Genomic DNA, 72,089 nt, shown 5'->3' with positions numbered 1-72,089 from the left:
GCGGCAAAAGTGAATGCAAATAGTTTCAGCACTTTGACTCATTAACACGACGGGGAGTTTTCATTAGCTGTATGAAATATGAAATCGTTTCCAGACCATTACAATCTCCCGGGCTAAAGGTGTGGTTCGGCTGGGGAACTTTTTTAATAATAATTATTATTATAACGAAATGACCCAGTTTCGGGATAGTTGAAAAGATTACTTAATACCGGGCGAGAGTACTAATTATTGAAGGTGGGGTGCCATTTGGACCGAAAAAAGTAAACGGGCAACGGCATTTATGCACCACCTTTTCCACGGCTCTAATCCAATCAAGGGATTTCGCCTCTCAGCTGGGCATTGGAATTTTCGCAGATGCGAAATGCCAATGCACACACAAGAGATTTTCACACTTGAACTTCGCTCGCACTCTCGACAAAAGGAAAACGGATTTTCACGCTCGGCATTTGTCCTGTACGGTTTGGGAATTCGTTCCATGATGTTCCAGTGTTCGACACGCATTTCAAATTGGGATTGTGAGCGAGACGAAATTTTTTGGCAGGCCAGTTGGCCAAAAGCGAAGGTGAACAGCGAGCATAATTTCCAAGCTGCCAGCTGCATTGGCCTGAAGGAAAATGTGGGGATACGATAGGCGACAAATCAAACAGGCTCAGAGATTCGCCGACTCGTGTTTTCACAACTAATGAACTTCTATTTGATGGGCTTTGTAGGGCCGAGATTTACGCTCTTTTAATTAGCCCCATCTGTCCATCATGCTGCGCTTTTGCTCAATACTTAACCTGGTTTTACTTTTCATTAAAAGGGCCAGCAACAACTGGCAACAAGCGGCGTTAAATTCGAGTCCATAAAAGCCAAAGAAAGTGTTGAGCTGGGGTTTTGAATTAGGGTTACGAATTGGGAGATGGCTGCTGGGACCGCCCAGCTGCTTATCGACAGCGATAATGTTAATGATGGCTTTAAAATGATTTTACATCCATTCGAGATGTGCCTACAAGTTTGTCTGCAATTGTGTGGCTGCTCGTTAAACTTGGATTTGATTTTAATTTTATGACTAGTTTTACTTTCCGCCGTGCGTGAATGTTGTTTGGCCGATCGAGATGTGAGTGGAGTGTTAAAAGTAAGACAACTTATTTGATAAGAATCGAACGACAAGCGAAAGCACTTTAACAGATAGCATCCACCGATTGAAGTTAGATAATCCGGAGTAGCTGTGAGTGATGCAATTTGACGGACGCCGTGGAACTCCTTGGCTTAGAATGACCCGCCCCACTGCAGTTTTTCCACTGCATTCCGGCCAAAAATGGAAAAACCTCGCCCATATCCATTTTCCCATTCACCGACCGCTAATGTGCTGTAATCCAAAGCTAAGGCGCTTTGAAAATCAATTACAAATGTCAGTCATTCTCTTTATTGTGCTGAATGGCTTGGCATGACAGTTTGGAGCGACAGTTTCGGTCGGGCAACTGGGCTAATTCCCCAGCCAGACGAAGGTATTTTACCAATTGCATTTCTTGCATTCGAGGTGTGTGTGTGTGCTTGGTTTATGACTGATTGCTTGACCTCAGAGTGACACCATCGATGAGAACTAGGGCCACACAGGGCCAAGTTCATTTATCAAGCCAACTAAAGTCGTCTGCCTGACTATGACTTCCAATAAACAACAATTAATCAATTTGTAAATAATATTTCTGCGCCTACGCACAGATCTGGGGAGCTGGATGTTGATGTGGATCGGGATATACTCGGGATACGCTTTTCAGCAGTTCATCAATTAGGCGGCGGCGATGGCGGCTCCACTGGCAACATGTGCGCCTGATTGGGCCAACTCCAACGGCGCCAGTGCAGCCCCACTCGGCTCGTTAGTTTTCCCTCATTTTTCATAATGCACTGGGGCAGAGAGTCCGGAAAGCCGAATGCCAAAACTTACGACTTCCGCTCGCAATTGATGGCCAGTCATTCGTAGTCGGAGTTGGAGTTGAAGCTGGTGCTGGACTGTTACCATTGCCAATGCCAGAAGTCAACTTAATTAATTTTTGCCCCGGCAGCGCCGCCCTGTGCCTTCAACCACTCCAACCGCATCCATTTCGATTCCAGTTACTATGTGGCATGCCAAGGCCAAGAGGCCAGAACAACTCCTCCGCACTGGGAAAAAATAATGTTCATTTATAAATGTAAAAGTGGTATGATTCCTCTTCATATGAACTATATATCTCATAAGAAAGTAAAGTTTATTGGTTTACTAATCAGTTTTTAAGCTTTAAGCACAATCCATTTTCAATTCACTCCCCATTTCTCCTAGTGCAACTACCAGCGATTCCCGTAAGACACACAGGAAGTGCAGGCGTTTGGAGTTGCTGCTGCTGCTTTTCTTTATCTGGTTATTGCTGCTGCAGGAGCTGCATAAGCCGCGGCTGCAGCATGCGGCAGGTGTTGCAGATATCTCTGATTAAATGGCGTACGCCAAATCATGGCCAAAAGCGTTCAACGCAATCGTTGTTAGGCGCACATTAAACCATGCTTCAATTGCCCGGCGAAGACTGGGGTTACTCTGGTCCACATCTGGGGAGGGGGATTCTAAGTGAAACTCGAGCTGCTCTCGTAATCGCCGAGGGGATACTGGTGGCCAGCAAACGGGAAGTCTGATTAACATTCAAGGGTGGGGCAGGAGCTGGCTATAAACCGCGAATTTGAGTAGCCGGCGATGAGAGATTATGGCCAGAGTTTCCTATCGATGCAGCAGAGAGTTTAGGAAAGGTGGAAAATTCCAGGGGCTTACTTTAGTGAGTTGACTTGCTGGCAAACCCAGAAATATACAGCTTGCTCATAATATCATAACGCGGAAGCGGCAATTATGAATCTCTAATGCTTTAACAATAGCTTCAAGAAATTGTGACGCCTGTGATTGAAACTGAGGAAATGTGAACATTTATAGGAATTCATAGATTAACTGCGGCCACCCAGTATAAATATTTCTTAGAACAATTCAGAAGACCACTCTAGAAATGTTTAAATTTCGACATCAAACTACAGAAGTGATTGAAACCTGCTTTGATGGGCCGACATACATCGTCTCTCCCTTTCCCTTTTGCTCCAGGCTTCTATTTTCCCTGTTTTTTAGTCATCTTGGGCATCTTCCCCAGACCGCTTGACGTCTCCTTGGCCCAGCTGGATTCAGTGCACCACCCTGGTGGTGCTGCTTCACTGTGGTGCATGCTTAATATGTGGTCGCTGCCATCGCCCACACAGTGAGTCGCATCCCACTTGTAGGAGCTGCCAAAAGTCACACATTTTCGTAACGAATCGGCAATTAGTAATGCCGGAGGAGACATCTATACGCCCATATCCTCGGAATCTTTTGCTTTTCGACTACTGTCATCGATGTCAGCCGCTGGGAAGATGAATGGCCCGCTCGATCGATGATGTCGACCTACCGCAAGTATATATTGCTGAAAGAGGAAAATCTGGAGAATAAAGCCGGAAGATGTTCGCCCGGCGTGTGAACCGTGTAACAAGTGTAGCAAATTTCCCGGCGAAACGAGCGGCAAAAAATGTGACACGAATTAGTAACGCCTCGGATCCGCATTCTCTGTTCCTGGGTCGGGATTTTGGGACTCTTCTCTATTCGCTCCTGTGGTGCGTGGGTGCCTTCTTTTATTTCATCTTTTTTTGGACTCCGTCTGATGGTGCCGTCGGCGTTGTCTTTGGTGATTGTGAAACACTTTCATCACTTGGCCCGGCAAATGCATGTCATCCAGACCGACTCGTCGGTGGGCGTTTGTTTTAATAGCTCCGCTCTTGTCATCTTTCTTTGACTCTCAACTCTTGGCACTGCCGACACTCGGAGCCCACACACGTTTTGCACCGATCTCATACATAAGTTATGAGCAGGATTCAAAGGTTTTGGCTCGAATGCCGATGCATTGCGCACACTTGCAAATTGGCTGCACTGCATTAGGTCCAAACGGCATTGATTATGGTCAATAAATGGGAAATACCGATTAGGTCAGTGCTTGTCGCTTTATCATGGTTATGAAATTAAATAATATTTCCATAGACCAATCGGCATTTTAAGTTAGATGTTAGACATAAATATATAACACAACAACCTTGTTCGAGCTTTCTATGTTCTCTCCCTTTCAATTTTCAGAGGGGCTATTTGGCTTGGAATGCAGGTGCTAATTTGTGTGCTTCTTGAGCTGAAGAAAGTGATTCATTCAGCCAGATGCCGAGTACCCTTCGACTTGCTCGATACGCAAACTCTGCACAATGACACAGATTTTCATTTTCATTAGCCCCCCGAGTGAACTGGACCTGATGAAACGCTCTGCTCTGTTCTGCCGGGCTTAGTTCTGGCCTGGTGAGATTGACTGACTGACCGAATTCTCCTTGCTCCTTGCTCCATGTTATGCAATGACTGATTAGAGCTCAGCGGCAGCAACAACGTAACGAACACCATCAGCCAGTGGGCAACGGCCACCGGTCCCACATCCCAACATCCAAGCATCCCAGTATCCAAGCGTCCCAACTTTCCACCGGGAGGCGGCGAGTGACAGCCCGGATCTGAGCCAGCGTTGATAAAAGAAAAGGCAGCAGGCAAAACCACAATACTGACTGCCCGCAATGAGAGAACTGGCTCCCTGAAACCCCAATGCACAGAAAACAATGTTGGTCAAGTATCTCTGATATCTATTAAGATATCAACAACATGGCTAATGATATATAAATAAGTATCTGAAAAAAATTAGAAAAACTTATATATCATAATAAGTCATTATAAGACTGAACTAATTAGGGGTTTTTTCCCGCAGTGCATGGAAACTGCAGCTTGGACTTGGTCGTGGCCGTGCCAACATTGCACTTGATTAGTGGAAGCACCGGCAGCAACAAAAACAACGGTGATGGAGCGGATGCTGATCTGCGTGGGTCTGGAATGGGGCCGCTGGTAAGACCATGATTGGAATGGGAGGGGGTTGTGCGGGGGCGGTTCGGGGCCGGGCGGCCAAATCTGGTTACTTGCCAGCTTTCGGCTCCGCTTGCTTTCGCATGCGTTTCATTATGTCAAACAGTCAATCATGCAAAACAGTTTCGGCTACCGACATCCATTTGGGCGCACAATTGTCTACCATACGGTGGGTTAAATTAACCTATACTGAATATACAATATTTTCCTTTAAACCTGTCCAACTAAGAAACACCTTGAAATACATTTTGTTTTTGAAATATTGTATAGTGTATTTCTGAGAGCTGCAGCAAGCACACTGGTTTCCTAAAAAGCAGTCAAAGTCCAGAAGAAACCCACTGTACATCTCCAGTGACCGACTAGATGGGCAGAGACTCCTGCAGTGGGCCAAACCAACATCATCAGGATCCGAGGCAGGGGCTAGCATGTTAAGCATATGCAAAGTCGAGCACCAAAATGCAATGATTTTTGAACTGCTCTGATTCTGCAACGATGGACCACACACGGGCACACACTCGGCAGGGATTTCCTTTGCCGATTTTCCGTTTGGCAATTGAGCGAAAACAATTGCACGTGGAGGAGGGCAGAAGAAAAAAGGGGCCGCCTCGCCGAAACACTTTAAGGCATCGCAAGTGCGGCAAATGAGTTTCAAATGAAAACAAATCGACCGACACATAACAAAGCCTCAAAGGCGGTGGCAATCAAGGAGCAGGGAGCAGCCAGGATCAAAAGGAGCGGCTGATGCAAAGTGCAGGAGATGAGACGTAACTGCCGCTTAGCTGTGGGCCAGCACACAAAAAAATGGCACAAACAATAGGAGCAATGGCCCTAATAGGACAGCGGTAACAGGAGGTCCTGTTCAGGTGACAATAGCGACTAAGGCGACATTTTCCCAAGGCTTTAGACCCCATTGTTCGATTTGGAAGCCACACGCATGGCCCAAACGATGACGTTGACAATAATTTCGGCTTGGGAATCGTATTAAGGTGCGTTTGTCAACCGGCCCCTTCGTGTGTGGCTACAATTAGAGATCTTTGGGTAACTCGCCGCTGGACCTTAGCAAATTAGTTAATAAAGGTGGGAAGACAACTGTCATGTTGTATTTATATATACTTTATAGACCTGTTCCGCCCACTTTGATGCTCGCCGCCCAATGAGTGTGCGAATCTGAAGGGCCGGATCTTTGAGGTTCTGTGCCGTTCTTTCAATATTTTGACAGCCACAACAATCGCATCAGAAGATTGCAACCTATTCACAGCGAAGGCGTTCCCACATTACTCCAAAGAAAGTTGGTAAATGGAGCCCCTTCAATCATAATTATTACACATTTTTGCCTTAGAAAAGAATCCCTGCTTGGGGCGCTTTGTCCCCACTTGCTGTTAAGTTTACTGTTACGGGTATCATTTTTATTAATTACCCAAAGAGGTGCCTAATTACGCTGGTCCAAAAAGGAAAAAAATATATATAAATAAAGCGAAAAGGCAAAAGCCAACAGCTGTTGTCCAAAGCTCAAACTGAGCCCTTGGCTTCATGGCCACATTGACGCGTTCACACCTCGCAAAAAAAAAATGAAACATAAATTACAAAAAACACAAAGGGAAGCCTAAAGCTGTTCACAGAGCGAGACGGAGCAGTTTAATAAATATTTTAATATCAAAATTGCAGCTGCTAAAGAGGGTGACGCCCCCAGAAGGGCGGGGAGCAAGATTAAGGCCATGTCCTGGCACTGAATGTTGTGTAAGTCCACCTGCACACTTCACAGCGTGAACCGCCGCTAATTTTATCATTCTTGATTTTGCACGCTTGTGATTTTATTGCCGTGAAATTGCCAATAATTATGAGCGAGTTGGCGCTGGTTGGTAACTTCATGCGTTAATCAGGTTTGAAGATGGGCCTCAAGTTGGTTTTTATCGGTCTAATCGTTGGGGCAGTTTCAGAGCAACGGGGAAACTGCGAATGCCAATTTCACGAGCTTGTGGAAAACTCGAAAAAAAGTGTTCTCATTATGCGACGCGGCTTTTGGCAGTTGTTCGCTCCTTTAAGCCGCTTGGCCAAAACTTCATGGCAACTTTAATTTGGGTGCCTTTTTCCTTCTATCTCAAACGGATTTACCCCGGTTTTCATCCTCTTTTCCGGACTTGTTGCTACTCTGTGTTTGGCACAAATTGGCGTAAGCCCGCACAAAACGTTTTTCATCATCATGGCAAAAGTTTTCCGACTCTGCTTTTCGCGCTTTTGTCACAAGTTGCGCTTTTGCATGCAGTTCTTTATCCCCAGAATTTCCATTCCCTTCTCGTCAAGCGCGAGTAATTGCATTGCATGTTGCGCTGCATTAAACATTTAATAATTTCACTTTACTCCATTTTTTGGAATCGCCTTTGGCTTGGTCGTTGCCACAGAAAGTCGTTATCATTTGCAGGATAAAACTGGTTCACAAATGAGCGAAGCGGAATGTGTAATATTTTTAGTTTATTGCAACTACTTTGTCTGTTACGCTACAAAGTAGCTCGAAATGGATGAGATAAACGCATTTTACAATCAAGGAATATACATTTTTAAAAACATATTTTTAATATAGTCAGAGATCCGTATTTTAGGGCTTATTTAGTTAGTACCTTCAAATTCTTGTTCATTTGTAAATCTGAGTAGCTGCAACGGAAGCCTCTCATTTGGACTACGACTTCTCTGCACCGGATTCACAGTGAATCACTTTACATCACTTCCTGTCCACCGTCCCTTCTCCGTCCCCCAAAACGAGATTCCCATTTCGGCACGCTTATTAACAATGGCCAGCATTAATTTCTGACTTCTGCCTTCGGACTTCGGACCACGTGACATTTGTCTTAGCTGGCTGAGCCGGCAGCGGACATTTAGCCACGCTTTTTGTTGCCAAAGGATAATGGCTGTCCACCCGGCTACCAGGTGGGTGCACTAAGTGCTGCTCAAGGTGAGATTCCGCAGCGCTGCCCCTCCCTCAGATCGACCATCCCATCCCATTGCATCCCGTCATAATTTGCTGTGACTAACTGCGCTTTGTGCGCGTGCAGCGGCAAACTGGACACACGTACCGCGATTGGCCACGCATGGTCCACTGTCCCGATATCCGAGTACCGCGTCCAGATTCCCACTTCCATGGGCCTAGTTAGTAGTTGGGAAATGTCAACTGCCGGCTGGATGTCCAATTTGGCACGCTCCGAGCTGCCAGTGCAATCAACTTAATGGCATGTCATAAAATGCAATTTCAAGGCTTCTGCCTCCGTTTCGGTAGTCCTTCGACTTCTGCTGAATCTTTTGTGTGCTGACTTCGGGGAATTTCGGACTACCGCTGATCATACATTGCCAATATTTTGGCCCAAACAGAGTGTCAAGCTGCGCCAAACTGTCTCGAAGGACCCAGAACTCTCTCCTTTGAAGAGATTCTAGCTCGTGCTGCGTGCCATCCTGGAACTTGTTTTGTTTGCGAATTAGTCGGAAGCTAACAGTTGTTTATAGTGTTTAAATAGTCTGCGGTTTTCGCTCAGTCTCAGCTGTCACCCGAAACAATAAGATGCATCTGTTTGGTAGTGAAATATTCCCCAGCTGCTGCTGTGGTAGCAGGCGATCACGCCCTTGAGGAATCCACAAACTCAAATGCGTATATTCAGTAAAAACACTAAGGTTCTAAAATTTTAAAGGACGAGTTGCTTCGGAGAATCGTTAGTTGATCTTCTCAGCTGTATAAATGACCATTGCTTTAGCTGCGCAATCATTTTTTGCTTGGAAAATTAAGCAATATATTGCTAAATGTGTTCTTAAAATAAATCAGTATTTTGGCCAAAACAATCGATTTTGCGGCCCAAATTTTTCGCAAAATTTTATGATGTAACCCCTTATAAAAAATAAAAAAAAAAACATTTTTATTTTAATGAAGAAAATGATTTGGATGACTAGCTGTGGCCATTAGCTTTTAAAAAAAGTTATTCCATTGCGGTTTTGACGCATTTCAGCCATGATATGACAAAAACTCTCCAAAACGTCCTCCTCCAATTTACATAGATTTTAGTTACATCTTCATGTTCTTTATTTAAATCCGACTTGTCTAGAAGACTTAAATCTGTGGCCAGCTGAAATTGAATGTAGAGCAGATGTGGCAGGCTATTTTGCATTCAGGTCAATAGCCAACAATTGCACCTAATTGGGCCGACGAACGCACTCGACTCCAGAGGCTGGGCTATTCTAAGCTGCTCTAAGTAGTGCACTTGGAAAATTGAATATTAATGCCCGGATTCCACTTGAGGTGGCCGGCAATTGCGTCCGAGGCATGCAACAAATTACAGACAAGCCCCTCTGTTCTTCTGTTCCTCCCAAAACGCAATTGAGCGAGCAATTTTGCGTTGCAAGACGCATTCACATTCGCCACGCCACACAGTCATGATCGGATTCGGATCGGATCAGAGCCCCGGGGCAGCTGAAGATCACCGGACATAAAGAACTCGCCTGAGCTGAGCTGGTCTGAGCCAAAAAGGACATTTCATTAGCACTTTGGCGTCTTCTACGCATCGCGCAGTGGAAGTCCTCAGTCGAGCGTTGAAAATTCGGGTTCGTCACAAGCGATTTGCTCTTTTCACGATTTCCTCATCCTCATACAGCCAGTAGGTCCTCGTGTGTGTCCCCTGACATCCCTAGTCCCGCCATGCCACACCATACCATACCATTTCATCCCGGTAAATGTGTGTCAACCTCGTAAATCCTGTTTGAAATTAAGCGCGCTGCAGGCAGGCGGCCTGTAACGAATTTCTTATTTGATTTTGTGCATACTTTGTCACTTACAATGTGTTAACTTATGTAGGAAAAACAAATTTTCCCCGTTTCGCAACGCTTTTCGATTTTCAAATGCTCTTTAGCCCCTGTTCCCTGTTCCCCCGCCCTCACCCGGGGCAGATGTGTTATGCCAACCTTATTTCAATGGGTCACTAACAAGGTGTGCTAGCGGTCTTATAGGGGATCTCTATAAGAGGGGGGAGTCTAAACTGGAATACTATTCACCGGAATGGTTCACTGCAGCGCAACGAAATGCGTTTATGGGGCGAGTAAAACTGCGATTTGTGGTTCATTTGTTGGATCGAATTTGGTAACTAAATGACTTTGCTCTTGGATGAATAGAATATCGTACTATGCCGATTATATAGTTTTAAATTCATTCACACTACTCCTAGTTGGAACAAGGTTCATTATTAAATACTTAACAGTAGTGGACGCAGATCCCGTCTCGCCTCGGAATATTTATCCAAAGGACATTCAAGCATCTTGAGTCAGACAATAATCAGTTTGGTTAGGATCTTAAGACGGGGGTGCCGCCTGCAGTGTGCCGTGGATAATTGAGATCTCTCAAAACAGAAGCTCAGACATAGCAAACTCAAAAGTCTTAAGCAAATAAACATCGTACGTTGGAGTATTATTGAGGCTCCTGTTAATCCAGAGGAGAGGAACCGTGATGCGGTAGGTCATACTCATCGCAGACATGGACAATAACCCAAAAACCTATTGCCCTCACACCCAGGTCCTAAACACAAACATATTGCTGCAGCCCAGAAAAAAAAGAAAAATAGAATCGAAAGAGCAAAAACAAGCGGTTCTCAGGAGTCCTTGCAGCAGAACAACAAGGAGTGTAGTACCAACAGTAACCACACCACAGTGGCCCAAAAACACATATGGCCAACACACAGGTACACGGCTGGGTGCACAGCATCAATTGTAAAAGGATTAGGGCTTAATTTGAAATGCGCATTCATTTGCACTCCGCTCTATTCCATTCTGGCCAACGCTGGGAGCTATCCAACTCATCCCATCCCCATGGCCATACCCATTCCGTGTCCTTCTATATCCTCATCGCTGTAAGCGGATTTCTGGGTGCAGCTTGTTTTTTGCTGTCCCATTTGTTTGTTGTTAGTTTGGCTTTTCTATTTTCTCGATTTTTTGTGTGCGGCTCTCATTAGTTTCCAAATAGCCGCATTAATAGGCAAAGGGATATATAGAGTGGGTATTGCTCAATTTGTGGCACTAAGCCCCTTTTCAGCTGTCCTTTGTTATTGCAGCAGCTCCTTTCTCCGCCGCTGATTACCCGAAAGTGTGGGCTTCTGGCCAGGTGGAAAACGCACTGTGGCCTGACTACTTTTCCTCAGACAGTTGAAATTATTAAATATTCCTCTGGACACAATCACTGCTAACTGAGCAACGGACAGGGAATCCTCCAGTATCATGGCAGTTCCTAAGCAGCTCACATAAATCAGGACGGTGCAGTGCGTCGTCTTGGCCAGTCGTTTGTTTTGGCTCACTTGTTTGGGGGAAATCCGCTTACAGAAAGGGCCGCGACAAAAATCGGGCTTAAGCCCAGCAATGTGGAAGGTGGAAGGTGGCTGTGGCTGTATGTAGCAGGGACATTCTTTGCATTTCTTCTGCAGCCACTTCGGACAAAAATGCCCCAACCACCGCGATTTCCGCGCCGAAACAGAAACACATGTCACAGATTTGTTTCTGTTTCGGAAGCACTTAAGCACTCAGCAAATTTGTTTGAAAAATCTGGAAATACTGGCGGAGCCGGAGCTGGAGCTCCTCCATCTATGGGGCATTGTTTGCCCTTTCGCTGGCAGTTTTATTTTTAAATGTGTACCGAGGGGGATCTGGCTCTGAATCTGCAATGGTTTTTGTCGTTTCGTTTCGTTTTGGGGCAAGAACTCAACAAATTGATGATATGCCCCTTTGACACTTGAGTCCATTATTTATGCGCAGGCTTGCGATTATTTCCACATTCTACTGACTCACATCGGCGGACCGCTGAACTGCTGAACTGGCGGACTGATGGGCCGATGGCTTACGGATTGCGAGCACTTCCATTTCACTCAAAAATTCGGTGCTGAGTGCCCCGTTCGAGGGGCAAATGCAACGAAGGAGCTTTGTTTTAAACGACTCTTAGCTTTCTTTTATGATTTCTCATCTGGGTTTTCTCAGTCCGTTGGTAACACTTAAGCGCATTTAAAGCTTAACGGAACCGGGCGAAATTTGATTAATTACCAACTTTAATATTTCGTTTGCCATTTAGTGCCTTCAGCCATAAATTTTAAATGCCATTTGTAAAGTGAACATCTCAGTTATATATGCACATTTCATATTAGTCATGATTATTAAACTGATATATTATTCACGATAACCAGAGTCATATTATTATTTAAAACGAATTGAGATTGTGGTTTTGAATTATATGCAATATCGTACTCTCCTGTTGGCCAAGTAAGTCGAGAAATTCCCTTCATTTCTGCACTTGTTGGCCAAGATGTGAGTGCTTTATTTTTTGGTCGCGTTTGTGCGTAAATCATGCCACTACATGGCGGCCATATAGCCACACTAATGAACTATAAAACGCCGCTGCCTGCTCTGCAAGGTGTCGGCTGCCACAGTTTGTGGCAGTGCTCCTGTGCACTGAGAATAAATATAAATTTTTAAATATTATTATTAACTAAAATATATATATATTTTAATGAAAAGCAAGAGATAGCTTCTAATAACTAAATAACAAAGATAATCCAAACGTTTTCAATCATCTTTACAGTGTACACCATTTAAAGGCCTTACACCTTACCACATAATTTACAAAAGCCTTCCATTTTTGTAAAGTTCTTGTTCTCCTAATGGTACATGAAAGATAACATATATTTTCTCAGTGCACGGCTAGGCAACAGGGGCTGGTTGATCGCCATGGAAATGTGTGTTTGAAATGCATACCGAAAGCAAACCGAACCGAACCGACGGAGGGAGGGGCCCGGACAGGTTGCGATGGCATAAATAAATTTATAATAAATTGCAAAGTTTAAAAATGACGATATATCATTTGTCGCAGCATGTGTCACCCATTCTCCCAGAGTCCCTGGGTTTGTTTGGCAACTGGCCGCTCAAAAGTGCGAACGATTCAATTAATCTTGACACTATTTATTATTATTGGGGTGTGCGGGGTGTTGTGGGGTTGCATATTGCAGGGATCCAGAGAAATAGCACCAGGACTAGAACTAGAACCAGCTCCAGGATGGCGGAGGTAGAGCGACTGCCCATGTCGCTGTAACATTAATTAGTGGAGCAGGCCGGCCAAGTTCTCGCCGGCTGGAACATGTGTGCGCTGCATTATCATATTTATTAAGCGGCCGCCTCGCCTGCAGCTCCTTTTGGCCAGGCTTAGTGGATATCTGCTGGCCCGGAGTGAAGGACTGGGCGGGTCGGGGCATTGGGAGCAGGACAGACGGGCTGTCTGACTACCCGCGGCTATCACAACAACGAAAATTGATTGCTTCTGTTGTTGTGGCTGGCTTTGATCGTGTTAAGATAGGCCCGGCACAAGTTCTGACTTCTATAGAAAGTTTTATGCATAACTTCGCTGCCGCACCATGGGCATCGTAAATATCTTTTAGTGCCTTCCTGTTCCTCTCGCCGTTCCTTCTGCACGCATTTTATTCCGCACAGTGGGGCGGGGGCAACTATTTTTGTGACAGATCATAAATCAAAAATCATACACGGCTCCCCATCGCCCGATCCCCCGTGCATTTCAATATCGCCCCACACACGGAGGCACTGGGGCACAAACGAAAAAAGTAGTAGGTAGGAGTTTGCCACTTGCAACTTGCAACTCGCAGGTGTTTGCTCCAAATGAATGACTCTCCGCGCGATTGTAAATTAAGTTCACTTGCCAGCTACTCCGACAATCCGCTGCTGTTTGCCATTTTCCATTTGCAGTTTTATTATTGCGTTTGCATATTAATACTTCCAGTGGGCAGGCATCACATATGTGGACAAAGGGTATTTATTTGAGGAAGCAGGAGGATTATCCTATCGGAATAACTTATGTCTTTTCAATAGCGCGATTAAATGTTTCAATAAGCACTAAGATGTTAATATTGCTATATCTGAAAATGAATATAAAGTAATTTGTTCTATAAATATACATCCTAGCAGAATATTACAAAGTTTTCGCTGCACATCAAACTCTAAAAAAAGGCATCAGGCAAAATTACAATTTGGTCATTGCAATCAGCTAAGTGAAAGGTGAACGTCATTTACTTCAGATTGGCTTTTAATTCCGCATAAGTACCCCATAAATATTGGACGTCAGCCTCTACCGAATCAATTGCAATTTGTAGACATATCCTTTCCTACTGCTAAAATATTTATAAATCAGAGAAATATATTTATTACCCGGCAATGCTCTGGTGATGATTATAATAAAATTTTAATTCCTCCATTCATAAGATTTCCCGAAGACATTCTTCAGTTGGGGCGAAAATGTGGTTACTTTCAATTCTGGACACGTAGGAGAACCCGAGCCGGAGAGGTAATCTGGCTAACTGATCTGTGGCATATGCCTAATAAATCTCAATTTCTAACGCATCTGAACTAAACCAATTGCTACTAATTTTTCGTGCGTTTTTTCGAGCACTGCGACGTGTGATGCCGAAGTCCAGATTGGATTGAATGGAAAGTAATCGGAGTGAAAATCATATCAAAATCACGTAGCTGCGTCGCAGCAAATTGCTTCATTCATGACCAACCGAAGGGGTCTACCTGGACCATGTGGATTGAGGGCTATAATCGGGGGAACTAGATGACCTTATCTATCCGTATCACTATTTCTATTCCGGGAATTTCTGGAATCGCACTCAGTGTGAAGTCTGGCCAACTACTGGAGTAGCATTTTAATTGGTTTAGTGCTTCATGGAAGCTATTACCTCCTGAGATGCGTAAAAAGTTTTTGTGACAGTTTGTGGAACGGAGGTATTAACTCGGATAACTACTTTGATTTTAATGAATTTAAATTATGACAGCTGCAGTTCACGACAACGACAAGCCCAGGCCACAAACATTTTATGGCCTTTGAGTGCTCAAATAAATTCGACTTAAAACGCCAACGGAAATGCAAAGAAAACAGCTCCAGCTCTGCCTCCGATCCCAATTCCAATACCCAAGTCCCAGTTTGGAGTCCACGTCTCTGAGTCGAACAACAAACCCATTAAATTGTGTGATTTGCTTTGTGGGCAAGTCAAATGGTATTGTGGCGGGAGAATTGAGATCGACAGGGAGATGGAGATCTTTTATGATTTAAGCCCAGACATTTTGGACGGGGCGTAATCCTTAAAGTTATTGACGCAGTCGATGCATTGATGAAATTTTATTTATTTATACGCAACCCTTTTGTTCGCAGCTAGATCTTCTCGAGCGTTTACGGCCAGGCCTGACTAATCCCGAAGGAGTTTTGGCCTTTTATTGCGGGTAATAGCTGGGGGATTTCGGGACCCCTTCCGATGTCGATGTCTTATATAACACAGTGTTACTTCTGACACTTTTATTGCCGCTGCCCTAGACGAGCCGGGCATAACAAAGGAATTGGAAATCGGGCTTGAGAGCCTTCGGGGATTGCTCGAATGCCTTGGAGTGGTAATTAAATTGGCTGCCCCATGGCATTGTGAAAGGTCCGTCGCCTGGCCGCCTCTTCATCTTGTTATGTCTCAATCTAAGCAGCCGTCACATAATTAGCCAACAGTCAAACCGTCAACGGATTGCCAGAATCACCGCAACTGCCTGCCTCAATATGACAAACTAGAGAACCGGTTCCTTGGTCTCCCTGCCAAGATCTCGATCTTATACGCATGCGCAACTGCAAATGCAACTGGCGGCCCGAATCCGCGGCCAGTTCGCCTCTAATTTTGGCGCTGACAGTTCGCCTGGCAAATTAACACCTCAAGCGGACAGTCCAGAGTCATTTGCCATCGGATGTCTAATGTTCAAGCCGCTGACAGCAGCGAATTGCATTTGAAGCTCGGCAATTGGACTTGAAAGCTGAGCGCTGAACTGCTGAGGCGCATTTCCTGCGTTCTCTGCCTCATTTTTATTGCGGCTAATTTGGCTGGCTGAGTGGACTACCAAGGGCAGGAAGTCCCTGCCACACTGAGAGTCGAAAAGAATGGTCCAAAGATTTGAATAAAGTATATTAGATATTTGTCAAAAATGTTGTAGGAAACCAAATATAAACAGCCATTCAAAAACCTTTGGTATACCATAGCTCATGATGAAGTTGTATGTATGTTGGCAAAAAGGGAATCCAAGCTTTAATTGAAGTGCATTGCCTTAAAGTTTTCGAGGTAGATAAAATAAGGGAAACGAGATTTTTGATAAATCGTGAGTGGAAGTGATATTGTCCAGTGCCCGAACTTTTCACCAACCGCCTTTATCGATGGCAAGTCAATGGGTGAAAATTAATTAAAAACTCATCAGATAAACGACTTTTGCAGGGCCTTGCCATCGCCGTAATTGTTATTGTTCCAGGGCCGTGGCGAAAATCATTTCATTTCTAGCAGTGCCAGGCAAACCTTTGTCCATCGAACGGGGCTGCCTGGCGAGTTAAGTATTCATAACTATATTTATCGGCCATCAAAAATCAATTGCACACACATGCGGTGAGCGATGGTGAAAAGGGGGGTTCTTTTCAACCGGTATCCCGATACTCCAAAACTCCCATATTCCGTTCCCTGTTCTGCCGCCAGGCGTTCAAATTGCGCTTGTTAACATTTTTGACCGCCTGCTGGGGGCCAACTATGGCGACCAACGAAAAAGCCAACAAACCGAACGTGTTACGCATAATAATTCCCGCAGTCGAATAAATACTTGTATATAGGAGGCTGGGCTGGACTGGACCTCATCGTCAAATGCACACGGTTTATCTGGTGGCCAGCATCGCATTCACGTTGCCAGAGAGCCGCTTTCTGATAAGATGTACAGCGGCGACTTGGAGCTCGGATTCGGGTTCCGAATTGAAATAACAGAAATCATAATGTTTATGCCATTAAATTGTTAACAAAGCGTACAAGCTACTGCTGCAGAGGTGGGAAGGAGGCAAGATCGATGTTGGGATTGGGGGCAAGGGTCCCGCATGTCAGCACGCACATAAATTATCACTGATATATATTTGGGTCTTTCCGCGGACTTGTCGTGTGAATGTCCAGTGTCCCGGTAGGTTTATTTATTTACCCTGCCAATGGCTACGTGACATTCACGCTTGGACGTCCGCACTAGATGTGTTTACGTGACCTAGTCTGCAATCTATGGGCATCTCAGCCTCCTCGGCTGCTGTGTATCTTTTCACTTTGGGCCTTATCTAGGCTGACCTATCGGCGGGCACTTCTTAATTTTTCCCCCTCACTTGGCCGAATTATTTCCTGTAATTGCGGACTCGGAGTCCGAGAAGCCGTAAAAATAATCAAATGTTTCCTGCGCTCTAAAGTCCCAGCCCTTTCGGGTCCATTTCACTCGGAAAAGGATGCGCGTGATGCTATTCGAGTGTCAACTGCCCAGTTGTCGAGGCCCACTTTCACAATGAATTGGCCAAGGGATGCGGCCGGGTTAACACAACTTTGGATGGGGAAGGAGCGGGGTTCGAGGCAGACAGTCCGATTTTATTTATGACTTTATCTTTCACTTTGTTTGTGTGAGATTTTTGTTTATGTTACCAGCTTTCCTGGGAATTCACCGAGATTCTTTCCTCTTTTGCGGTTGTGTGTGCGGTCGAATCGCTTGGCTTGGATTTCTGGGCCAAATCCATTCGTGGGTCCTAATCACGTGCCCTGGTTCGCCGTAATTATACCTCAGAGTGTGCTTCGATTAAGAGCTCGCATTAGAATGTGACTAAACTTAATTTCCAAAATTGACGAGCACTCTGGGTTTTATTAAAAAGTGTGAGCAACAGTGCTTTAAAATAATTAAATGAATTGCAGATGTTTAAATTAATTTACATATAAAATCGTATCAAATTAAATAAAATTAGTCTTATACTTTGTGATCTGAATGCCCATTTGTATTATCAGATAACCATTAACAATAATATAGATCTTCAAGTGCGCAATCAAAGAATCAGTAATATCAAAAATATAATTTAGATGACGATTGCACAATAGATGCTTAAATAGAACAATGGGGTAAATAGGTGAACCCCCTAACACCCCGTTGATGAACTTAAAGTGCCACCGATATGATCTAGTAATAATTCTGGTCTGTGTTCTCGAATTTTTGTCTGCCCAGTCAGTGTCTACTAAACGCTGCAATCAAAAGCCACGAAAACATAACGAAATTTTGATTAGCACAATTAAATTATTACATGCCACAAAAGGCGGCAATTACAAATGGAGGAGGAGTGGCAGGTGCTGTGAGATGGATGTTTGCCGCCATCTGGCACTGACCCACGCGATTTTGTGGGGAACTCCGGGCAGGCAATGCCAAAGCCAAAAACCACAAATGAACGACATTAGTTACACTTAGACGTGGAGTAGAGAGAGGGGCAGGGAAAATAATTAACAAATTAAATGAACAAATGCCCCGAAAAGAGATTGGAACGCATCTGCAAGTCGAGCGGAGGAAATTATGAAATTGTCGTGAGGGAACAAAGGAACAAGAATCTCTATCCAAACAGATAGATAGAAGACGCTAATTGAGGTTGGGATTCGGTATCGAGGGATGGCCGGGCCGCAAGTTTACACAAGCTAATTATTATATAACCTCTTGGAACTTGTGAAAATCTCTTCATCATCATCAGCGCTGGGTAAGTGTACGGGTACACACATACACAAACACACGCACTTGTCAAAATATATAAACTCAAAAAGTGAGGCATTAAAAATGCATTTTGACAGGTCTTACCTGGAAAATGGGCACGGGCTCTGGACGGTCCTCCGGTTCTACCTGTTGGCATTTTGCGGCTTTGATCGATAATCGCGGCCCACGCAAAGTGTCCGTCACGCTAAGCCCTAATGGCATTACAATAACCCATACTCTCGTCCCGATCCGGGACTAGTTTTTGCGGTCTGGACAAACAGAAACCGCGACTAGGATGCGATTGTCCGCCGAACAATCCCTTATCCCTTAATGGGCTTTTGTCTGCAACAGCTCCGGCAAATCCTCTCAAGTGCAACCGAGCTGCATCAGATTAGAACAGGTTCGCCTTTGTCCCCCTGCACAAATATATCCAAAAATGTTAATGCTCTTTGGTCGGCAGAAAGTTTTCCGGAATTTTCGGTGTCCCATCTGCTAATCGCATTGACTGAAAAGTTGCTGCTAAGCCGCGTGTTGTTTCTAACTTTGCAATTAAAATCCCTGGCCGGCACTTCACACTTCCACGCTGATGGATTTCCAGGGAAAACTGTCATCAAACAGGGTAAATCTCTCCCTCCCTGGCTCGCCAGCTCTCCAGATCCGAGAGATCCCCCGAATTTCGATAACAACTTGTCACAATTCTGACAAGTTACTGAAGTGCCTCGTTCTCGTTCTCCATTCTGCGCCGAATGTTCTCCGTTCTAATGAAGAAATTATCTATAATGATACGCGGAAAATGCACAGCTCTGAAAATGAAATAATTGTTATGTTGTGATAAAAATCAAATTATGAGGAAACTGAAACCTGCTGCATAGCACAAATGTGAAAAGGGTATGCTCGTTCGAGGGTTCGACCGAAATAATAGCTTACACCATAGTTATGAGAATGACGTATTATTTTGTGATAAGCATGTGAAATTTTTGATGGATTTATTACACAAAAATATGGTATCGCATGCAGCGGGCTGTAAGATAAATGTGTGCGTGTTCAGGATGTGTCACTCAGGAGCAGCAGGTGGAGTCAGTCGCAGATCCGGGGATTGGACAGGTGAAGGAATTCAGTACCATTCTGGAAGGTGTGGGGAAATTCTGCACGAAAATCTACCCATTACCTCTAATTTGTGGTAATCATTAATGAACTCAAAACAAACACTTCTAAGTGCATCCTGTGCCACACTAGCCCTTTTCCTAGCATACTTTGTGGGAACGGTCGCACCGCATTTGTGACCTGTCAATAGATCCAACTTTCAATTTCCTCGAATTCAGCCGCGGAAAGCTGCATTCAGTGGTTCCTCGGCCAACAGGTGCAATCGGCAGTTGGCCAGCTCCTCAGCCATTCCGCTCATAACCACAACTGGCAGCAATTGCATCTGCCGGAGGCTTCTTTCGTCACCCTGGAGTCTAACCCCAAACGAAAACCCAGGCCACGTTCAACGGAGTGTCAAGCACTTGGAACAGCTTGACAGAAGCGGTTCATGGAATCGAATTGAATGGAATGCCCGTGGATGAGAAGTGTTTGGAGATCTAAAAGCATGTTATCAGCCATCTGTGTGTTTACATGCGTATCAAAGGCGAGCACGCAGCGCAAACCTAATCAATATGCTCGTCATTTGCGCCAAGTTACATTTTCCTTTTAACCGAGTACGTGTCAACGGTTCTTAGCCGGGCTCAAAGTCAGGACAAATACCAAACAAGAAAAAAGATAAACCTACCCAAGGACGTTGACAAAGAGCTCGGGGTCTGGCATTGTGTCTTTGATATTTTTGGGGCATTAAACTTTGATGAGTTATCGCACGGCAACGCGCACCCGCACTAAATAATTATTTTTACTTTTTGAAGTGCAAGGTGTCTGTGGAATTTCCGAGATCCCAAATACCAGATCCCAGACCTCCAGACCTGGCTAATTTATGTTCATGACCTCTAATGGCCGAGCATCTCGCAGCGAGCGCCATCAAACAAATTGTCCCGGTCCGTATGCACATTGAATTTTGATACGAATAAGGATAAGGTTCCATGGTTCCTCCAACAATGCGTAAGATTAATTGATACATGTCCATTTCGTGTTGACAAGCTCTGTGATTCTGGCGATGGCCACAAAAGAAAGCAGCAATAAAAGGTACGAGCGTGGCCAAAAATAAATGATGCACAATAAGGCCAGGACGCTTTTATCGCTCCCTGTTGATAATAAACAATCTAGGAGAGCTACTGCCCCCCATTTTGTGGATGTTGATGGGGACGGGCTCCTTTGTTGAGTGACATATGTGTGCGTGGCTGCCCGCTGACTGCTCATCCATTTGACTGCTCCTCCGGTTGTCCCATTACGTGCCGGCTGGAATCGGACTCCCTCGACCCCACTGCATCAACAATCTATCAATCAGCCCACCGAGCTTTTAGCATTACAATAGACATCCTGGGCATTGTCTTCGAGCCGATTTGAAGGACAGTTTCGATAGATTTGCTCAGGGCAAGTTCGATTCGCCATCGCAGTGCCTTTACAGTTTAATTACAGCGCTTGAGAAGCGACCCATGCGGCGTATACTTGATATGGCAGTGACTGAAATGGGCCGCCGTTCAATCAAAAGCCTGTCACGCCGGCCAGTACGAAGCCTTGCAAAAACTTTGTGTCAGCTGGGGCGTAATGAAACACCCGACCACGCCCACTCTTGCCCACCCACGCCTACACACGCCCACTTAATTAGTGCCCCAGCTCATTGCCAGCCATATCCCGCTGTATCGCTCTGGTCGACGGCTTGATTGTTTTTGGGGTTTGACCCATTTGCGGGAATGCAAAACAAAAGCGAGGCAGGTCAAGCCCGGCCACACGATATCGCAGAACTTGCAGCTCCATCGCAGGACAATTCAGAGGCACCCAACCACGCATCGATTCGCCCAACCACCCACTCAGTTCCCTTCCCAGTCGGAGAATTTGCAATCGGCATCGATGTTGTGTCCCTTCTGTGCAACTAGCTCATAATTAAATTAATTAAATTCAATAGATGCAACGGCGACAGCAGGAGGCACTCACCGAGGTCATAATTACGCCCTGTTGCTTTACATCGGACACCACAACAAGCCATAAGCCCCTAACGAGCTGACAATTTTCCCCACCCCCCGCCGGAACGTTAGCCTCCAATTGAAAATGTCAACTGGTTGCAACAGCGCAGCGAGAAGGGCGAAAAATCCCCTGAGAAACTCAGTGGAGACCTCCAGCGGAACCAGGAAGCACAGACAGTGGGCTACGGGTCAGTTCTAGACTAATACTTCATACTTCTATTAAAGTTTATTATAAATCTGTACTTAGAGCTACTGCTTCAAAATATCTATAGAATACACTTTATTCGGTACTCTTTTTAAATATTATATCGGATGCGCTTGGCTTTTTGAGACAAAGACAGAGCGAATGTTCCTTCACTTTGTATTCGATATTGTTTTGCCTAAAAAAACAGAGATGAAAGTCTTGCAAACATTTTGAATGGAGGGGCCTCCAATTTGGGGCCCATTGTGCTTGGCCTGGCATCTGTACTATCTGGCATCCGTACTATCCGGCATCTCCTGTACTCTTGCACCTCCACGGCGCACAATTATCGACTTCGAAGCGGGCGGATGGAGCGGCGGACAGTGGGGCTGACTGGATGGCCGCAACTCACAAATTGGCAATTTGACTTGATCCAGTCCCCCGGGTAAGAGCCACGCAATACCGCACTGCTGGATGCCCGACGACGTCAATAAGATGATTTAGAGCACGGAAATTGTTGTCGCGTAGTCGGGAACTCGAAAAGCTGGACGCCGGTGGAGGTGGTGGGTGTTGTCAGCGATGTCTGGAAATTTGAGCTCTTGTTTTCGCCCGGTTTCATAAAAAACACATTAATTCTAATTGGCAGCAATTGCATTGAACCGCCCGGTGAGCATTTAGTGGGTCTAGCCGACTGACTCACTCAATGACCGAGCACCAAGCTCGAAACTTCACTGTGAGAAAGTGATGAACTGGCCAAGGAGAAAAAAGAGTGCTGCGTCTGAGGCCCTTCGGCTCGGTTTGTTTGCCTTTCTACGCGCGGCAAATGCACAAAAGGTAACACAGAAATATAGTTACCCTAAAATTTAGCGGCAGTTCAATCGCCGAACAAATAAAATTTCTGTCGGGTCTTGTGTGTCCTCCCAATTCTCGCCTGCCTGCTAATTGTCCGTTGTCTGTTCTTCTTGTCGGCCAAATGCGTGCACTTTGTTTTAAGTGCAGACCATCTTTGACCACTGGGCCAAGACTGAATTGGTATTTCGTTCCAGCTACAAAATTTGAAAATGTGAAAACTGTAGATCGATTGAACACGGCGTTCAATCAATAAATGCACCTTGTCTTCATAAACTAGCAATGACACAACATTTAATGTGAATACATGAAACAATCTATTATATTAGTAATTTTTTTCTGATGATTTTAACAACAGATTGCTCTTTGTACAGTAGTTTCCAAACTTAATGCTACCCGACTTTATGCAAGTTGAGCTCATTGCGATTCGGCGAGGCGCAAAAATTAAAATGAAAGAGCGTGGTGCTGCACTTAAAGTTTCAACCGCAAAGTGTCAAAGAGTTGGACACTTGAAACGGAACACTTCTTCGCCCACATGGATCGGCATTAACATTTGGCCTCTTCTAAGGAATTCCGCCGGGTTTTTGGTGGTATGGCTTAGTGTGGCGGGGTGGAGATGCGATAATTAATTGCTTCATTACCGCGGTGAGTGAAAAGTAATGCAAAAGAACCGCAAATGCGCAGCTCGGGTGAAATGGGTGGAATTTATGGGGAGCAGGGAGTGGGGGATGGGAATGGGTGATGGACAGGCATACAGCGAGAGTTTGACAGGCCAGCTAATTGAATTGTCTTCTGCTCTGCGGCGCGGATTTTAAAATGTGTGGCTATCAAAAAATAATATAAAATTCGACCGCAAACCGAACGAAAGCCACAAGAAAAGAAATATTAACTTGGTCGACGGCTATTTTAAAAACGACTGAGCTGAAAGCGGAACAGAGAGCTACGAAATAGTTTTGGAAATGTTTTCAAATTATTTTAATGCCCCACCGATGCTGGTGAACTTAGTATCTGTTGTTGGCCCAACAGAAGAACGACTCCGCCCCGTCGCTAATAGTGTCAAAAGTTTAATGATGAGCCACCGGCTGTCACTTTTGGGGCCGTGTGCCGTTAAGTACAGTACTCCCTCCCCGGTTTCCATGTTCCTGCTCCGAACAGCTGTCAGTGGGGAAGTGACAGCGCCATTTTCCAGATGGCGGCCTGCAAAGATCAGCAGGCCGAAAGCCCAAATGGGAACAACGAAGGGAAGTCTGCGGTTAATGGGAACTACAAAGGAAATCTTACTGAATATAATGTATAGAGTTGATAAGAGTTGATAAGGCCTGAATCTAGAATCAAGAATCTTAGAACCTAATATATTCTAATAAAATAGTAGTTCCCAATGAGGAACCCTTGATCGGTTCCTTAGGATCAAAGCCACAACACCAGTCTTCAATATAGGGTACCGACCATCTGTGGCACAAAACCGCACATTTGCTGGCCGCTCATCCCTCAATCTGTTCCATTAAATCTACAGATCCCACATTTGCCTATCGAGAAGTGTGTGGCCAGCAGGGACGACCACAAATGGAAGACACCAAAACCTGCCAGCCGACCATGTGTGATAAGTCGCTAGTACACGCAGATAGCCATCGAAGGTAGGAATCCTCATGGGACTGTGACACCTACAACGAAATCTGCACATGTTGTAAAACGAGGAGATTTCAGGCGAAGAGGATGTGAAAAAGGATGAGGCGGTCTAACTTACGTGTAAGGAGAGCAGAGATCCGATCCCTGGGCATATACGCATACCTACTATCGGAGGGCTGGGATCGCGGTGTGTACGCTGGATCTAGATAGCATCAGGTTGGGTTTCTCCGACGCACATGTGGAAGCCCAAATTGCGTTGTTAAAATGCGAGAGGCGTTGACAATGGGCACAAACACATATGCTGGGGCTAGTCTAGGACTTGTTCCTGGCTCGTTTACAAAGCCAAACAATGAACACGGCCTTATCGCGATTTTGGTACCATGAGACCTCTAAGTTGATAACCGATCGCTGATAGCCTACTCCAGAGGAAGCAGCTGCCTCCGTTCCACTCGGCCGCTTAGTAGTTGAGCACCAAAAATCTGTTGGCCTTGATCGAGGTGTGAGCTTGCTCTACATACCCTGTAATTACCGGCCAGCAGGTGTCAAAATAATTAGGCGCCTACTTAGCCAGTCCAATCCAGTCCAGTCCAAGGTATCCCGGTCGCAGTGCCTGTCTCTGTCCCTCGGAAATGGAGAGCTTTCGAGGGAGCAATTACCGATGATTATCGTCAACACCTTGCACTCAAGGTGTCAAAATGTGCGCAGGGCATCATGCAAAATGGCAAACGGCACTAAACCCCGAATGCAGGATGCCGAAAGTCGTAAGTCGAATTCCCGGCCCGCTAATTATGTGAGTCTGGCCGACAGTCGACAGTCCGACACTCAGTCACTCAAAGTCAGCGAAATGCAGTCCGGAATTATTTTCAGCAAGTGTGAAGTTGATAGTCGGGCACGTCCATTAATCATTTGGTTGTTAACAAGGCACTTGATGGCAGTGACAGACCCCGCTTTTCAGTCTGCTCACTGCCTTTTTAGTTTTTTTTCGGCCTTTGGGTGCGAACTGGAACTCAAACTGCGCTCCAAATCTGTCTTTGACTTATCCGCCTAATGGCATTAGCTGTTCAGGGGATCAAAGTGGGTTCCTAATTGCCCAGAGCTTGGGTTTCGAGCCTGACTCATGCCCATGAAGGCTTCGTTCTCATAAACCGAAAACATAATATTCTCATGAGCTTTATTGGTATGTGGCATTGTAGCGATCTTGCAATCTACTAATATGCTTTCCAAAAACAAACTATGTTATGTTATCAAAAGTTTCAGTAGCAGTGAAAGAAATTTAGTTTTCACAACTTCGATTCAGAAATATACTGCCACTTGCAGCAGCAGTTCTAATGATGAGAAATGACTCATACTAGATCCATAATCACGATAAAGTCACGATTGATTAGGGCTCTTTAAGAGCCACGAACTGAACGGCCATAAATAATGCAATTAATGAAAAAATACTGTTGCGAGGTGCCCAGTAACCTCTTTTCGAGACATCCGAGCCTGGTTGCCCACTTTCTCCCTATCTATGTGCAAGTATCGCTCCTTTGTCTCGTTCGCTTGGGATCCGAGTTGCCAACTAACCCAGTGAATTGCTGGCCAGGCAGCCTGATTAATGTTTATGGTCACACCTCTGGGATGCAGGAGCAGCGGTTTTGCAGAAGAGGTGCCAAAATTTTACACCTGCACTGCACGCAGAATTGCAAGTCAGCGGCGGCGGCAGGAGCTGCAATCTGCCCAGAGATACGAGTCCCAACAGGAAGCCATAAATAAAAATTAGACAACCAGCACACACAACATATGATTTGGAAACAATTTTCTAACACCATCGAGCGCGAATGGAACTGAGTTTCTTTCCCTTTCGACTTGCTGGCTGCAGGTGCTGTTACAGTGGTTGATTGGCGGCATTTAACGCTGCGTGAGTTGGCCCAAAGTCGGATCATCTCCTCTGGCGCCCTTTTTCTCAGCAGTTACCAGTTATTCTAGGCGTTAACTGGAGTTCCAGGGGCAAGCGGCGTGGCATGAAACAAACGCAGCAGGATCTGGCACCTCAAATCCAGCGGCAGCAACTTTGCCGCTTGCCAAAAGTGTTCTCCCAAATTATAGGTTCGCTTTTTGGTTAATTAAAAAGGTTCAGCCGGTTTCCCGCCAGCGTCGCCGCCGCCGCCGCCGTGGAAGATGATGATAATGATGAAGGATATCCTTGACCAACACCTTGGGTTGCCGGTTCCCAACTCGCTGTGATACGGCGCCGTGGGCAATTAAAGTCTTGTTATAGAGTGTAATAAGCGTTTATTGTGGCTGAGATGCCAACGCGTATCTGCAAGTCCTTAGGCTCCATAAGATTGTATGGATGTACACAGCATTACCGCTTTAATATTTTTCGCAGATTAAAGTTAGTAAGCTAAGTTATCTTGTAAAATACCTATCATTATCGCTTTAAAATTAAAGCAAGCTTAGTTCTTATCCGTAGAAAATCTCACGATTTGAAAATATGCAGCTTTACACACAAAAAAATCATGGGTGAATCATGCATTTTTATGCTTTCAAATAGATCGAAATGGTAATGTATATGGAGATATCAAAATACTATTTTAAGAAAGGAACCCAATCTTTTTGGAGTAAAGAAAAAAGCCATGTTTTTTTTTTGTATTTGCTAAGTCCGGTGCTTTGTCAAACCGAGGTGCAATTAGTGATGCCATGCATTTGCGAATCATCCCAGCAGCTGCCAGTTGATGAGCCCCTCAAAGAGATCCGCTGCAATGATGTCGATTTGCTTTCTAGCCAAAACACTTAAACCGATGACAATCGTGGATCACTTAGAGCTGTCTCAGTTCGCGTAAATTGATATTTTCCACGCTTCAAGCTAGCCGAGATCCCAGAAGATCCCAAAAGATTTAGACAAAGACACGGGCAGACGAACTGATTTCTCAAGTCTAACCACGTCGAGCGACAAAAAGATGACGTAGAGAAGTATTCTCCGTTGCCGATCCGATCGTAATCGCATCTGAGGCCCATCCTACCTGTTCCAGCAAAGATAACCACAAATTGTTAGCCGAGCCCTGTTTTCGATGTTTTCAATATTTTTTCTCGTCGCTAGATTCTCATCAGCATGCATCGTTGTCCTTCGCCCTTTTGGGCCATTGTCAACGGCTCTTTGTCAACCAGCTCTCTGGGCCCAGTGTCTTTTTTTCCTCAGAGGGCTGGCTCACGTACGGGACCAACCGCCAAGATTGCCCAGGTCTTTGTTCTAGCAGATATCGATCATTAGATAGTTGCCCCTGCCATTGTGCCCCTGCGCCAGCCCTCAGTTTGTTTTTCCACGCACACAAAGTACACACAGACATCTCGACATGTTCCTCCCGGGTTCTACGTGTGTCCTATGTCATCAATTATTATGTAAGTTTTATGTGTTTTTCCCGACTCATTCCCCTGCGCCACGGACGGTTTTCCCGGGTATTCGTGGAATCTGTCGCAAGCCTCCCAGGACCATCATCAACTCGCATGATTAACTGGAAATATTTTGGGGCGTGTACGGTCCACTGTCTAGAGGTCCAAATGTTGTGATAAGATGTTGATTTGGGGCTTTGAATGTAAAAATGCATTCTTTTTTGAAGGAAGTATTATTACATTGAAAACATATGTGTTTAAACTTAAGTATAATAGTATTTGTACCTTTTACTTGTCAGCTATCTAGACAAGAACTCGTTTGAAGTCCCCTTTCTGCAGGAACTTTTCTCTGACATATTATGGCAAATAAACTCCTAAATTCAGAGACCCCTTCGAACTCGATACCGTTTGCGTGTAATCGATGCAAATTATCAGCTCGCCCGAGATAAACTGTTAAACAAACTTCTTAAGTGCTGCCCCTGACCTAACTGTACTTGGTTTCTGGGTTGGACTGGGAAATTGAAAAGTGATACCATTAGTGCGGCATCGACATTGGCATCGGCATCGATATCGGCATCGGCATGTGTGGTGGTGAAGTATCGTGCTGCATGCAACACGTGCTCGAATGAGTTATGGCCAGCCAGGAAAGTTTTTAGCTTTAATATGCCAGTCAGTGAGTGACCAACTTCTGCTCTCCGTTCCCTCGTCCCTCTCCGTGGGCCACCGTCCTGGGCATCTTCCTGGCCATCTTCTTGGACTAACGAACAGAATGCTTGCACGCTCTGGGCCAAAGTGGAGTATCTGGAGTATCTCATAAGTAGCGCAAACGAAGCTCTTACGCAATGGCACTATGGCAGCGGACCTGCCAATGTCATAGATGACTCTCGAAGCGGGAAACTTGTGCCGCCCTGTGTCGTCAATAATAAATAAATATGTGTCTATGCTGTGGCATGCCACAACACTTGAGATGGCTCGAACTCGAGGTTTTCATAAGCAGGTAAGCAACTATTACACTCCAAACAAAGGGACCAAATATTATACCAGTATAAAACCCACGAGCGAATGGGGCATGGAATAGAATAGAAGAGAATTTTATTGCATAACCACCGGCCATCACGGAGGTCCGTGTAATAAGGACATCAGAGCTCTCGACTCTTTGACATTCCCACCAAGCGCTGAAACTGGACTTGGCCGGCGAACTAATGATGACACACATTTCGTATCTGGATCTACTCCTCCAAGGACTTCGGACTCGACTCGGATGCTTGTCAAAATAAATTGAAGCACATGCTTAGGCGCTGCACAATGGTATTAACATTGTGATGTGTACTGGACCAACAAGGAGCCAGCAGGAGTAGGTAGATCCACTCCCTGGCTCCACTGGACATTTCCAAGACTGTGGGCGTTGACAAGGACTATCGGCGGTTATGATCTCGACTCGAATAAATTGTTGGCAGTGGCTTATTGGAATGGGTCGTACAAATTGGCTGGCCAGGACCCTTTCCCATGGCCAGAACTATTCACTACTGTTCGGTGGCTGCCTTCGCAGGTGCTCCAGCTACCGTGGGCCAATGCACCTGCGGTACCCTCCTCCTTGAATCCTTTTTAATGAACTTCGACAAGGGTATTTGTTGGCTGTAGGTTGATTACTTCTCCACTTACACGACACGACCTTCAATCAAGCTGATTTCCAGTGATTACGTCATGGCTTGGGAGCTCTCAAGATCTGACATACCTCTTCAGACATAAGAACCATAACTTAAAGTTCAAAACTGTTGCTGTCTTGTATGCTTAATTATTTCATCAACGCTTGGCTTAATTTTTGATTGATGACCCGCCCCAATTTGTCCCGCGAAATGCAAAACAGCAGGGCATCCAAAAACATTCGGATACAAGATACAAATTTATACGCAGCTGTTCCAGCAAGTGCAATTGACCAAGTGCATCAGTTGCGGGGGCGTTGAAGTTTAAAGCAAATAGATAATAAATCATAATTCACAGCTGAGTGAAAACATCAAAACAAAAATGACCCGCTCTTCGACATTTTTGGGCTTATTGAAAGTTCTGCAGCCGAGTACCACAACCAGAACAACGATTCCGAAGAGTTCTTTCAAATGTCAGAAATTAAGTTATGACAGATGACCATCCTCCCCTCCATATTCATTTCCATTTCCATCTCCACATCCATCCCGCTGGTCAGCTGTCAACTCATCCGCTGCTTTACAACTTTGGGCGCGTTCATAAATTTTTCAAAAGCTCCATTCATTTCGGGCTCTCATTTAAAGGGCGGTCCCCATATATAAAACGTATCCGAAAGGCAGCAGCAAAGGCAACAACAATGCGCCAGTAACATGATGGATTAGTTTTGAAAATGCCCAGCGTTTTTCTACTTAGTTTGATATTCAAGGTGGTTGGGGGAGGAGGCCGCATTCTGGCCGATGATAATCGCATCGTTTTTGTGAAATTGAGCTGTGAACTTGCTTTCCTCTGTCCGTTTGTTTGGTGGTTTTTCGAATGTGTAGGATGATGATACGATATGATGTGGGAATGGGCTAAGTGAAATTGACAATGCAATTAGGGAGCTATTTTGGTTGGGGGCAAGAATCCAGTAGGGGTATAATTAGAAGCGATTTATATTAAAATTAAGCAATTACCAAATTTTTATCGAACATCGATTTAGATTTACAAAATGAATATGCGTCAAATTTCTTTCAAAGCAAAGTCTTTTATAGGTGCGAAATAAATTCTATACCTTAATGCTGCATATAGTTTTTTAACATAGATTTTATTTCGCCAGTTCTATTGAAATTAAATCGAAATTCTGTAATCCAATCAGTTCGGATTTGTTCGATATTCTCCAATTGGCTTTTGATTGTGCGCTACCTAGCGGAAATCCACGGAACTATCGATTTGAGTTGAATTTCATTTTATGTGGTGGGTTTTGAATAGAATTAATTTTATTCAATCTTCTGACGAGATTTTTCGAGGATAATACACTCTTAAGTGTCTCGTGAGTAGTGACATGCATTTTATCACTTCAGTCAGACCGTATAATTAAACGTAAAATCGCTGAAGCCAAGCAAAACGAGCATTGCCTTGCAGTTGCACATGTGCCTGCTGCCACAAATGGTGGCAACTATTAGCACAGTCAAATAACTGAGGCGTTCCCTGTTTTGTTTACTTAGGCACGCGGCCAGATGCAAATGATCATAAGAGTGCACTGCAAAGAAAACATAGTTTCCCCATTTATAAAATTAGAAATACATATTTGCAGCGGCCATTAAAGGGCTAGGAGCAAATACATGCTAATTAGCCAAGCGAATAATAGAAAATAACACAGACGTTTGGCCCAAGACAAATTTGTGGGGCGTTCACAATAATGAATGTTAAAGTGTTGTAAGAATTAAGCGAAGCTAAAAGATTATGTTTGGGTAAAAACGTTTTAGCGGCGAGTAAAGCATTTAGGCATTATGCTAATTTGAGGGCGTTACCTCTTCCCCTCTCATATATATACCACTCATTCATAGTTTAACTTCCGGACTTGGCCAAGTTTAGTTATTACCTTTTTAGATTTCCGCTGGGGAAACAGAGCCAAGTCTAAACAAGATTTATGTTTGAGTTCAATTTTTAATATGTTTTCATTCTCCAAAGATTCTCTTTTTGGCCATATAATTGCTTTCAAAGGGGTTTTTTTGGGGTCTTCGGTTCTCTGCCTTTCGCTTTTGGGTTTGCGCCGAGGTGTGTCTGCATTTTTATTTGGAGCACTTCAAAGTGTTCCGCTCTTTTGTCTCTGCTGGTTGCTCATCCTCCGCAGAGCGCGGCGATGTTTTAGTTATTTTTCCATATTTATTTTCTGAACCGTTGGCCAACAAACAAAACAAAACAACAACAACAGCAGCAGCAGCAACGAAGGAGGCAGCAACACACATAATTAGTGTAATTAACGCTTTTTGGCTGAGTGCGTGCAGAAAATTGTGTGTGAAAGTGCGTGGCGCTCTTGGGATGTTTTTCCGTTTGTGTTTCCCCGGTTCTCCCGTTTCTCGAGGCATTTTGTTTTCCCATTTTCAGAGGGTTCATTCAACTGATTTATGAGTGCGAGTTCTAGGCCATGTTTGCTTGCAGTCTGCACTATTTTTCCGTGAATTCCCCGTGTTAATTTGTGAACAATCTGTGCTGCACGATATGCAACGGCAACGGCAACGGCACTGGACGGCCACTAATTAGCAAGGCTATCACTAACCTAATCAAATGGCAAATAAAAAGATAAGCTGGGGCCGGGGAATATCGAACGACTCCCGCAGCTGTTGTCTGTCATCGGGGGGCACGGCTAATAGAACCAATATATATTAGGGCCCCAGCGTCCAGGCAACAGTGCCATGTATAATGGCCCCTTGTGAGAAATAATTAAAAATGGAGCGGCGACAAGTAGGAACCCTATTTCGGGGACGACAAATATTAATTGCATATGAGTCCCGAGGAGCAGTCGCAGACATGAAAATGAGCAGCAATTAATATGCGTACTGCATATTACTTTTCCCCGACTCCCCAGATCCGACGAATATATATACATAGCTCCCAACTGAACACTAAAAGCAATTTGCAGCCAAGTCGCAGTGCAGTCTAAACGAAATCTAATTTACAGTAACATCGTGCACGCTGCTGTTTCAAAACAAAAAACAGAAAAATTTCCCTTTTTGTCGCAACTGTGCTCCATTTTTCTATTTTTCCCTTATTTCATATTTTGTGTCTTTCTGCGGCAGCCAAATGCCATGGAACCATATCATGGCTGAGTGTCATAAGTTTGACAGCACACAATTTACACGTTGATGGAAAAGGATACTCGGGACACGCCATACTGCATACAGATACAGATGCAGATGCTGATGCTGATGCTCATGCAGATACAGATACAGATACGCGATGAGGTTGCGAGGTGGGGCTTACAGATACAGAAACCAAAGGTATATTTCGAATATATAATAATTACTTACACTATTTACTCAGAATCCGATTAAAGTTTCCTTGGAGTATTAACTTCATTAAATTTTCAATATTTTTATAAATTGTAGACTGCGAAGGAGCAATTCTTTTTTTCCAGTGCTCGTCTACGCAAAGTGTGAAAACTCATTTGTATCAAATTTCCCATATGTGGAGCGCGGGGGAAAAAAGGCAAGTGGAGGGGATTTGGAAGGGCGCATCGCACACAAATTGATGTAATAAACTCTACGCGACTGCGGCGCTGACAGGACAAACTTGTCGAACTGGAGTCTGACGATGACGATGACGATGCCGCTGCCCTGTGGGGGTGCAAATCCAATGCGTTTCGGCCTACGGAGCCAACCCCCAAAGAGCCGCTGGAATACCTGAAATCCCCGACCCTGGCCAGTCAGTCAGTCACTCACTGGGTTTGACACTTTTGACATGGTTTGTAATTGACACTTGCACTTGGAAGAGCAAAATGCGTATCTCCATTCCATCATCACGTGCATGGAAATGATTTATTTCATCACTTGTCTTGTTTGTGCCGAAAGATGTGATACATCGTCTGTTTTAAGGGATACGAATTTCTCCTGCTGAAAAAGTAAAAGATTTGGCATCAATGCCAATTGAATTTGAAGTGGCAAACCGAGACAATTGAGTCAACTGTGCTAACTTCAAACCAATTACCTCAATCGCTTAATAAACACAGAAAACAGCAAGTACATTCCCTTTCAGTAATTTTTACGGTTTCCTTGTCGCGTTTAAAACCAGTCCCCAACTCCAGCCCCACCACTTGCCCGGGGCAATCAGTCAGGATAAAATCGAGGCGAATGCCCGCAAATTGTCAAAGTAAAACTCGCTACTTTGGCTAATTAATGGATCTGCTGCAGACGGAATATTCCCTAGGCGAAAGGCATTGGAGCTCAGCAGGAATTCTGCGTAAATGCCATCTCAACGACGCCCCGGTAATGGACAGGTTGAAACTCAGGGGTGTGGTGCTACCAGGGATTTAATTAGGCCAGGCTAAGAAGTCCTGCCCGTGGGTCATTCATTTTCGAAAAATTTTCCTCACTTACCATGGCCGCGCCAAACAACCCACTGCAAGTGAAATGCACTTATCGCTGATGGCGATTTCTTCTGCTCGTGTGATCCCAAAGTGCACAGAAAAATATTTCGCATACTTATATTGATTATTAACTAAGAAATATTAACTAACTTACATGATGAAATAATACCAAAATGAGATTTCTGAGACACATTTCGATAAGAACGACTTATTTTTCTCGGTACACTGCTGTACAAGCCTGATTATTGATCGGAAAGTGTTGGAATCGGGAGCCATTATGTTTCCGCTTTGGTGATTCGATTCAATTGAAAGCGCTCGCGCATGCGCGCACCTTTAATTTGGCCAAAAGAGGCCGAGAGGCGTCGCAGTTGCAGTTTCAGTCGGAGGTGCATTCGCATTTGGGCTTACTTGTCATTTGATTAATGAGACCACGCTCAGCCATCGATCTCCATTTAGCGGGGCAGTCAAAGAGTGAATAATGGGGGCGTTGCCAGTTATACCAGGTACACCAGGTACCCCAGGTATACCATATACATATGTTCGTGCTTATAGCGATGTGAGAGCCCCTTTAATGGCGTTCTAATTGCACAAGTGTGAGGCTGACTGCCTGCCCCCCTCGTTTCTCCCTCTTTTTGAGTTGCCATGTTGCCGGCGACTGATGCGTGAAATTTCCAGAGCGCGACTCTTTCGGGGGCCGGCGGGCTTAAGGGGCGTGCCCACTGACCAGTGACATGTCTTAACTGGCCAATACACAAAAGCCATCACACCACGTCACACGGGACTTGAGCCATTGTCCAGTTTCAGCTCACTTATTGCTGTTGTCGGAGTTTCGGGGGGCAGGACGCAAATTGCATCAAGAGTGAAGTTTCAGTTAAACTTTAAGTTGCAGCTGCTCAGCGACATGCAACATTGCGATGCAGTTGGTTAAAGACAAGTTAGGGCTGAAATAAATGGAGTTTAACTCAGATGTTCACATCACTAGGGCAGAGGGAGGGGTTACAGAATATTGTAATACATTTTGAAAAGGTATACTACTGCTTGTAGTAGCCTGAATAAACTTGAGACTGCCTTTCCACTTGCTCATTTCAGTGACAACTTCTACGATTCATTTAGCCCCATTCCCAGGGTGCAGACCAGTGCGAAAGTTGAGAGCCAAAAATTTGTATTTCCCGATTCTCGCTTGTATTGATCTGTAATTGGCTGCAGGGCAATATCTTGGCACTATATCATTGCTGTCTCGATTAATGACAGCTCATGAACTAAGCCACAACTAAATTGTCGCTTTGCTGTTGCTCCTCCTGTTGTGACTGTGCCATCCCAAGGTAGTAAACTAGGTCCCTGTGCTGACAATCCCGCTTGTGTGCCCAGTTACCCACTAACACAGACCGCAGCTGACAATTAAGATGCACATACATAGATTGCAGCCGGAGCAGGAGTCTCGGCCACATCTCAGGCACCGACTTCTGGCTGCGATGGCACCTTTTATCCAGTCCAATCCAATCCCAATCCTAGACCATCCCATACGCAATTTGGGCGAACTGACAGTCGGGACTAAAGAGCCAAGCGGATGTGGCGAACGGGGCGAGAAAGTAACGGAAAAATTCAGCATCGACGACATGCAACCAACAACACATGAGTGAAACATAATACACTGAGAACTATAAGAAACGATATTTTTAAAATAATATTAAACTATTTTAGGAACTTGTTGGTTATAATAATAGATGTTTCTAAAAAAGGAACCAAGAGATATAGGTCTTTACTATTCAATCCATCCGATCAATCCATGGTTAAGTTAAGTATTAATGTCAGGGAAGATTTTTGCTTTATCTCATAACCATTTTTAATTAACTCGTCTTAACGATCATCAAATATTATCCAAAAATTTGCTGTGTGGTAACTCTCGAATAGGCAGACACCAGGCAATTGGGATTCGTGTCAGAGTTGTGTGGATGTTGGGGAAAATTGCGCAGGCGCACCTTTCGCCACGGAGGGAAAAACAGAGACAATTGTCGCCCCATCGCCATAGTAAATCGTGTAATTCTGCCGATGGAAAAGCCGGCGAGACTTTTCCTGTGAACACTTTGAACTCAAAGTTGGGCCTGGTGGGCGTTGAAAGACGAAGAAAAGCCTGGCAAGCTTTTAATTGATTTGTAGTTGTTGCTGTTACTGTTACCACAGCAAGTTGTAATTGCCTGGGGTTCCACTTGGATTTCGATTTGGAGCTGGGATTTCGTAGTTGGGAATTGGACTTGGAAACTGGGAGTCGCATTAGTCATAAGTGTGCGGCATGCAACGTCGAGGAATTCGCTGTGCAATTTTCCGCTTGCCACTTAAATGTTTCGGGGCCTCCGAATGTTAAGTTATTGCCAAATCATTAACTCGACCAGTCGAGCATATGGTCGATCGGTCTGCTTGTCCGTCCAACAATTTTGCTTGATAATTTATTGGCACACAGCGCACAACGACATCAATCACTTTGGTTTGGTTGGCCTGGCTTTACTTTTCGGTACGCTTTTCAATGCAGCTTTTCCGCTGAATGAAAACAAATGTTCGGAATTGCCGCCAAAGTATGTAAAGTTTTGTACTCTCTCCCTCATTCTGCCCCTCTCTGCCACTCCCAACAGATACTCTATAAAATAAAGACTGACTTAACATATCATTTATCTTATTTAATTGATTACTTATGTGTTACAATATTTTATTAGAAATTAAATATATGCAGCTATTAGAAACACATTTTCGTTATCTAAAAGTAGAAAAGCACGGAAAAAGTCGAGTGATAATTTACCCAAATAATCCATGTTTTTTGGTAAGTATAGTTATTCTTTTCTTGACATTAAACTTTTTGAGGGCATACATCCTTCGACTTAACTTCTTGAACGACTGTTTCAAGCGCTTGCTGTTCCTGTTACTGTCGTGGGTTTTGTGCTAATGGTTTTGCTTTTGATTTCAACATTGTTTTGTGGGCCATGTGGTGCTGGCCCAGCCCAATCCTCATCCCAATCGAATGGCCAAAAACGCAGCCCCGTCCAATCTCTCCGGCGAACCTGCTTTATTGATGATTGCCCTCGCCGCTGACAGCACAAAGGCAGCTCGAAACTTACCCTTATCCTGGAAGTCCACTCCTCCGGGGTCGTTGTGATTTGACTTACTGCTCGAGTTGAGTTGCAGTTGGTCTCGCTCCGACCGGCCGACAAACAAAAAGCGCATTTGCATACAGTCGAGGCTGGGAGCTGGGATCTTGGCTCTTGGCTGTGTGCTGACCAAAAATGGCAGAAGCCGCCATGCAAATGAGAGACCTTCTTCAGTGGCCAGATCCGCATCCATCTCCCGTAATAAAGTGATATGCGTGCCCCGAAACAATGGGGTATAAAATTAGCATAATAAAAGCCAAAGGCCAATGCTCGAAGAAAGTGCAGCTCTCTGCGGAGCACTCAATCTCAGGGCCAGGTCACCGCGACTCGCGAGCTGAATGTCAGCTTGGCATTTTCGCGGGGGGATTTCGCAAAATCAAAAAGAATAAGCCACCTAAAAAAAAAAAACAAAAACAGAAATCTGTATATCACAAAAAGCAAGCGGCATCCAAAGTGTTACACGCATTTCAGTCACGCGCAACGAGCTACGTGACCCGGCCATTGGAATCAGCATAGGAATCAGCATCAGCACCAACATCTCGGCCAGAATCAACAGCCGCCAGTTGCGTGCGAAGCTTGGCCAAGGACTTTGGCCCACTGGGTTCGGACATGACACAGTTATGCGATTTATGTAACCGAGAATTATGTGTCAAAGCTGCAAAACCGACAATGAGGCAGTCTCTCTTGCATTTCTGCTGCTGCTACTTTGTCGCTTGCCTGTTGACAAGAAAAATGAGCTGACTCCAAGTCGCTGGAATGCTGCAGCGAAAACGAATGCACTTGGGGCACACAATAGTTATTGAAATCTGTGCAACGTGTGAAATCTCAGAGCACATTCAAGCGTCCATGTTTGGATGGAAACTATTTAATTTCGTTAAATATAAAAATCTCACATTTTTGCTTAAGCTCAAACTAATGTGATACTTATAATCCGAACCCTATATTCCCCTGTTCCTTGTCCAAAAATTCTGCAATTATGCGTACCATCTAGATCGCCATCAATTCCGCTCTCCATCTGCAGTCTTGCCGTTTTCATTTAGCGCTTTTCAGCCTGCTGTCTGTCCGCAATTCCGTCCTAGTCTCTTTGGGGCAGGCAAGCGGGCGGACAATAAACTTGGGCCAAAATATGGGCGGCTCGAACGGCAATGGGCAGTCAGTTGGTAACCGGGCAGCGACAGACGTGAAATGTCGTTCCATGGCTATCGCTGTAAGACTCGGGCCAAGACAACTGATATGCAAATTGCTTGGCCGGGCTTCGAGTGACAAACCCGGCAAAGAGCAGCGGCCAGGGAGCCTGATAAATCGAAAACGAAACAAAACAGCCACTTCAAATGGGTCACAGCGTGGTCCACGAAACTACTCGCACTGGGCGTGGACTGCAGTTTAATTACGGAGTCCAGACCACGGAGGGATCCATGATATGGGACTGCAATATGAAATTGAAAGTCGCACAACAAACGGTTTTAATGGGCGAAATGTAAGTGGGTCTTTTAGCAAATACTCTTTAGGAGTAAATCAAACATAAATGCGTTTTAATACAGAAAAACGAATTGGATACATTATTTTTAGGGATTTTATGTTTACATTGGTATTCGGATGTTTGTGGCAATAAGGCTAGTTAATGTTAGTATTGAACCCTATATTTAGTTCAAGCTTTCTGTTTTACCACTAGACCTCGTTGCAGAGTATCTCCCAAAAGAACTCGATTTTCCGCAAACCAGTTACAATTGTTTCTCTAGGTGTCCGCAGCTCTGCGTCATTTTCCCGTCCCATTGGCCGCCGACGAGTGGTGGTAGAATGAGGCCTCCATCTGCATCTCAGAGCTGCTGTGTGTGTCATTTTGTGGGTGGCGGTGGGTCAGTCAGTTGGCACCGGGCCGTTGGCCATTGCCAGCTGGCGCTATCACATTTGCTGGCCATTTGTTGCGCCATAATTTGAGTCGCAGAGTCGGAGGCTGCTCTAATTAATAGTGGGTCGTTTGCTGTGGGCTCGATTTTTATCACCGCCCTTTAACAATTTATGCCCGACCGGCTGGCCATTATGGATGGGGAACCCCTTAACCGGACAGTGGGCCGCATTGATAACGAATTCCAAACATGAGGCGGACCCCTATCATGTGCATTTTAGATGAGGAGCCTGAAACAGCGGACGCTTGATGTGCTGGATAAACGCACAACGGCCATTTGCCGAAAATTTTCGTAAATTGAAAATGAAAGATAAAACGCTGTTCATGGCGCCCGGGGGCAAAAACATTTTGGATTTTCGCCTTCGCAGCGGAAATATTGAATTGGTTTGTGGAATGTTTTCATTATGCGCTCGACAAGCAAAAGAACATCCTTTTTTTTTTGCCGGACGGGTCAGGACCCAAAACCCGAAATAAGAGCCATTTTAAAAAGGATTATTGGCCATCCATTGAAGCCGTATCCCCGGCTGAGGTGATTGCCAGATCAATGGGCCAACAACAGTACGCGGGAGTCTGTGCCACACCCGTTATCCGGTTATTCGTAATTGGAAATGCAATTTGCCAATCGCATTAAATAGCAGCAATTGTCGTCGCGCACAGTGGCAATTTGACAAATTTTTTATTGTTTTCAGCGTTGGCCATAAAACGATATTAATACCTCAATGCATTGTCCGTGGCGATCGGCGATGTGAGTGTAATGCCACGGAGACTTATTGCTGACACGACTGGCCATATCATGATGGGGGGCCATAATGGCCATATGATAATTAAAAGACTTTATGATCGCTGTTTATTCAATTAAAAGTGCGCGACCAGTTATCAATAAACTCATTCCCACCAGTTAGGTATTCTTTTAATAGCCGAAGGTATTTCGATAATTCTTGCTTATGCATTGCATTTAAGAAACTATTTATTTGCCAGTAATAAATTATCATAGCGACACAAATAATATTACTGGCGCGACATAATAATTTTACGTATATCCACTTGGGGACTTAATTATGGCAACCTGCTTCCTTAACCTGCTTTCATTTCGATGGCTTCCCTTCTGCCTTGTTAATATTGCCCCAGTCTTAAACCAATTATGCGTTATCAAGTGCCGCCGTGAATCTCTTGCCCCACCGAGCACCGCCCAAAGTGCCCCACCACCCAGAAAGTGCAGTTGGCGAACAATAAATGCCCGTTTGCAGTGGGTTGTCAATTGCAGAGCCAGGAAAATAAGATAAATCAATATCTGTGCGGCTGCACGCCTGTGACAAGCTTCCAATGTGCATTCGGCAGATATGAATATAAATAAATATTTGCGAATATACAAAAATTGTGTGCAGCAAAGGGGTTTCGCCGAGGCACTGTGCCCGTGACTCAGTTCTGGGAACCACCCGCTGCGAAAGACAAGCTATCCGAAGTTGGCGGCCTTTGTTTCTTGGCGTCTTTTGAATGCATTATATAACACCTACTCGGTGACAGGCGTAAGGAGTCACGCCTTCTTCGGTGGGACTGCAGTGGGCCAGAGCGATCCCCAGCGAACCTCAAAGGTGGTGTTAAACAGCTGTCCAGTGGGTGACTGGTGTTCTATAAATTTCCCTGATTGATTTTTATTGAAATGGGGCGCAGCTTGAGACCTGCTGACAATTGCATAAATATTTCTCCCCTCATGCGGGCTCCAATTTCAGCACTGCCAGGCGATTTATGAAGTGACAAAGGTATGGGACGTGGCAATACCAGTTTGCCCAGCTCCCTCGGCTGCTGAAAAATTAATAATTTCATGGGCAATTTTTAATCTAGTACGTGATTTAATTCGCTGCCCGGCCAGCCAGCCAGCTAGCCAGCAAGTCAGGCAGTCAACGGGTTTAAATACAATTTAGATGCTGCATAGTCTAGCCCCAAGTTAATTTGCAAATGGCTTTCCAGGCTACTGCTGGCCACGTCCTGTCCCGACGTTGATTGGCCACGTTTACGAAATTAGTCCGCACCGGGGACGTTGGCCATCATAACTTAGTCCCCGCCGATCTGCACCGGCAACTACTCCAGTTGATGAAGTGGTCCTCTGTCCTCTGTCCACCGGTTTAAGCCCAAGCAATTAGCCCCTCCTGAGGGGCTTCCTGGTGTAGGTGGAGCTCCCACCCTCTTTTGGTTTCCATTTGCAGTGGTCCAGCTACCTGTATTACAATCGCAGGTGCACAACTAACTTGTGGCAACACCATCCACAATAAATACGGTGTTACATATGGCATTGACAATGTTTAGCTGGTGCATTTAATTAAATATTGAACTATGTAGTTTGTAGAAAAGTTATCGATGAAGTCAATGCTAGGAAGAACTTGGCATTTCAGCGAAATATTCACTGTCCGCTCGAGGAGTCTCCACTTCACAGGAGCAAGAACCGCACGTATGCTAAAGGGATTTTTATTTGCCATTTCCTGCGTGCCCCGCCACCACAACTCGCATACAATAGGCTTTCGCCCACTTGTTTTGCCGGTTGCTGGAAAGTTGGAAGGCCGAGTGAGCGCCAACTAACATGAGGGTCGCAATGTAATCCTGTTATTTGGCCGAGTGCAGCAATCAGCCACGTGAACAATTCAAACCAGCCAACAGCAGCTGGCTGGGGGACAGTGGAAAAAATGCCGGACCAGAAACTTCTCACAAATTATTTTTTAAGATCCTAACAATCTGATTTCCCCACTTAGTTTAGAGGTAGAATAAAATCGGATGTTAAAGAACTCTAGCTTGAAGTACAGAGATGATGATCATGATATGCAGAAGATTTTCCTATCAGTAGGATATTTACTGAATATAGAAAACAGAATGCAAACCAATTTTCCTGTGTAGTTGCGTCAGTTCCGGAATTTGGATTGCGGCTGTGCATTTTTGGGTGGCTCCGGCACTCCACTGGGCCACCGGACTCGAGCGTCATAAGCGCATCACAACAGTAAATGGCACATATTGAAGGGATTGGGATCGGGATGGGAGCGGAGTGGAGCGGACAGGGACCGCGTCCAATATGCAGTAAAATCTGAGCTGGCTCACTTCGTTTCGGCCGCGATGGCTCAGGCCTGGGCAGGCCAATTAGAGCGAGAGAAAAGTGCCAACTCGACGTGAACGTGCCGTTAATGCTAAGCCTCCTCCCGGCAGATTCAGATGCAGATACTCGTGGTGGTACTGCTACGCCCCCGTAAGTCCCTGGCCAACCAATCCGGTAGGCGAGGACTCTAACGCTCCAGTTCGCATTGAGCCGGCGGCTGAATGTTTCGCGCTAATCGAGTTGTTACATTTACGAGGTAACCCAGGCAACTCTGGCAGCCGACTAGACGAGCGCTGCCTGCCAAATGTCAAGAGTTCAAACGCCTTGAACTTGAAGCGAAAACGTGGCCAAGATGTGGACGTGGGCCATGAATGTGGGATGCAAGTGGCTGCAACGGGGGAGCAGCCAACACCAACATAAACTGCAGTTTATGGCCTTTACCATCATATACCCTTAGCCAAACTATTCTCTGTCTACATAGACGGCTACCTTTATGAGGCGAAAATTGGCCTACGACCATGGAATAAAATGTCTTGCTAAAATATATTACTTGAGGAATGTAAACTAAAACGAAGCTTTAAATGCTGTAAAAACCAGCTCGGAATAAGTATCTAAAGATTCCAAAGTTACGCTCTGGGTTATTGAAGTGTCCAAGTAAGAGTGTCTCTACTTCGTCGTGGTCACCACCAACATCCAACTGAGTCCAGATCTCTGGTCTCTGGACTTCTCCGACTGCGATCGCGATCGCAACGTGCGCATGCGCGACGCTTCTGCCTGCGGGAAAACGGCCAACGATGGCTGAAATGCCGTGCCTATGGCACAGCTTGAAGTCGGCCCGGCAAAGTAAGAAATCATAGAGAGCGGCCATTTGAGGCCTTTATAAATGCTGAAAGGTGTTAACTGAGCGCCCGCTTCGCGCAGTGTAGCAGCCGCTGCGGCCCATCAACGCCGCTGATTATGATGCATGGCCACAGGACACAGTGGGTTAAGAGTGGGGCCAAGAGGAGGCACCGAGACCTGCGTGCGGATCGAAGCACATGTGGCGATGTGAAAGAGATGCCGACGCCGCGATGAACCGACTTGGACTGTCTTGGCCACGGGATTCCTTGGCGGACTGCTGCAGACATAATGAAAGACCCATTATCCACCGACCAACCGACCGACCGACAGACCGAGCGACTGTTCGCTTTGTCTAATTACATAATGCAATGCAAATTGCGGCGACCACGCCCCAGTTGCATATCCATTTGCCGCAATATTGCCGTTTAACCCCAGCCAAGACCCCGGGGACCACCCAAAAAATAGAAGAAATAAAATTGCACTCGTTCGCCAAGCCAATGAAAACAAATGGCAAATAGAAATAGCAAACAATGACAGACCGTCTAGTCTAGGTATATGGAATTGTGCAAAAATTTGCACACTCAAATGGAAATGCAGGGAAACACGAGAAACGACTCTGAACCCAGAGCTGTGCCCGAAACCTTGACGTTCTAAAATGCCAATTATAACTAGCGCAAATACAAATAAAAATACCAGGCCGGCACAAAAGCCAACTCCATCCAGCTTCGAGCACTCTTTTGGCCCGAAACAAAAGTCCACTTGGCTGTGGCTGCTTTTGTTTTTCATCAACGGTTTTTCCATTATGCTGCAGGCCATAAAAATGTTTGTTTGGGGGTTGCAGCTTGCCATCGATATTTTCCGACCGAGGCATTAGCTTTTCTCAGTTGATTTGTCAGAGCGGAATCGTGACGGGGATATTCTTGTTTACAGCCTATAAACTTGATTTGTGTAATGACATTTGTGTAATGACTCTCCTATAAGTTGAGATGACCAAGGTATTTGCGATACAGTTCAGGTACATATTCAATTAGTGTTAAAATATTATTAAGCTCATAATTGCTTGTTTGATTGATTATTCTATGCTTAGCACTCTTTCATTTTTTGTGTATTGTTAAGGGCAACCCCAATTCGACTTGAATCTGTCCTGTTTTCCTCTGTGACCCACCTTAGTTGCAGATCCATGCAGAATTTGGCCACATGAGTTACAGTTGCAGCTCAAAAACCGACTCGTTAAATATTCGTCAGTTTGGCCAATTGAAATTTTCGCATTAATCGTCCAATTGCCCCAACTCGGTGGCCTGGTAATTGGCAATTTTTAGCCGAGGGAAAAATCAGAGTTTTTGTTTGCCTAATTGAAGTTGCAATTATTGATTGGATGCAAATTGATTGGCAATGGCCCAAACGCTGTAGCTTTGTGTGCTCGCCCCAGCACGCACCTGCAGCCACCTGCAAAGCCAAGTTAATGAGGCCCACAAAGTGAGGCAGGCACTCGAGAAGCAGGAATCCGCAAAATGTTGTAACTTCAAACTCCTTCGAAAGGGTCCTCTGGCATTGTGTTTCTTGACAAATTTTCCGCAAGCGGATGGGAAAGTGAAAAGCGTTCTTTGCATGCCGGCGGAAGTCAGCAGAGAAAGCCCGACAGATGCGTATGTAAATGATAGCCAAGCCACAGAAGGCAGGCAGGATAGCACGCCACTTTGGCAAGATATATATCTTCTACATATATATGTTTATATGGGTATTCCTGGTCGTGCGTGTCTGGTTTGTTGAAGTTTCGTTTGTCTGGCGGAAACTTCTCCCTGCAGTTTGCGTAGCAGTCGAAATTCTTATGTTAATTGTTGGCATAGGTGGAAGTAATAAAACATTTTCGTAACATTATCAAGTGGCACAAGTTTTGAGCTAAGAACCAGGTTATCTGAAAGGCTAATGAGCTACTCCAGGATGAGCGTGCTCCCGGTTCAAGTATGAGTTTAGATTACGTTTTAATGACGAGCGTGCTTATACGGTTTACCTGAGCACGGGCATTGTCTGGGCAAATCCCATTTTATTTAATAGTTTTTGTATCTCGAACGGTAACAAATCAAATCAAAATTCAATTCCCCAGCAGCTGCAACATTGCCATTATTGTTATTGTCAATGGTTATTAAAATGTTTTACAAATGTTGCTGTCCGCACGGCGATCAACTGACAAAACCCAGAACCGGACTGTGGGGCAATAACATATAAATGCCTATCTCAAATGCCATGTACCATGTAGCCATGATTTGAAGGAAATTGCGCATTCGCCGCGTTGACCCACATGGGCCCGAAACGCACAAAAATGCTGCACACACTTACCGCGGCAAAATTATTGAAAATGCAATTGGCAAATACAATTATGAACTAGCCCGGTTGTTTATTTTCGACCAAGCGCACAGTTTAATTGAATACCTATCGATTTATCAGCTGCATTTTTAAGTTGCGTGCTTTTCGCCTGAAATCCGAATTTATTTGCTACCGAAAATTGCCTGGCATTTGATTGATCCGCCAGGTGATCCACCGATTTCCCCCCATTTCCCTCCCGCATTTTCCGCGTTTTCCCGTCGTGCCCAGCCATCGTCATCATCATCATCAGACGAGTGCGGTAATCGCCTGCTCAGATCTACAGAGCTCCCGCTCCATTCGGAGCCCCTGGCAGATACAGATTTATTTGCTGCGGTCTGGCTGGAAAGTGAAAGGATTTACATGGCTAAGTCGGCCCAGCATTTTATTGGCCGTTCGGCTTTCGTTACCCTTTTCCATTTGATTGAGTCGAGTCGAGTCGATTTGAGACCTGCTTGCATGTCAAATTAATTGATCGCCCAAGCTCCATTGACGTGTTAAGAAACGCTCAAAACGTTGGCAGGTGTCGACTAATGGGCATCTGATCAGGTGCCTCCCGTTTTGGCCCACAGTGCTGGTGGTTTTTTGTATGTACTCGTGGTGCTGATTGAAAATGAAAATCGTCTGTTTTGGCCATTTGGCATTTTCCGAAAAGACTCGCAAAGTGAAAGTGAGCTAAGCCGCCTGCCATTTGGTCTCGAATAGACTGCAAATTTATGGCCCCCATTATCTAGGGTAAACGAACAGTTAATCGCTCCAATAACATATGCCAATCAGGTGGAACTGCTTCTTGGCCAAGCCCGCGCAATGAATAACCCATTTGCTGAACCATTCATCGAGTTGATGAATGAAGACTTGGGATAAACATTTGCGTTAGCCCATGCGATGGGTAATTTGATTTCCATTGAAGTGCACTTCAAAGTAAACATAATTGAATTTCAGTTTAAATCGAAATGGGCAACTAGACGGGGTAAAATCTAAAGATGACTTTTCGTCTCATTGATATAATTTAACTTTATGAAGTAAGAATACAGTTACACATTCTATTGTTTCTATCAAAGAGACCGCCAAATATATTCAGATATTTTAATCGCCTATTAAGACTTTCAACATTATCGTTTTCAGAAGTTGCTTTTAACCATAACCCCGATTTTCGTTTTCAAACGTGAGCTGAGCTCAGTTCTGTCACCTCTTTAGCCAAGTGTCAAAACTGCGACGTGCTGACAAATTTCTGAGGCGTATCATTGGCGTATTAATATGTATCGTTTGCATAATTTCCACATTTATTCACTAATCACTCGCGTCAGCCTGCGATTTGCCCTACCCAAAAAGGCAGCCATGGGTGCATATTAATTTCCATCATAAATTACCAAAAATAACAAAACGAATACTTGTCATAGACCCAAAAAATATAAACGAATGTTCAAAGAGTTGAAATCCAACTGGCATTCGTAATGCCAGCAGTTGGAAATTCTAAGACTGAGTGTGTGCCAGAATGTCTATAAAATATTAAAATTATATTTCATTTGCAATTGTCGCCAGCAGTTGGTGCGGAGCAAAAAGTAGAAGTCTGTCGACCGGCGTTTCACATGAGCCATATTGCAATCGTTTTTTACTTTGGAGCCTTTGTTTGAAACATAATAAATGTCGGCCGAGAAGCTGAGATTGTGGCCCCCAAAGTGCCACGCCCCGCCGAACGCGTTGAAATTTATGCCACATACGAGCATATTCATTCATATATGAATTGTGCCTTGTCAGCGGCTAAGCGAGCTGCAAATGTTTATGTGTGAATTTATATGCGAAACACTACCAGATTGCCACCAGAAATGATTTAACCGAAAAATGTTTGGCGCTTTGCAAATGACATTTAATGGGCACTTGGGCTAAGTCGAGTTAGATTGAAAATGTAATCAGAGTGGGTAGCACTCATTTCACTGGATCGTTTTCATGGCCTTGATTTATGACGGCCATTCCATCTAGTTAGAGTTTTTCATAAATGTGCCATATTTCTTCCAACTTTCCAGGCAGCACGAGAAAACTATTTTTATATTTTTTATCACTCGCGAAATTAATGAGACTTATTTGTAGTAATAGGGTGTATGCTACAAAGCACAAGCTATTAAATGAACTACTAAACTGTTTGGCATTAAGAAGGAGGTGGTCTCGAAACCATAAATAATATTCACAGAACTCATTATCAGACTTGTGTTTCTAGTCAATTTAATCAGTGCTCTATTGGAGTTCTTTATTTTAAACGTTTATGAAATCCATTCACCAATAATGGTCGAGAAAATCGTGATCAACGTTATTGATTCATATATTTCAATTTTTCAAGGTATACTTAATTCCAGTACTTTAAAAACTGTACACCGTTGGATTCTTAACAACCAGATTGATATCGGAATCAAAAAACGGAGTGTGTTCGATTCCAGTGTTTGGTATACGCATCACACAATCGCATGGTAATTACCTGGGATTCAACCTGAAATATTTCCAATTGAATATGAAGCGTCCCCCCAGCTATCCGAATATACAAGAAGAAATATGGGAATAGCCCCATTCAAAAAAGCGCGTCCACAATTATGTTTTGACACCTCGATAATATCGCTTTTGTTCCCAAAATATATATATATATATTTGAGACACCAGCGCCGCATAACAATGAGAATGTTAAATAAATATTCGAAGAAATAATCGCAGCAGCTGATGATCGATGGGAAATAGACATGCTCAAAGCGTAGATCCCTTGGAGTGGGCTGCATTTGGAGACACTTTTGATCGGATGAATTATCATAAAATAACTATAAAACGCTGCAAAAGGGATGTGTCCGCGGCAGCAAGTTGTTCGCTGTCTGCAGTTGTCCTTATGACAACTCTGTCCGCTTGCCACAAAAAGTGGTGCTGAACGGGCTGGCATAAATCAATGTTCCTCGCCGATCGGTTGACATACTCGATGCACGATGCTCGATGCTCGATGCCTGATGCTCGATTGATCGCTGGCTGGAACGATCGTCGAGTACTATAAATTATGGGATATTTGACAGTAGCGATCGTGTAATGAGAGATCACCAACTGCTTAATTGATAAGTTTCGTCTGTGACCTGGTCTCGGTGGCTCTGTTCCGCAGCCTTATCGCTATCACTGCGCTGCTGCGTGATGTATTGTTAGCCGTGACCAAATCGTGTAATAAGCCGGCCCATAAAATTGCCAACTCCGCCAAGATAATGCCTTCGACTAAACAACTGTCCGCTGGTTTATCGCCGCTGTTAATCTGGCGACATTATGTCAAACAAGGACAGGTCGCTCTGGTGAATGGTGAGTGTCTTGGTGCCTTTGGATCTGCTGGCCCAGGTCCTCTGGACGACTGGTCTTCAGAGCAGGCGACTGACTCCTTGGGCCGCCTCTCTCGCCAAAATGATCGATTGCGCGCAAACGCATTGACATATCGACATGAATCTTGCATTATTAAGCAACGCCAGGAATCTTAAATGAAGACCGAGACGGTCGGCTGCCGTTTAGCTGCGATTGTTATCGTAATGATGCGTCCGAAGGAGAGAAAACCCAAGGCAAACGCATTCCACACTCACTGTCGCATTCACACGCCATCCTGGAAAGGAAAATCTGGCCAGCAGATAGGCGACGGCGTTGGCAGTGGAAAAGGGGAAAGGGGAAAGGGCCGACGAGCAATGCGAGAAAATTAATAATTTCGCATCGACACCCAATTGGCAAGGCGGCCGCTCCGTGCGTCGATGTGACAACCAGCTGATAATAAATTATATTTTATTTCTTTTCGATGCTAATGACAACATCCCGACAGCATCTTTATAGCCCCGTTCAGGTGTTCTCGCTCGCCATTCCTGCTCAAATAACTCAAAGATCTTTGGCACCAATAAAGGGAAGGCGGAAAGTCTCTGGCTGCCCGTCAAAATTGATGGAATCTTTCAGGCTTTGAAAAAACTGATTTTCTTAATTGGCAAAGAGTAAAGATGCTTATAAAAAATAATAAGAAAACAGCCAATGTGTTCAAAGTAATTTAATATTATATGATACATGAAATATGATATGATGCTATGAATAAATACAAATCAACACCTTAATACCATCTATAATGAACTTGTCGCTCTTTGCCATATTCACCTTAAATACCCTCTTATAAGGCATTAAATAACTAATATAAAATATGGCCAGCTGGTGACAGTTTTCCGACCTGTTTGATGGATTGCCACGCACAATATTTAAATTGAAATGCAAATCCTAGCTTTAGTTGACAGCTTTGCTATTTCATTCCCGCATTTTGCTGGCGCAGCACAAAGTGCAAAATAATAAGCTAGCCGCAATATTTGTTTCCGTAATTAAAATATATAAATACAAATATGGGCATTTGCATACTGGTGTCCGCATTTTGTAATTATTGCGTGCGTGATTTTTGGTCGAAAACAATTCCATGAGTTGAGTTTCCAGGGTAAAATAGGTGGTGTCGTCCATTCATGGCATACTGCCTGGACTGACACGATTATTTCAGTAATACAATAAGTTCAATCAATCAAACTGTTAATTAAGTAACCCACAGTCGATTCAGTCGATTCATTTTTAATTTTTAATTAGTTTGTCTGCCAATTCAAAATTATTGAGTTATTATACAAAATAAATAAGTGCAGGCATTTAGATAAATTTAATGCTCTTTACTCACCGGAATCGAATGGGGAAAACAAATATTAAATAGAAATTTGATTGGCAAACGAGGTACAGGAACATGTAATGAAATGTAAATAGACCGACGTACTAAATTGCTAATCAATTTTTGAGTGGAATTTCTTGTGCTATAATTGCAAAAACTACTTTATAAGTTTTTTTCGGAGTTTAACTATCTGGAAAACCCCACTCATCCCATTCCCACTCATGGGGAACTGGTAATATTTAAGCGAACCCAATAAAGTCAATTCTAAGTACAGACAAAAGAAATCAATTATGCAACTGGCAATTCAGTTCAGCCAAACATCAGGCTCAGTTCAATTTTGGTCGGCTGTGTTTGCTGTCAAAGTTGGCCAACTGTGTCAACCGTCAATTACATGGGGTTAGGCAATACATTCTCCTCGTCGCTGCGGTGGCAGTAACCAAATAAAATCTACTATAGAATGATTCCAAAGTTATATGCAGTTCGTAGTAAAAAATTAAGTAGCTCGGGGAGATTTATGGGATTCGCCAGAAAGACAAAAGAAATCTTAAACGAGGCAAAGCAGTTTTTTGGCCAACTGTTATGCTTTTTTTTTTTTTTGGACCCTGTCCCTGTTTTGCCTCGCCATTTTGGCTGACTCGGGAGCACTTTGCGATTTGTCAGAGTGCAACGTGGCCAAGAGAGAAATGTCAGTGCAAGTTGGCTGCAAAAGTTGCTTGCTTAGAATTTATCTACTGTCAGCTGTGCGACCGCCCCTGTCCAGGACATTAAAAAAGTTATGACAGTGTCCTTGTTGACTGCGTTACAATTTTTTGTTATTTTTTTCCAGCTCCTTGGCTTTTGTTTGGCGGCAAACTTGGCCAGTTGTTCTGCAGCTTGTTGTTTATTTGTTTACGGCCAGCCAGGAGCAACTTTTGATGTCCTGCTGGACTTAAGCGCGGGCGTCTGGCTCTTAATGTCAGAAGTTTTATGCATCCTCGACCGGCATTCACTTGAGATTTATGGGTAGCCAGCCATAGTCCCCGTTCCATTTGCCAGCAATAAACCTTTTTATATGAGAGGGCCCCTTAAAGTTGCAACGCCCTCGAAGCTCATTAGATGGCCGGGATTGGGCCGGATTGGAGCGAGATCTCTGGCAGAACCAGTTGCAGAACGATGTGACATGATTGTGGACAGATTGCAATATAAGCCAGACTGCAGCAGCCGATGGCACATAAAACACAGGTCCACACAAGTTGTCAACCAGTTGGCAGCTGCACGGAAACATTTGCTTCCTTAAAAAGTCAGCAGTAGAGACCAGGACCACGGCCAAGACCAAGTCCAAGTCCAATGCCAACGGCTTAAATTATGGTCAATGGAATTTTTATAGATTTTCCAAAGACCCAAAGAGCTGCGCAGCTTTGCAGCTGAATCCGCCGGACCGCACAAAAAGTGTGCAACAAAATTAAATGCATTTCATAATTTCTGCGGCAATGTCTGGGTCTGGGTCCACCACAGCCAATTCCAGATCTGATCCTCCTTTGGCTTTTGGCCAAGACCGCGCATTTGGCCGCGGCAAGTGCAACATTGTCTGTCTGTTAACTTATTGACACCCATATTTGGGATTGAATCATTAAAGCCAGTTTAGCTGCGGCTATACGAGTATGTAGCTGCCCCATTACCGCTGCTCTATCCGCCAGTAGCCCCTCGCTTAGCCTTTGTTTATTTGGCTATTGTCTTGGCCGTTTTGGACAAATTTTATTGGTTTACGCACGCGCAGTGACGTTGACAATGTGACCTTGTCAGCATTAGTGACAAGCGGCCGTAGCTGTTATCATATATTACACCGCGGAATTGGATTGCATACGTACGGGAAAGCGATCCACATCAGTGGTAATGGGTTGTCTACTTTATATAAGCCGAATTCGAAAGCGACCTACTTATTTGTGTGGCAAATTTACCTTTAAAGAGACAAATATTGCAATAACATAACACTAAAATACCTAATGGTATAACTAACACAAGTCTATAAAAGAATGTATTCAAAGTCGAATATCTTCGATCTTTCCCTTTATTGCCAGTAGAATTGGCTTCTAATAAGCCTTTATGGGAAAAACTCAAGAATACGACTCAATCACACGTTCGTTTGCATATTAATTGCCTTCTGAGTATTGCAGTCCCGCCCACAATGGAAGCCACACACCTATCATAACAATCTAATGAGGCACTTAATTCGCCGCTGCCACACTCGAAATCGAAATCTCGCACGGCCTGACAATCACACCCATCTAATAACTTCATTACCCAATCAATCAAAGTGGCAACACGACTGGTGGCGGCATTACAATACGTCACCTGGTCAAAACAGCTGCGCGACGGCGTTAAATGAGGAAAATCGCAAACAGAAATAAAAACACAGAAAAATATGTAGACATAAGTGTCGACTTTTGTATACACTCCTTTATATTAGGATTATTTAGGGTGGTTTCGTTGATCAATGTATATGCTAAGAATTATGAATTGTTATAATCTGTTTTAATTAATAATTGATTAAGATTTAAGTGAACACTTAAAAATTTATTTATTTTTTTTATGTAACTTATTTGTTTTCAAATAACATATACTCTTTTATGCTACACAAAAGAGTGGCGGAGGGCAGGTAGGGCGCAAAGCTGTCAGAATGGTAATGCAAAAAGCTCGGGGAAAGCTCGAAGAAGTAGCTCGGAATTTTCCGATTCGAACATGTGTGTAAAAGCTTCCATGTGTGCGAGAGAGCCGTGTGGGTTAATTTTCCGGCCAAGCTCATTTCCGCTCACTCTCCGACGTGCTCACGTCTCTCAGCGGGCGGATGGGTGGCCCAGTGGGCGTTGGTGCAGTGGGTGGTGCGGCTGCCGAAAAGACACCGGAAGTAGGAAATTGGGTTACAAAATGCATTTCGTGTGTGCGCCGTAACATTTCCGCCTACGGTGGCCGGCTAACAGAGCCGCAACAGTGCCGGAGAAATGGAAAACGGAAAACGGAGACCCGAGAGCAGGAGCCGAGAGCCAGACACGGACACGGACCCCGGTTTCCCGGAAAAACCAAGATTGCACTGCACACACGCATTTCCCACATGACGTATGCCGAATATCAGCACACACGAACTTGGAACTGGTTGCTCTACGGGTTCTTGTCTCCGCTAGGGCGCCACTGCATTTTCAAATTGCAGCAGCTCGCATGCAAACCCTTAACCCCCCTGCAGCCTTAACCCTCTGCTGCCAGGTCGACATTTGAATGCCTCCAATTGAGTGCAGCGCTAACAAGCTAAAAGCCTTTGACGAGCGAGTTCCCCAGTTCGAACCAAATTGAATGCCACGCTAAATTGTGCGACAAATTGCCGGTGAAGGGTGAAGGACGCGGCAGGTTCACCTTTTAACTTTGTGCATATTCTGGGAAAGTTTTCGGCATGAGCAGCAAGTGAAAGGAATAAGTTTGGATATTTAACTAAGCGGTAACAACCAAGCCACTTTGCTTAAGGCTGTATTATATCAAAATGTGCAGGTTACCAAGATCTTAAAACTAAGCTCCTGTTTATCAATTGTAAGTATCATTCGCTATTAGTTGTACTTAAACTTATTGAAATAACTTGCTCTATAGCAATGAAGCTAATTAAGTGGCAGTTTTTTTTCGCATAACCTGCTGTATGTGTTAGCCACCAAAGGGTTGATTTTTCGCCCCGCTTGAAAGCGAAATACTTTCACTGCCACCAGCTGTGCTTAGGTGAAAACTCACCCAGTGCCACCCAATCCACTTCATCAGCCTCCGGGCTTAAGGGTAAAGCCTTTAAGTAGTTTTGTGTAATTTAAATATAAATACTCATTTAATTAGCCTCGCTGCTGCGAGACTTGCTGGCAGACCTTTGATCTCCGGCAAATGTGTAAATATTTGACATTAATTACAAGTTGAATGCAGCACTCGTCGGCAGTCTTCGGTTAACCCGTTGAGGCCGTTGGAGCACAGACGCAGGCAATAACTGGAAAATTTATTTAATATTCACTTGTGAAGTTTTCCCCCTTTTCGTTGGCAAACGGTAGCAAATTACTTAAGCGCTTATTTGTCAACTGCGACGCGGGTGGTGTGCTGAGCCATTGGCAGTGCCATATATATTTTATACATTATGCATATAGGCGGTGGGAACTCATTAATAGCGACTCCGTTCCTGGATCAGTCCTTAACCCATCACAGCCCTTGGTGGCATCAATTATTCAGGCGGCACGCGATGGCAGACGAGAAATGGCCGCCGGCAAAATGGCGTCACAGCCGCTAAAGTACCGTTACCCGCCTGGGAAATTACCTTGCGTTTGTGGGTGTGTGTGTGTGGATCAAGTGCGTGGCTCGCAAATAGCTTGAAAGCCCAAAAACTTTGAATCACTGCCCGCAGATGGCACAGCAGCAAATTATATCAAATTTTTTCAGACAAGTATTCAGAATTGAATAAATATACAAATAAATATGATCATAAGATAGTACTTTTCGCTCTCTTCATGTATGGCTTAATATCCTAGCCTTGACTTTCAACTCTTAGCTAGATACAAGTAGATAAGATATCCTTTTCAGTGTACCAAACATCAACATCCAACTAACAACATCTCGGATGCACTTTCGCAATGATTTTCCAAGTAATGGAATTTCAATATGCACAGCTTCTGGCAACTTTGCCGTAGGCAAACAGAATAGAGTGAACCTGGTAACTTTCACTTGGTAGTCGTCATCTATACACATTTTGCATGTTATCCACTGGCTTGTGTCCTTGCTGTTTAAAGTAAACTCTCAATTGTATAATGTATTCATTTGACCGAAGCACAGACAAACCAGGAACTTTAATTATAAATAATTAGATGCGGTCGACGTGGGGGCAGAAGTGCACTCGGTCATGCAGAGTTAAGGAGTAGTCCAGCCCAATTTCCCAGAGCATGTGTTATTAATGATGACTAATGTGGCAGTAAATATTTGTTTATCCAATTAATATTGCCAGGCCTACAGAGCGGATGTGTGAAGTGCACTCATACCTATCCTGATTAAACATTTACTTTAAGACTCATACTAGTCGCAACGCGTTTCTTACTAAATTAGCATTAAAGATACATATAAAAACAAAAACTAAATGGTAAATAACAGACCTTCAGAGTTTTTATATGTGTACCCTATAAAGAATCTTTTTATACTATTATTTCATGAAAGACCCCAATATGAAAATCATTCAGCTAATAAAACCTTTAAGTGTGCATTGAGCGATATGAAGTAGCAATCTAAGCAGTGCAAAACTGAAATTTCACTTAGAAAGAGATAACACTTAGAGAGAGATAACACACAATGTGTATTTCAAATCTAATCGAGGTTTTAGCTTAGACTGATAAGAACTAACTTGCTTTCCATATAAAAGAACGCTGCCCGAGATAAAGCGTTAGAAGTAGGAGAGACTGCACCACGTAAACAATGTTACCCAATTGGCTTACCGGAGAGTATTTGCAGCCGAAATTGAGGGCTTACTACAATGATGATCAGCTGAAGGTCCTGAAAGTCTGGTCCAAGCCAGCAACTGAAAAAGGTCAGAACTACATGAGCCTCATGACCCGTATTCACGTGGACATTCAGCAGGGCGATGGATTATTTCAAAATAGAACCTACATTATCAAGGAAGCCCTATCGGAAGGTGTTCCCCAGGCGAAGGTATTCTTAGAGTATGATGTGTATAACCGGGAAATGGATATGTACGAGTTTATCCTGCCGAAGATGAATGAACTTCTTCAAGAAGTTGGCCTTACCGGAAAGTTCACTGCGGATACGATTTTTGTAGATCGGGAATATAGCACTATGATATTGGAAGATCTGGCGCAGTATAACTACGTGAATGCAGATCGAGTGAAGCAGCTGGATCTGGCTCATACGAAATTGACTTTGGAAGTATTGGCCAAGTTCCATGCAGCATCCATAATCGTGAAACAGCGCCATCCCGAACTCCTGACCACGACTCTATATACTCACTTCTTTTCGCGAGACAAAAAAGGTTACACAGAGGTGTACAAAGGTGTTTTATCGGCTTTTATAAGGTTCATAAATGGACAACCAGCATTAAAGAAAAAGTACGGTAATAAATTAGAAAAATTGCAAAAAAACATCATGGACTATGGAGCTAGGACCTTTGAGGTTGGAGAACAAGAGCTGCTGACCTTGAACCATGGTGATTGCTGGACCACCAACTTTATGTATCAGTATGATGATGCGAGTAATCCGCAATCAGCTGTAGCCATAGACTTTCAATTCAGCAACTTCACCTCCCCTGCAAACGACTTGCATTTATTCTTCACCGTTTCAGTGCGGGATGAAGTTCAGGACAAGGAACCCGAACTTGTTGAGAAATACTATAGCGACCTCAAAAGAAACCTGGATACTCTGTCCTATAAGGGCATATTTCCCAGCCTCCAGGAGTTCCAGAAACAGTTCGAAAGTCGTCGATTCATGTGTAAGTGTCTAGAGCCAAGCCATAAAGCTTATACTAAACCCTTTTCCTTTTCAAAAAGGTCTGTTGGCCCATCTCTTCAAGCCCGTTATAATATACGACGGTACCGAAGTGAGCTCAGACTTCTCAGGTGTCTACAAAGATACCGAAGAGGGCATTCGATTCCAGAAAGCTATCTATGCCAACGAAAGGGTGTTGAAAAGTGCTACAAAATTATTAGCCATGCTTGATGCGAAGGGTGTTTTGGATCTTCAGTAGGCTAAGCTATTCGAGTACTAATCATAGATTCTTTCTGCTGGATTAGTAATAAATTTTAATAATACACATATAGATTTTATTAGTACCATTTGTATATATTTCGAATGAAAAGCCATATTTTCCACGCTCTGCAATCTCGAATCGCATCTGCTACATGGGCAAACACTCATCTGGAGTTATGCTGGTCAGTATTTTCCAGGTGCAGAGATGCCAATATCGTGTTATCCATTCTAATTAGCCCTGCCCATGCTCGTGGGCCATCATTCGTCCGCTCTTAGCCCCCGATGGTCGGTAGATTCGAGTCCGGGCCAAGACGGCATAGCCTTTCGAAATTTACATTGGCCATTCGGCGCCTAGCATGCACTAAATTTAACGTCAGTGCCCCTTGGCCAAAGCCGAAGCCACATCCGAGCCCCATAAACTTGGTCGGCGCTCTTCTGAGATGGGAACTGCATATATACATACATATATATGCATGGGATAGCCCTAGCTTTCTGGCCAATTAATTTACGCGCACTTGGCGAGCACTTTGGCTTAGAGAGATGCGGCACGATGCTTATCGCCGGATTAAACCTATATCATTTCATTATTATTTGCCCGCTAACGGTGGACCAAGTGGATATGGCGCTCCCTTTGGTGGGCTCGTCGCGCTGATGCTGGCAACATTTCTAAATTAATTAGCCGAGGACGAGGGGCTTGGCTGCACTGCAGCAACTCCCGGGTTGAGCAACCATTTTTGACAGCATCAGCCAAAAAAAAAATGGCAAAAAATATAAAGAGTGGAAAAGAAAAGCCAGTTAACATTTCGGTAGTCGTCGGGGGCCGTCTTATCTTAAAGCCACACGATGCCAGGCGACGTCGACGACAACGACAATTTATTGACAAGACAATGGCGCTCAGCGTATGTAATTAATCTCGACATAATCTGAGTAGATAATTTTTGCCGCTCGTTGTTTGTTTGCTGTTGGTTGGCTTAGGCTTGTTGGCTGTTGCTTGTTGCAGTTGCTTTTGTGCTTTTTGTTGCCCGTTTGTGGCGGTCCGCTGGCGGTCTATTTTGGTGTGTTTGCGGTGCTCGCCTCCTCGAGAGAGGCGCTTCTTTGGTCATGTTCTTTTATAGCCAGCCCGCACCGATCCGGGCCCTGTCAGCTTTATGAAGTGCACAGGCGGCCCATAGAGGGCTAGGGACAGCGATATTGTCCTTTTACGGCCTTCCTCCGCATTGCTGGCCTTTTTCAATTAAGTAAAATGCAACAAATGCAATCTGCGGAGCATTCCATAAACCTTACGGAATGCCCCTTAGCCCCACTTCGTCCATTCCATTTCGTTTAGTTACCCCGTCCTATATACCATATAGCCCGGACTTTGGCCTACTTTCCACGGGGTGCTAAAGTACCCTTGCCATTAATTCAGCGAAAAAGTTTTTACACTGAGGTGCGGCATGTTGGGCGAAATGAATTTTTCCCAGCTGCGGGAATCCTTGCAACTAGTGGGTATGTAATACCAGCAGCGTTTTAAAATGTAACCAACTTAATTAATTTCACATTTGACTACTGCTTCAAATTCAAATGTCGGTAAATTGTGGCCAACAAGCATTTAATTTTGGAGCATGTCCTTTCAGTTAAGAGTTATGAGTTTAATCTGAATATTCAATAATCAGCGATACATTGTACTATCACTAGGTCATAACCATAGTTAGTATTAAGTTCATCTGACTAAGCATTGCAATCATAATCACAGGGTGTTTCGCATTCGGAAGCCTTCCACATTCAACTTAATGGATTATGCGTACGTGGGAAAGTTGAATTCGTATCAAAAATGCAGTATGAATTGTTATAATGCCGGCAGTGGAGCACCCCTCGCACCACCGCTTCCCCACCCATCGTGCAACATGCAACAATGAATTTACATTAATGATGAGACCGCCTTATCCCACTCCAATCCCCCTCCCCGTCCTAACTTGTGTGCATCCTCAGCCAAAGTTTCGCTGAATCGTAAAGCAAATGAAACTATGCGAGGCACAGTTTTATTTTTTAGTATTTTTTCGCCCTCCCAGCCTGTATGCAATTTTAATGCTTATGCCCGAAGCTTCCATCTAACCATCGTGGCACCTCCCCAAGACCCAGTCTCCCATTCCCATCCCATCGCATCCCATCCCGGCGATGCCTGTGCATCCTTGGCTCCCAGGGTGGCCATTTGGACGGCGTTGGCAAATTTTACGACCATGCATATTTCAGATAGCGAAAGTGAAATTATGAGCCGCAATTTTTGGCAAACTTTTAAAGTGGATGGATTTCATTCCAGCCCAAACCACACCCACTGGCGGTGCATCCACCTAAGCGCCAGGCGACGGCTTTTTTGACAACTCATCACAAAGTTGATTGCCATTTAAGAGCCGGGATGAAAATGCCTGAAAACGATATTAGAAGACATTGGCTGGCGCTCGTAAAGTTGTTAAATTAAGTGGAAGTGGCACAGCGAAATGTCAACTGCTGTGACGAGTTTGCCTGGTTTTCTTACGGCTTGTGGGCAGACAGTTGGGAGCGGCGTACCGATAATCTGACTTGATGGAGCGCTGCCAATAGCTTGCGAAATAGTTATCCACTTTCACCGACGCCCAGGGGAAAGTCTAAACATTCTTAGCATTTTCATAAAATGCAGTAATTCATTTAGCGTAAATAAAAACTTAATGATCGAAAGTACAGCAAACATTTAATATTAGAAATAATGTACTAAAATAATAATATTTACCCAATTTTTAGAATAAAATTGAAAGTAAAAAAAAAATTACTGAACTTTACCCCAGATGGGACTCGAACCCACAATCCCCGGCTTAGGAGGCCGATGCCTTATCCATTAGGCCACTGGGGCTTGATTTACCGGCCGGCAAACTGCTGATATGGGCTGACGGCACGCATGTATGAGTCAGTCAGCGTCAACGCATGCAATGGGTATATGGTATATTGTGATGAAAGAATAAATCGTGTTTATTTTATGACGATGTATTGCTGCCATTAACTAACAGAAACACACAATGGGATTTTTTGAAGTAGTAAAAACTGTTCCTTCTTAAGCATTTGGAGACCACTATCAACAACATATGCCTATCAAGAAAGAACACTTGTGCGATCGAGTAAATATCACCCAAATAAGTATTCAGATAAATATGTTTGCTTATTTAGTTGTTTCTCTATAACACATGATGTTTTAACAGTTGTTTTGTCACACTATTAAATTCGAGCAATACAAATTAAATTTTAACTCTCATCGTTCTTATTCTGTTTATTCTTAGCGGACTTGAGCTTTTTAATGACGTTCTGTCAACAGAAATAGCACGCCCCAGTGGCCTAATGGATAAGGCATCGGCCTCCTAAGCCGGGGATTGTGGGTTCGAGTCCCATCTGGGGTAAAGTTGTCTCTTTTTTTTCTTTTTTTTTTTAATAGTAATCTGTAACAATCGCTTAGTTTTTGTATTACATAAATTATTTCTAAAGTGTTGTATAAATAAAGTAGCCCCCGTTTGACTCATTCGTTATATGCAAATCAGAATTACGTAATCTGGAGCAGTGACAGCACTAGCTATCTGTGGTGTCTGCCGCCTGTCTTTTCGACCATTGTATTGATTTTTTATACCAAACGTGTTTATTGAGCCTTTCCGTTGGTCTATGGGTAAATGGGGCCTTTATTTATTACAACTACATTAAACCGAAAATGTCACGACATTAATTTCGCAAATGCGATTAATAAACGTCAGCATAATGTCATTGTTTGCAAATGCCCCAAAGAGCCAATGGTAGTTGTTGTTTGGGGCCAGCCATTATGTACAAGCCATTGACCACAAGTCAAGTAAAGTAAAGTCAAGTCAAGTCTGGTCCAAAAAGTCAGCCAGACAGCGAGCAGCGCAAACATGATTTACACCCAACCATTGTCTGTCTTCCCAAATGGCTCAAAATAGCAAATAGCAAACAGCGAAAAGCCGCCAAGGTGTCTGTGCGTTGCGTGCCCCACAGTTTGGGGAAGCTCCTTGAACCGACCCAATTCTTTGGCATCTGGGGCTTGTTTGGCCACCCGAAACGCGGTCCGCTAATGAGAGGACCAGGGGAAATTAAAAACTGGCAAATTGCAAAGCGGCAGAGAAAGGGGAAAATCCGGGGAGCAGCTGCTGTGACAGAGAGCCTTGAAATGTCGCTGGGCGCAACAGTTTTCCAGACCACAAATCGCTTTGGCAATCTTGATTACAATCAGTGCGGATATCAGGTACGACCAAGGACTTTTGGGGCGGCTTTGCCAGTGGGAGTGGAAGGGGAGGCGGTGCCCGTTCGCATGTTGCACGGCGATAAAGATCAAATGAGAAATGGATGTCGCCGACGCAGAATCCAGATGACGGCCTGGTTGCATGCTGCGTAGATATTTGCATCGCTGAATCTCGCCAGTGACAAGATTTGTGAGCGCCCAGCTGCAAATCGGAGCAAGGCAAGTAGCTGGCGGTTCGCAATTAACGAGCGAGCATACTTCAAAAGCATTTCATACATCCAAAAAAACAAAGAAAAATAATTAAAAATTTGATTTTATTAATACTAAAAAAGAAAAAGCCGAATAAATATATTTTATCCAACATTATTTAATATTACGAAATCAGTTAGGAAAATCAATTCTCCATCTCTAAAGTTCATTTCGATTTCGCCTGGCAGGAGACTTGGCACCAACACAATCGAGTACTCAATTTCAATTTCGATTCGATTATGGCTAGGATCGATTTTGCTTGATTACCTCCACCGAAATTCAAATTTTCTCGGCTCGTCAAACAGGTTTCGGGTTTGAGTATCGGTAGACGTGTTCGCTTGATGTACCTACAACTAATTGACAGCTTCCAGTTCGATTCGAAAAAGCCGTTAACAGTATTTCGTGATATGTCACGCGCCGGGCAATGAGCATATGAAAAGTTGCAGCCATAAACCTGCCCACATCTTCGGTTCCACCGTGGTCCACCTCAATTACTCGGCCTCTGCGCAGGCCGTAAATTATTTTGCCAGGCTGTGCAAATTAATTTCAGCTAACTGACAGACTAGCCAGAGACTGCGACTCGGAGACTCTCGAACGGCATTCGATTGGTTGTGTATATTATGAGCGGGGCCACGCCCACTTGGCCGCCAGCACCGTCACCTGGCCGCCAAATTTGGCTATCAATTTGGCCAAATTTCTGGCCGCCGTTCGCCTGTGTGACAGTGACATTTTCGTTTGGCCGACGCGTGCCTAAGCCTCACAAAACAGCAATTATAGCGAAGCCCAAAAACACTTCAAGGCAATTATAATAAAGAAAAATTAACTTAATAATAGAGGCATTTTGTATCGGAATATCATTTATTTGTCTTCGTAATTCATTGACAAAACAGTATTCGAATTGATTAACTTTTACGGTGTAAATCGGAATTAGGGTATCTTTGAGGAATGTGAATGCTGGGATGGCCTTACCGTTAGGCCCGCCCTCGTGACATTGCAACAATGCGGGAGATGAACTTTGACATGACCTCAGCTGGCATAAATCAAAGCGCAGTTCAGGCCATTGTAAGTCGTCTAGGAGGCACATCATCGCAGAGATGCGACTCTTGCATCGAGGAGATTCGGTCTCGAGGAGTAGGTTTGGCTTTCACGCCGAATGCAAGGGGCACACCTGAACTGCGCAGCCATCAACCCGCTAACTAAATCAACAATCGTGGAACAATGGAGGGGATATACTATATACATATACCGTACATACGATGCCGAAAGAGCCGCGCAAATTAAAGTTAATCGAATGCCTTTGACCTTTTCACACAGCCCTTCTCCTTCTTCCTTGTGTCGAAAAGTGCATTGCATTGCATTCGATTGGCAATTTCAGATAAAGGCAGTCGAGAACCTTTGCCATTCGCTTCAGACTGAAGCGGGGAACACCCTGTACACAGTGCTGTAAATTAGAACGTAGCCATCTAGCGGGGAGCGGAGGTAGCTGCGAGAGAGTGGCGCCCTCTGCTGTGCGTAGGCAGTTTGGGAATTGAAAGAAATGTGATCGATGATCCATTGGGGAAATCTAAACAGAATTAAGGCAGAAAAAAATAAAAGTATAAGCTTTAATTAACCGTACCATATATTCTTCTGAGTATGTTATTTAGTTTAGTTATTAGGCGATTGAAAAAAAGGATAATTCTTCCCGGAAACATACAACTATATACTGCAAACAGACCACTATGACATGAACTGTTATGTGAACTAAACATCAGACGGGCTAAAAAAGAGAAGGCCAAGTGAAAATTAACCTTAATTAAATTTGTCATATCTGGGGTGTATGATCGGGCGGCAACTCGGGGCTTGTGTGTGGCCGGGCAGCTAGCTCTCTTTGGCTCAGGGTTCAGGTTAGAACTCCAGCTAATGTCACCGTCACCGGCAACATGACGGTGGACAGCATGACAGCAAAAACAGTGTTCGAACCGGGGCTAAAATTAAACAAAAGGCGGGCAAATAAAGCAAAGGCGAAATCTATGTTAAAACTCAAGCGATTAGAATCGTTTTGGCCGGCTAAAACACACCTAATTGCTGGACAAGTTGCTAGAGGACGGCTAATTGAAACGCCGCCCGTTCGTGTTTTTTACCAGATTCTTATTTTTTTTCAAGGTTCACTCTGGGTATTTTCAGAGTGTGTGTGGCGGTTTTACTAGATTGCAAGACTTTTTTCCATCAGTTTTGCTGCACAGAATAATTTCAATTTTATTTACCTGTCTTGGGAGCGGCCGTGGCCAGACACGTTTTGCTTTTGGGCCCAAACAGAACACAGAGACATGGCTGAAACTGAAATAGAAAAAATGCATTTGCTGAGCATGCAAACCGCGAATCGAGCGGACAATAAATACGGGCGACCGCCCATTTTTATGGCAATCAAATGCGTTGTTTAATTCGAATTGACTTTTTGAACTGGCTGGGAACTGGAGAACTGGGAAACGTGTCGCACGTGCCACTCCTGCCCCCGTGTGATACTTTATTCGATTATTGGTGTAGGGATTGTCAACTGTCATTTCGATTATTGGGATCGCAGGCCACAAAAGAGTGGAATTACTTGCAGATAACAAGCCACAAAAGAGTGACCTATAATTCTGATAGTGCACACTCGAATTACCGGTTATCATTATTTAATGATTGATCTGCTGGCGTAGATAAGGATGGCGGGTAGTCATTTTATTTTGAAATGCCAAACAAAACACTTGTCCGTTTCACATAGTATCTGCGTTTTCCAATAATAGATCTCATCTATTTCAGTCTCCAAAGTCTATATAATTTTCCAATCCAGCAAAGGTGGAAGAAGAGCCTAAGTACTTTCCGATTAAACTTCTGAACAAAGCCCCTTTGAAAAGTTTTCAGTGTAGGCTGCCTGGCAATTGATAGTTATAAAATAAACTTGCTTTTAGAACTATTGCACAACACCCGAAAACAAAAACCAGCCCATTTGCTCGAAAAAAAAAAAACGAAATGCAATCAGCGGAAGTTGCCTTCTTCTTTTCTCTTGGTCAAAACAAGTTGCAGTTTTGGCTTGGGTTGAATGGCATTGCGGTGGGCGTAGGGTGGCAGGCGGAGGATAGGGGCGTGGCATCGGGTCGGGTGCCAAACTTTGTGGCATAAACTTTTAATGAGTTCTTTTTATTTGCGATTTGCATGGCCACGCCCCCCATTTGTCACACAAATGAAATCTGCCAGAGCGAAATTGCATTAAGTTGCCGCTTGTAGGGCATTCATATCCACCACCAACCGAAAACCACCCACCGCCCACCACCCGATCTCAATGACATTGCCTACTTGGAGGAGCCAAACTTTGGTCAAAGACACTAGCCCCGCCTCGACGGACTCAATGATGAGCAGAAAACAAAAATTGCGAAATAAAATAAATAAATATGCCCGAGTGCAAAACTTTTAAATTGAAAATGCGCTTTGAATATTTCAGCGCTTCAGATTCTCCGGATCCTTTCGCCATCTTGTGCGCCATTGCACTCGCTAACTGCACTTGTGCTCATCTTTGTCTCCAGCTCTGGGCTTCCTGCCACGCCTACTTTGCCCACTTCCATCTGTCGACGTCTGCGAGAGGCGAAAATAATTTGAAATTTTAATTAAAAGTATTTGGGCAAAAGTTGCTGCGCTGCCAGCGGCTCTGCTTTTCTATCACCAGACAAATACGACAAAATCAAAAACACAAAAAACGAATAAGCGAAATCACGAGCGCAATTGGCAAGACTTGGAGGAAACTATTTCCGGGCCTGCTTTTCAGCCCGGTTCGTTCGATGGCATTCAGCTTAAATTTTAATATCTTCGCCGACGGCAAAAATTGTGCACTTGAACATGCAGCCGAAAAAAGCAATTGTTGCGGATGCGACAAGTGTCGCCCTTACAAGGGCTTTACTGCTCATTTCGTTTCGTGAAGCGTTTATGCGCAAACAAATAACGCGAACAAAACCTAACAGCAAATAACAGCTGTAGTTACAACTTGTGCACATCTGTTCACTACTCCGTTCAAATTTATTATTTTTTTTTTATTTCGTAACCTATGTTTAATCTTGGTGTTTCTTAACAAAAGGTGCGCGTTTGTTTTGAGTTCCCGAACTGTGTTTTGCGCATGCATGTTTTTCTTATCAATATGCGTATGTGTAACAAGCGAAAATAATAAAAAAGTTTAAGCATTTGCCTTACTTGAAGTCCACTACTTTCTTGTAGCCATAATTAAACCCTAGAAGCTGGTTGGCCAAAAGGGGAAAAGAAGCCTCAGGAGCAGAAGCCTCTTCGTGTTTGCTGCCAGAAAGGACAGAAGGAAAGAAAGAAACTTTATTAATAAAAGTTTTTCCTTTGGTATTTTAGCCAAGTATTATTAAAAACTTTGATATACGCAACGCTGGCAGTTCCACACACCGCACACGGACACACTGACACACGTGGGTCCCAACATATGTCGACGTCTGTCGGAACATTCAAGCGTTAAATTGTGGAGGCCCTTTTTATGCATGCGACATTATTTGTTGCTCGTGCTATGCTGTTGCTTTTGATTTTTGGTGCTTCTTGCTTCTGGCTTGCTTTTATTAATTTCGTTGTCATGACATTGAGTTTGGCAAGTTTCGGTCGTGGGTGTCGAATCAGCAGCTAATTTGCCGTTGTTTTGAAGTCTTCACACGTCAATATTGTTCACTGAAAAACAGCTGACAAGAAATAAGTTAAAAATGTGAAGGTGCTTTCAAAGTGTCGCTTTTCCTAAAAGGAAAATGTTTAGTATGCATACATATAATTTATACATCAAATTAGATTTTTATTATATGCTTAAAATAAGTTGTCATTATACAAATAAAAAGGATTTATACTTAGCCAAGATTTTCTTTAGAGGTGCTTTTTAGTTTTTATTATAGCTGGATAAGAATTCTTGTGTCATGTGTCAATTTGCTTTAATTTATGCGACGAGATTATAACAGCTTTCGTCATCCCCTTCAAACTGATGGTTACCGTGGCTAAGTGGCTAGTTTGGGAGGCTCGTAGCTAGACTTGTCAACCTCTATCCGCCTTTCCCCAAATTACTGGGAAAATCCGTACTAGCTGCTGTGTATACTGTATCTATTCGCTGATGTCGGATTCCGGCTCTCAAACTATTTGCACATTGAGTGCATGCATATTAGCATTGGAAAGAGAATATCTAATGAAGTGCGTCCCGTCCATTAACCGGGGAACGCATTTTCTCTTAGTTTAGTTCCATTAGAGCGCAGTCTGGCTTTGACTGGTGCCCGGCCCGAGCGATTCGACTTGTTTTTTTACGGCTCTCACTTAGCTAGACAAACTAAACAACTAATTAAAGTAAACCAAAGGCATTTAGCCAGAAAATTCGTTGACCAGATGGGCGGAAGCAATGGCTTAGAGCACGGCAGTGCAGATTCTCACTCCCGACCATGAATATGCAAATATGAGGCTGTCATCCAGCTCATTTCCATTTCCATTCCCGTTGTACTCGTACGCTTTCCCATTTCCCTCAATTGGGTGAGTTGTTCATTAATTTGCTGACTGGGGAAAAGCTGGATCCTGAATGCCGGGATGTCATCACAGCTGCTTGGTTGACATCGATACGGCGACGGTTGACTTTGTTGGCTCTTAATTGATTGCAGCCATTTAGGCATCGTTCCCCTCACACCCAGAGTCATCCCCCTCCGAATCCTCGTCATCGTCCTCATCGTGGTGGTGCGAATCTTTGCACTTGTCTTTGAATTAATTAAAGAGCGTGTTTTCAAGTCGGGGTGTTGGCAAAGCAGTTGCCATCGGACGATAGTTATGAAAATTGCCTATGCACTCGGGTATTTATACAAGCTAAGTTGAATGCAGCGACACTTTTTATCACTTATAATTACTCCACAATAATTAATATCAAAGTGCACTCTATTGCAAGATTATAGTACATTTTATTTATGGTTTCTAATTATATCTTATTTTGCATTGAATACTTCAGTACAATCTGTTTTTCCAAGGTTTTTATTACTAATTACTACTCGCTGTACTTATCTGAGCAAGAAGTACTGCAGTTTATGATCTTTTAAAAGGAACTAGAATCGTTTTACATTTTTCGTTTAATTCAGCTTTGGCCTTATCAACATGTGTACTGTCTTAAGGGAATAAGTGTTATCGTGCCACTCGGCTGTGTTCCAAAAGACTCCTACGCCATCGTAGTCATATATCTGATCTCCAACAGAATAGATGCCATTCAGATTGCTGGGGATATGGGAGAAATACAAAATTAACAAGTTTCCTACATACATTTAGCTTGTGATCTCACCTAAAACCACATTTGTCCCCGTACCACCAGGCACCTTCCTTCCTAGCTGCGCATTTTTCAAGGTTATCCTCATCGTAAGTACTGAACTTGGCATGGAGATTATGAGTTAGTGCATCACCAGCATTGCCAGTGTATTTTCCAAGGGATACGAGTGCATAGCCCGAGTCCTCCTCATCCACCTCAAATCGATCGTAGTGGGCAAATCTCTGCTCTCCCTCAAAATCTTCCAATTGAATATGTAGCTCATAATGTTCCGATTTGGTGAGCTGATGAAGCGTCTGCAGTCCAATAAAAAACTCCCCCGTTATGTTTCCAAAGCCCTCCCTATACTCCATCCATTTGCGGATAAAGTTGGTTTTGCCATTTTCTCGTCTCTGGATTACTATCCAACCAGGTCCCGCCAGAAGGCTATTGCAATAGACATTAACCTCTCCCATCGTAGGCACTTCGATGGATTTTACTCCGGTAAAATTCCCAAGTGCAGCGCAGCCACTTTGCTGAGACTGGAACAAATCCTTGATATCGGTTTTTAAAGTTACACCATTTTCTGGATGACTCGTGGGTTCAGTAGTAGTAGTGCTTTCCGTATTTTTCAGTTGCAGGATCTTAATTAATTCCTCATTTGCCACCAGAGTATTGTTACACGCGTTTAATTGGACTTCCAATCTTGTTAGAATATTTGTCTTTTGGGTTAGTAGGATCTTACAGTTCTCGATCTCGACCTCTTGCATCTGTGATTTTTCTTGAGTTTTTGAACACTCAAGTAATTCATCTTGCATTTTATTAATTTCCTTACTTTTTAATTCGCTTATTTTTTTGGCTACGGTCTCAAGTGTCTTAAGATTGTCTATGAGAACGCCTTGAACTTTCGAGTTCTCTTCAAGTTGCACATACCGCTCTGTAAGCCTTCCAAGTAGGCTAACCAAGTATTTCAATGTAATGGATCCATTATCCCCGGTGTCTAAAACGAGTTCCCTGACTTCTTGAATTTTCTCCTCTTCGAGTGGCGTCAGTGGAACCTCGAACACAAGCTTGTAAGCGGACAAGCGAGGATGGTACGAACATGTGGAATGGCACACACTTAAAACGATCGCAATCAACACTAACTGAGGTGCAGCTCCCATTGCTTCTTCATCGAGCAATGAATTCAGACTGAAGTCGCCAATAAGCTGAGGAATATTTTATAGTCATTGCGTGAGGCTATCAAGGGTTTGCTCAAAAGTAACGTTTAACTGGCAGCTATACATTCTAGTAATAATAAAATTACTAGGTGTGCACTACTTTATATAAAGATTTATTATTTGAAAAGAATATATATTTTTTTCCCAAAAAGGCTACATATGAATCCTTAAGGTTTCCTTATTGAATGACAACTTTAAGTTGGAGACAGGAAGCGGGAAAAAGGCAGCTTCCTACGGTTGCCACACCAATTAAATGGTTATATTTTATTAAAAGCGCGCTACAAAAGACACATTGCCTTTGCCAGTGGTGCTGGCAATACCATTGCCATGGCAAATAGACGCTGCGACTTTCGCTCATTTTGCGGTGCAACTGAGCGTATACGCAACGCGGGGGCAAAGTGCCTGGAAGAGCCACAATGGGCAGGTGTCTCGACGCCGTCGGTTGCCATAACGTCCGTGCTGACGTGGCACTACCCTCTCCTGATTCCAGACTTCAGACCCCAGCCCAGCACAGTCCCGAACCCGAACCCGATCCCGATCCCAGTCCGGATTGCAGACCGCCGCAGGACGGGCCAGACAAACGCTGTTATTTATTCCGGATTTGTCTACCTTTCCCCTTTTTATTTATGTTTGGCAGACGCCAATTTTCGTGGCGGTGGATGCAGCTCAGCTGCGTTGGTCTGCTGGTGGCCGCATCTTTCCCAGGGCAGCAAATCTGGCGGATTCCAGCATCCGCATATCCACGTGACTTTGGCTCCATCGCCATCTCCAACCCCTACTCCCAGCCTCGGCTCGTACTCCAACCAGGCGGAAAATAAAAGAAACCCAAACCCTCCTGTCGTCGCAGTTGCCAGCTCACCTTTGATTGTCTTAGAGCGGCATGCTGGTCAGCCAGTAATGAAATCTGCCCTTAAAAAGGCAAAGGTTGGGGATGGCCATCCCTTTGTTTGCTATCTCTGCACAAAACATTTTTGCTGTAAATATTTTAGCTGAAAATGCCTCTGCTACAGTGGCTTTTGTTTCTCGGTCTTTGTCTTGTGCGGAATTGAAACGTTTCGGATTGTTGCCAGTCAAAGTGCAAGCTGCTGGACTCTGTCTGTCATTTGGCTAAACACTTTAAGCGAACTATTTTCGGGAAGGACTTTTGATTAAAAAACTTTTTGGCCAGAGCAGAGCAGTGCAAACAAATTCAATAAGTGGCACTGCGAAAATCAATAGAAAATCGCCAGCAGATGCCAGAATTGCTAATCTAAGCCACAAAACACAGCCGCAGAATGGGACTCGCACTCCGGCTGGAACTTCAAAGGGTGCGGGAGGCACATAAATTCAAGATGTGGCCATAAGATTTATGACGATTGCGAACGTGAACGTGGAGTTTTCGGGGGAAGCCCCCTGAATAGACACCAAAGTGGCAAGAAAGAAACGGCGGCAACATTTGTGAGCCTCTGGCCTTTGAGCTTTGGCGGAAAAAGCCGCGAAGGATGGGGAAACGCAGAGCAGGACTCTATGGCAAGATGGCCGGCAATTTACAGTAGGCATATAAAATACACATAAAAATTGAAACTGCTCTTCAGGCAACTTCAGACTTGGCGGCCGGCGAATGGGGCGTATACTTTACGCATTTTAAGTTTCAATTTCACAGTCGAATTTATGGCCAAAGATGCGGATGTGGATGCGCCATGGCTATTTTATGGCCACTTCCGCTGACCAAAGGTCTAAGTGATTTCTAACATAAAAACATTACCTCCAGTCAGTCAGAGATGGCGCCTCTGATGAACTTCACACTACGCTAAATCAAATTTTTCACTCGCCCATTTCCGTGACGCTTAATGAAATCCGGCAAATATTTTTCCGTGCCATTTCCATTGCCAGCAATCAATTGTCAACGTCATCTCACTCCGCTTTATAGAGCTCGAGGGGCCGCCATAATCCGGCTTATTATGCAAAGTAAATGCGCCGGAGTCCGGACTCCGGACTCCCCGGTCCTGATAATCTTCGGCGATATTTCATTGTCGTCGCCGAGGCTTGTAAATGCGTTAACAGCTCTCAATTCGTCTTCGCCCGGGCTCGAAATACTTCGGCTTCCGGTTGCCGCTTATGCACTTCCTTTGCTCATTTGTCGCCAGTTTGTAACTCGCGGCCATATCTGCTTTTCTCTGAGATTTTACGATGTCTGTCGTATATATGCGTCACATGCAAATTTGCTTCTTTCGATTGTGCCACATTACAGATAGGAAAAGATATATAACAAATACGCTTTTGTGGTTTTCCTTGGCACTTGAAATCAGATTTACAATTTACTGAAAAACAGGAAATGCTCTTAAACTCTTATCTATGAACAATTACCAGTGTAAGGAAGAATGGATAGATTGAACATTTTTTTCTGTGTGCCAAGTTCCGTAAGCCTTCTCGATTTCATATCACATCATCCAATTTGATTGTCGGACGGGTCTTTCCCCTTTCTGAGGTCATTTCCATATTAAATGGTTTTTCTTTGAATTGATGAAGTATCATATTATACGGGGCGCCTTCGCAAATGATAACGACTCAGATTCAACCCCAATTTCGGACACGTTTCGATATATTGGGGTCTCAGCTGGTAGTGCGTCATATCACTCCTTCTTTATTTGTGTAATTTCATAGCTGTAACATTTCAATTACGTTTTCGTTTGCGTATTCAAATTGATGGCCAGGTTATGGTGTCCTTAGATAAGCGAGTAATTATTAAATAGTGATTCTTATGGTACAATTGTAAACCAATGCATATATGAGCTGTTACCTTTGTGATATTTTTATGAAACTGCAAGAAAATGAATTGAGACTTTTAAGACTTCTTCAGGTAAAATCTAATTATGTAACCTATAACAAACTTTTTGTTGTGCGAGTACAAGGTATGGAATAAAATCTGATAATACAACCCCTTGATGATGCGCCTTATAATCTGTGCACTGCATACTGAGCAGCTTCCTCTCGCTTTTCCAAGCTTTTCCGCATCAATTTTTCCCATTACGCTTTCCACCGCCCCTCAAGTTTTGTCATTTTCGGTTTGGCATTGGAATGACTTCATTTTGAGCTCGTCCATGCAAATTTGCAACTGATTTCGGGCCAAATCACATTGTCATGTGCGTGTGTGTGTCCGAAGCGAAGAAAATGCAAAAGCGATCTAAAACCTCTAAAATTAAGCTATCATAAGGTTTTACAGCCGGCCATCAACACGGAGTACAAGGTGGTATCTACGCCAGAAAAAAGCATAAGTATAAAGAGCCAAAAACGAAATAAGTGCAGTGCAATGTCATTAAAGCAGGCAAGCAGACAATGAGCGGTGGAATGGAACATGGAGCAGCGAAAAGGACGTCCAGGATGACTATGGCCAACATAAAATCACAACACACTGCAGATACGGGAAACAGCAGAGCTGGGAATGCCAATCTGGCTACATTCGGACCAAAGATATTTTTAAGATATTTTTTTAAGCGAGAGTGCACCCGCTTTTTTCGATATAAGTCGTTCTTTTTATGATTAAAGATTACATTATATCAGACGAACATAGTAGAAATATTTTTAAAAAACTCAATTAAACCACTTTCTATCGTTTGCAGTCGTCACCACTGATCCCAC

At 44.0% G+C, this 72,089-nt stretch overlaps 2 protein-coding genes and 2 non-coding genes across 4 annotated transcripts; 2 read left to right on the top strand and 2 right to left on the bottom strand.

Moving 5' to 3' along the window:
• The first annotated feature begins 55,147 nt into the window (after window positions 1-55,147).
• On the top strand, window positions 55,148-56,549 carry LOC6735330. The gene is made up of 2 exons (XM_002082243.4): window positions 55,148-56,222; window positions 56,281-56,549. Exons 1-2 carry the CDS (start codon window positions 55,196-55,198, stop codon window positions 56,475-56,477), a joined length of 1,224 nt encoding a protein of 407 aa, XP_002082279.1. The 5' UTR covers window positions 55,148-55,195; the 3' UTR covers window positions 56,478-56,549.
• Window positions 56,550-59,272: 2,723 nt separating this feature from the next.
• Trnar-ccu lies at window positions 59,273-59,345 on the bottom strand. Its single transcript has one exon. It is a non-coding gene; the product is annotated as a tRNA-Arg (tRNA).
• A 465-nt stretch (window positions 59,346-59,810) lies between these two features.
• Window positions 59,811-59,883, top strand: Trnar-ccu. The gene has a single exon. It is a non-coding gene; the product is annotated as a tRNA-Arg (tRNA).
• A 7,025-nt stretch (window positions 59,884-66,908) lies between these two features.
• On the bottom strand, window positions 66,909-68,454 carry LOC6735327 (angiopoietin-related protein 7). The gene is made up of 2 exons (XM_016168534.3): window positions 67,291-68,454; window positions 66,909-67,226 (listed from the first exon to the last, which is right to left on the bottom strand). The coding sequence occupies exons 1-2, from the start codon at window positions 68,412-68,414 to the stop codon at window positions 67,085-67,087; spliced, it is 1,266 nt and encodes a 421-aa protein (XP_016028674.2). The 5' UTR covers window positions 68,415-68,454; the 3' UTR covers window positions 66,909-67,084.
• Between the last annotated feature and the right edge of the window lie 3,635 nt (window positions 68,455-72,089).

This window comes from Drosophila simulans, chromosome 2R (assembly GCF_016746395.2).
Source record: "Drosophila simulans strain w501 chromosome 2R, Prin_Dsim_3.1, whole genome shotgun sequence".
NCBI classification, from domain to species: Eukaryota; Metazoa; Arthropoda; class Insecta; order Diptera; family Drosophilidae; genus Drosophila; species Drosophila simulans.
Note: the sequence above shows the minus strand (reverse complement) of the source record. Positions and strands in the feature narration are given on the sequence as shown.

Excerpts from the sequence above, each read along its gene's own strand:
- LOC6735330 (XM_002082243.4), top strand. The coding sequence starts at position 55,196 with ATGTTACCCAATTGGCTTACCGGAGAGTATTTGCAGCCGAAATTGAGG. Across the intron at positions 56,223-56,280 it reads CGAAAGTCGTCGATTCATGT|GTCTGTTGGCCCATCTCTTC; the intron begins GTAAGTGTCTAG and ends CTTTTCAAAAAG.
- LOC6735327 (XM_016168534.3), bottom strand. The coding sequence starts at position 68,414 with ATGGGAGCTGCACCTCAGTTAGTGTTGATTGCGATCGTTTTAAGTGTG. Across the intron at positions 67,227-67,290 it reads GGGGACAAATGTGGTTTTAG|CAATCTGAATGGCATCTATT; the intron begins GTGAGATCACAA and ends CCATATCCCCAG.